Here is a 72,089-nt window from a genome sequence, read left to right as displayed (position 1 = left end):
TCACCCACCCAAATAACCTAGCCTTGGTGCTGCCCCTAAAGCCCAGGCAGCACCCCTTGACCCCAGTCCAGGAACGGCTTCAGATTGGTCAACGGGACCGGTACTTCGCCGCCGTTGCGGCCGGGCGGACTGCCGGAGCCGTCGTCATCTCCGTCGCGGCCGGGCGGACTGCCGGGGCCGGTGGCAGGGTGGTGACAAAGGTGAGGCCTGGGGACCCCAGGTCTGCGTCCTCCCCCACAGACGCTGCGGGCGCCGCTACCGGTAACAGGGGTAACGGGTCGATGCATCACTGCGGCGGCCTCTTCCAGGAACCAAATGCTGGCAGAGTCCTGACGTCCCCGCTTCCACAGCCGCGGTTCACATGCGGCCGGACGCCATCACGTCCCCCTTAGCTTCTTTTTAGCACTTCCTTCTTCAGGGGGCGGGGCTCCACTTTCGCGCCTTTCCTGCTCGGGGAAGATGCTCGAGCGGGAAATCTTCGCGCCAAAGATGGCGGTTTTACAAACTTTTTGGCCGGACACCTCCGGCGGTCACAAGGCGCACCTCTACCCAACGGCAGAGCGGTAAGATCCTGTTCGTGATGCCAAGTTGTCGCGGGCGGAGGAGGGGACGCCGCGCTCTCCCACTGCTGCTCGGGTCCGGCTGCTGCGGCCTGCTGCTGCTCGGTGGCTCGAGCGGTGGGCCGGATCCCGGGGACTCTAGCGGCGCTCCTCGCCCGTGAGTGAAAGGGGGTTGTTGGGTGTGGGAATGGTCTATTGTCCGTGACGCCACCCACGGTTGTGGTGATTTGTAGCACCACCGCTGCTCAATATGGGGATCCCGGGAGTAGTGATGCGGAGCAGCCAGGTGTTGTGTTGCCCGTCCGTGGGTAGGGGTTGGTGATCCCGGGGCCCAGTGATGGTGTGGAAAGGTGCAGGGCCTGGTGGGCGCAGGGACGTGGGGCAGCGCTGTGCCTTGCGGCACTGTGGTACTCACTCAGCCTGAGACACTGACACAGTTCTTAGTAAAACACTCGGCTGGATGGACGGGTACCCTCAGACGGCTGCGGTTGTGGTTTCTCCCCTGACCCAGTTTGGTGGTGTAAGTCCTTTCTTCTACTTCCGTGCACCCTTCTCCTGCACTCCGGCTTCCAGCTGGCTCCCCGACTCTGTACCGGGGGGACACTGCCCAGCCCCGGCTACCTGCGGTTCCACCAGCTGTCTCCCCGGCTCCCTGCAGACGGCACCTAGCGTCTGCCGGACTCTCTCTACGAGGCCCTAGGCTCCAACCTAGGCCCCTGGCTCTGTCTGCCTCTCTGCAGACCTTCACTCTTCCTCTCCTAGGACTTGACTGGGCTTGTTTCCTGTTTCAGGTCAGCTCACTCCAGGGTGGGCGTCCCCATCTCCTCACTCCGCCCACCTGGTGTGTCAGCCCGAGGCAGAAAGCAGGTCACTTTGGGGATGTCTGCTGTGAACTGCTGGGGGTGGGTGTGTGTGTGTGTTGTTACCTGTGTCCCCTGGCTTGTCCAGGGCGACACACACGCGGTAGCGTCTATTGTGAAGGAGAGGGCCGTGGGGGGATCAACGCTGCACAGGTACCGTGGGACACCGGGGAACACCAGTGGGGTTATAGGGGGTGACCTGGCAGGGCCTGGGGAGGAGTTTTCTGTCGCATGTGTCATGGCACATGCGACAGAAATCAGAGGAGTAGGGTGAATGCGGCCGGCGTGCTGCTGTGCGCGCGGCCATCTTGGATTTCTGGGAGGGCATCAGGGGGGGCACTTTGGCGACACCGGGGGACCGGTGAGGAGATTTATCATGTTTGTTCATGCCAGATGGGAGATAAATAATTTTTTACCGGCGCTGTCATTTACTGTAACGTGTACATCGGTGTACGGTGTATACCTGTGATCACGTGAGCGGGGACCGGAAAAACCGTCCTGAATCATGATCTCCAGGGTCTCAGCTAGTCCTGAAACCCCGGAGATTTTCTGACGCTGGGGGGCGTTATTCACTTATTTCTGCCTGCTGTTTATAAACGGCAGATCAGAATAAGGCTACATTCACACGACCGATCCATTTTTGCGGTCTGCAAAAAACAGTCCGTTTTTTTTCACGGATGCATCCGTGTGGCATCCGTTTCCGTTCCATAGACGGTCCGTATGTCATCTGTTTGTCATCCGTGTGCCTTCCGTTTTTTTTGCGTACTGCAAAAAAACCGAAGGAGGGAAAATACATAAATTTACCCAGGATCCATAGCTTCACCCTACATGAGGCGGTCACATGTTCACTCCAGTGCCATTTTCTATTGCTTTTCACAGCGTAGAGCGCTCTGGTGATTTTTTTTTTGTGCTTGTGCACTTCATATCAGTCTTTTCTGTCATTATAATGGCATAAAGACACATAATGTCCCACTCTCCTGCATTTTGTAATTTTGCACCCTTTGGTGTCTTTCATGTGGCACTAAGGGGTGCTTTAGCTTTGTATTTAGCCAAAAAAATGAAAAAAAAAATGACGTAGGGTTCCCCCTATTTTTGTAGCCGGCTAGGGTAAAGCAGACGGCTGCAGCCTGCAGACCACAGCTGGCAGGCTCACCTTGGCTGGTAATCCAAAACTGAGGGCACCCCACGCTGTTATTTTAAATTAAATAAATAATTAAAAAAAAAAAAAAACACGTAGGGGTCCCCCCAAAATTGGATCACCAGCCAAGGTAAAGCAGACAGCTGGAGTCTGATATTCTCAGACTATGGAGGTCCATGGTTATTGGACTCTCCCCAGCCTAAAAATAGCAGGCCGCAGCCGCCCCAGAAGTGGCGCATCCATTAGATGTGCCAATCCTGGTGCTTCGCCCCAGCTCATCCCGTGCCCTGGTGCGGTGGCAAACGGGGTAATATATGGGGTTAATACCAGATGTGTAATGTCACCTGGCATCAAGACCTGGGGTTGGTGAGGTCAGGCGTCTATCAGATACCCGACATCACCAACCCAGTCAGTAATAAAAAAAAAATAGACGAACACATTTTTATTTGAAAAAACACTCCCCAATACATTCCCTCTTTAACCAATTTATTAGAAAGAAAAACAAATCCAGGTCTGGTGTAATCCAAGGGGTTGCCATGACGATCCACACTGTCCCAGTCAATGAAGAGCAGGATGTTCCCCATTGGCTGGGAGAGCAGTGCAGTGACCTGAGCTAACATCAATGGGTCAGCCCAGGTCACTGCAGGGGATGACAAGTGCTGCTGTCAGCGAGGTACATTACCTGCGCTGATCTCCTGCACTGCTGACAGCACCTGTCACTGAGTTCAATGACCGCCGCCTTCACATCCAAGTATCGCGAGCGGCCCGTGACGTCACCGCTAGTCAGTCTCGGGTCGGAAGCGAGAGAAGGTGATGTGACAAGCGGCGGCCATGGAGGACAGTGACAGCGCTGAGGTCGGGACTTCATCACCGCAGGTAAGCCGAGCGGGACCATGTGTGCAGAGTGCAGGTGGGCGGAGTCATGTGTGCTGGCGATGGAGTGCGAGCGGGACCATGTGTGCAGAGTGCAGGTGGGCGGAGTCATGTGTGCTGGCGGTGGAGTGCGAAGTGGGTGGCGCTGAGGACGTCAGTGTCGTGGACTACTTGGCTGGGGACAGGTGAGTGAGTGTGTGTGAGTGTGAGTGTGTGTGTGTGTGTGTGTGTGTGTACATGCCGCGTGCAGGAGGGGGCGGAGTGAGCTGAGCGGGGAAGTGTGGGCTTCCTGCATGTAACTAGGATAAACATCGGGTTACTAACCAAAGCGCTTTGCTTGGATACCCGATGTTTATCTTGGTTACCAGCTTCTGGCAGGCTGCCAGCGATGGTTGCTGCACACTGTAGCTGTAAAAAGCCCTGCTTTTTGCTACTAGAACCGTTCTCGAACGTATCTAGAACTATCGAGCTTTAGCAAAAAGCTCGAGTTCTAGTTCGATCTAGAACAGCCCCCAAAATCACTCGTGCCACGAACTGGATAACCGCGAACTGCGAACCGCGCTCAACTCTAGTGGACACACAGGATTTTTGAGACCTTATGTCTGTCGCTGTGCCCCAGTACCAGATGCCCAGTCGCCACTACTTCTCTAAGAAAGGTGTGCCTGCGCTACACCAGCATGTCGCACACAACATCACCACTTCCTTGAGAAACTCTGTGTGTAAATGGGTGCATTTCACCACTGATACTTGGACCAGTAAGCATGGACAGGGAGGTTACATGTCACCTGACTGGGCACTGGGTAACTATGGTAATAGATGGTGAAGGGTCTGCTGCACAAGTCTTGCCGTCCCCACGACTTGTGTGTCAATCCTCTGTCTGTCCAAGTTCCTCCACTGCTTCTGCCTCCTCAACCTCGTCTGGGTCCTCCGCCCCAAGCCTGCCTGGTCATGCCACCAGCGTTGTAACTGCACAGAAGGAATCACACACCCCTCATTACTATGCTGGCAGCAGAGCTCAACGGCATCTGGCGGTCTTTAGCTTAAAATGTCTTGGAAAAAAGAGTCACACAGCGGAGGAGTTGTGGGCAGCTCTGTGGTCCGAGTTTTGTAAATGGTTGTCTCCACTCAACTTGCAGCCAGGGAAGGCCGTGTGCGACAATGCTGCAAACTTGGGTGCGGCCCTTCGCCGGGGCAAGGTGACACATGTGCCTCTTATGGCTCAAGTGTTGAACCTTGTTGTCCAGCAATTTTTAACCCACTATCCCGGCCTAGATGGGCTTCTGCACAGGGCACGGTCACTCTCTGCTCACTTCCGACGTTCAACCGCCGCAGCTGACCGACTTGCCTCGCTCCAGAAGTCATTCAGCCTGCCGGTTCATCGCCTGAAATGCAATGCGGCGACACGCTGGAATTCGACTCTCCACATGTTACAGCGACTGTGGCAGCACTGCCGAGCCCTGGTGCAATACGTTATGACGTATAGCCTGGGCCAACGAGATGCAGAGGTGGGGCAGATCACGCTAATGGAGTGATCTCAGATCAAGGACCTATGCACCCTTCTGCACAATTTCGACATGGCGACGAATATGTTTAGCGCTGACAATTCCATTATCACCATGACAATTCCAAGCATTTACATGCTGGAGCACACGCTAAACACTATTCGGAGTCAGGGGGTGGGACAAGAGGAAGGGGAGGAAGTACAGGAGGATTCATATGCGCAAGGGAGACCAACATCTACAAGGTCTAGACGTTCATCATCACCAAGGCGGCAGGCATGGGAGGGTGGGTAAGAGGGATTAACAAGGGCGCATGGTATCAGCCAAAATGTTGAGGAAGGTGCAGGAGACCATGAAGAAATGGAGGACGAACTCTTGATGGACATGGAAGACTCAGCAGATGAGGGAGACCTTGTACAAATTTCCGTTGAACGAGGTTGGGTGGAGATGTCAGAGGAAGAAGAAACGGTTAGCACCTCGCCGCCAAAAACACAGCGAGGACTTAGTCCTCCTGGATGCGCAAGACACATGAGCACCTTCTTGCTGCACTACCTACAACATGACCCACGGATTGTCAAAATTAGAAGTGATGATGACTACTGGGTTGCCACTAGAGTTGAGCGCGGTTCGCGGTTCGAGGTTCTCCAGTTCTAGGCTCGAGTGATTTTGGGGCCTGTTCTAGATCGAACTAGAACTCGAGCTTTTTGCAAAAGCTCGATAGTTCTAGAAACGTTCGATTAATGGTTCTAGCAGCAAAAAAACAGCTAATTCCTAGCTGGCTTTCCGCTGTAATAGTGTAAGTCACTCTGTGACTCACACTATTATGAAATTTCAGTGTATAGTGTGCGGGAACAGCGCCTTCAGATCACTGCTGTTTGTATAATGACGATCGCCATTTTTTTTTTTTTCCTTGTCTTCCTTCCCTAAGCGCGCGTGTGTAGTGGGGAGGGCCATTATGGCAGCCAATCCCAAACACACACACAGCTAAGTGGACTTTTAGCCAGAGAAGCAACGGCATGTGTGATAGGATGTCCATGTCACATGTCCCTGCATTATAAAAACGAGTATCTGCCCGTCCGGACGCCATTATCTCTTCTGCGTCCTTGGTGTCAGACATCACTGGCGCAGCTCCGTCCTTTTGTCCTATCGCCGATACTGCTGTATGCGCTCCATACACAGCGCTGGACAGCTTAGGGATAGCACTTTCTATAAGTCCTTTTAAGGGCTCGTACCGGCAGGGTCAGAGCCATAGGTGACAGGTCCTGAAAACAGAGACAGCGTCTGTGTAGCTAAGGTCAGGGATTTCGTCGCTGCATTTTCCCATTAGGAGGGAATAGAAAGGCAGGCTTCCATTCCTCTACCCATACCCACAATCCTGCCACTGTACCCTCCTGTCCTCTGCACACTCCAACTCATTATAACTAAGCCATTATACTAGCAAACACTCAGTGTACCTAGTGGCATCCTAAACGTGGCGATTGGACTTTTGTCTAGTCCCACTAGTGCAAAGATATTTGCAGCACGTCTGCCTGCATTGCACACTCCAACTCATTATAGCTAAGCCATTATACTAGCAATTTATGCTGCCAGTTTAAGGGCCGTAGTTGCATTGTCAGGGATAATTATTGTTGTTTATTCTGTTGTTAATAAAGCTAGACCACCGCTGCAATCTACACCACCTCTCAATTTTTACTACCACATTTTCAGTGCACAATGTTGTCGCAATCAACATGAGTGGCAAAATCACAGATGCTGGTGGAAAGGGGAAGAGGCGTGGTGGAAAAGGAAAAAAAGGGTTTGTCCGTGGGGAAGGTGGCAAAGCTCCATTATCATCTGCTGAAGATAGACCATCTACCAGCAAAAGTAAGATGTCTACTACTTACCGTGGACAATCCGATGTGCTCCCTTTTTTACGGACATGAACAACAGGAGCAAAGGTAGATGATGGCCAAAAAAGGAAAATGCTTGAATGGATCTCAAGTGGTCCAACAAGAGCCCTCTCAGCCACTTCAAGTACCGCATCCAAAAAACACCAGTCCTCTGAGTTGTCATCCCAATCAAACTTGCTTTCTCCCAGCTCTGAAGTCTCCATCAGCCCTGCACAGTATGGTGGAACTGAGATGGCTGAGTCTGCAGAGCTGTTCAGTCACACTATAGCCTGGGAATCAGAGGTCTGCTCACAAGCTACAGTGAGTACAGAACATGAAATGGTCTGCAGTGATGCCCAAAACCTTTGTGACTCTGATTCAGGCTGTGAGGACCAAGTTTCTGAGCATAATGTTGACCCTTTGTCACAAACTGTAACACCTGTGGTTATAGACAATGAGGAACATACTGATGAAGATGAGACTCAGATACCCGATTGGGATGACAACTTAAATATTCGGTCAGGGCAAGAAGAGGCTCGGTCTGAGGGGGAGGGGAGTGCAAACACAACAACTGATGATGAAGTTCTAGATCCCACCTACTGTCAACCCACAGTCAGGCACTCGAGGAGGTCAACAGAGGTGGTGGAGGAGGATGCAACTGATGACGAAGTTACCTTGCGCCTTCCTGGACAGAGTCGGAGTACTGGTAGCACGTCTACAACTGCATCCTCAGCCACCACTCTGCCTCTGAGCACTAGTCGGGGTGGATCAACAGGTCGCATGCCCTCTAAGCCTTACCTAGCCTGGTCCTTTTTTGACATAGCAAAAGATCGCCCAAATTATGTGATCTGTAAAATTTGTCATGGTTCTATTAGTAGAGGTCAAAACCTCAGCAGTTTGACAACTTCTTCCATGAATCGTCACATGAATAAATATCATATGTCCCGGTGGGAAGCTCACCTTGCTGCAATGCGGCCTAGCGGAGCGAACTATCCACCGCCTGCCCCTTCCAGTGCATCCGCGCGCTCTTCATCTTCTATGACTGTGGGGACAGCTGTCACACCTGTTTTTCCACGCACAACTTCCACCACTGTAACCGCAACAGGCAGTTTGCTTGGTAGGTCGTCAGTTGGTTTGGAAGGGGAAACGAGTGAGTGTGTACAGCTCTCTCAGACACCGATAGCACCAACGTTGGATGAAGGCAACATCAGGTCTCCGCCTGCACTTTCCTCACAAACCTGCATTTTTCCAGGGACACCCTACTCAACACCGTCTACACACAGCAGCCAGATCTCTGTCCCTCAGATGTGGTCAAATAAAAGGCCACTTCCTGCAACCCATGACAAAGCTAAGAGGTTGACTCTATCCCTCTGTAAGCTCTTGGCTACCGAAATGCTGCCTTTCCGCCTAGTGGACACACAGGATTTTAGAGACCTTATGTCTGTCGCTGTGCCCCAGTACCAGATGCCTAGTCGCCACTACTTCTCTAAGAAAGGTGTGCCCGCGCTACACCAGCATGTCGCACACAACATCACCACTTCCTTGAGAAACTCTGTGTGTGAACGGGTGCATTTCACCACCGATACTTGGACCAGTAAGCATGGACAGGGACGTTACATGTCGCTGACTGGGCACTGGGTAACTATGGTGATAGATGGTGAAGGGTCTGCTGCACAAGTCTTGCCATCCCCACGACTTGTGTGTCAATCCTCTGTCTGTCCAAGTTCCGCCACTGCTTCTGCCTCCTCCACCTCATCTGGGTCCTCCACCTCCGCCCCAAGCCTGCCTGGTCAGGCCACCAGCGTTCTCACTGCGCAGAAGGAATCACGCATGCCTCATTACTATGCTGGTAGCAGAGCGCAACGGCATCAGGCGGTCTTTAGCTTGACATGTCTTGGGAATAAGAGTCATACAGCTGAGGAGTTGTGGTCAGCTCTGCGGTCCGAGTTTAATAAATGGTTGTCTCCGCTCAACCTGCAGCCTGGTAAGGCCGTGTGCGACAATGCTGCAAACCTGGGTGCGGCCCTTCGCCTGGGCAAGGTGACACATGTGCCTTGTATGGCTCACGTGTTGAACCTTGTTGTCCAGAAATTCTTAACACACTATCCTGGCCTAGATGGCCTTCTGAACAGGGCACGAAAACTGTCTGCTCACTTCCGCCGTTCAAGCGCCGCAGCTGATCGATTTGCATCGCTCCAGAAGTCTTTCGGCCTGCCGGTTCATCGCCTGAAATGCGATGTGACGACACGCTGGAATTCAACTCTCCACATGTTACAGCGACTGTGGCAGCACCGCCGAGCCCTGGTGCAATACGTCATGACGTATAGCCTGGGCCAACGAGATGCAGAGGTGGGGCAGATGACCCTGATGGAGTGGTCTCAGATCAAGGACCTATGCACCCTTCTGCACAGTTTCGACATGGCGACGAATATGTTTAGCGCTGACAATGCCATTATCAGCATGACAATTCCAGTCATTTACATGCTGGAGCACACGCTAAACACTATTCGGAGTCAGGGGGTGGGACAACAGGAAGGGGAGGAACTACAGGAGGATTCATATGCGCAAGGGACAACAACATCACCAAGGTCCAGACGTTCATCCTCACCAACGCGGCAGGCATGGGACCATGGGGGACAGGGATCAACAAGCGTGCATGGTAGCAGGCTAAATGTTGAGGAAGGTGCAGGAGAACATGAAGAAATGGAGGACGAACTGTCCATGGACAAGGAAGACTCAGCGGATGAGGGAGACCTTGGTCAAATTTCAGTTGAAAGAGGTTGGGGGGAGATGTCAGAGGAAGAAAGAACGGGTAGCACCTCTATGCCACAAACACAGCGTGGACTTGGTCCGCATGGCTGCGCAAGACACATGAGTGCCTTCTTGTTGCACTACCTCCAACATGACCCTCGTATTGTCAAAATTAGAAGTGATGATGACTACTGGATTGCCACACTATTAGATCCCCGGTACAAGTCCAAATTTTGTGACATAATTCCAGCCATAGAAAGGGACGCACGTATGCAGGAGTATCAGCAGAAGCTGTTACTCGATCTTAGCTCGGCTTTTCCACCAAACAACCGTGCAGGTGCAGGGAGTGATTCTCCCAGTTGTAACTTGACATTCATGGGACGGTCTCGTCATCTTCAACAGTCTACCCGTACCAGTAGGACCGTATCTGGTGCTGGTAACAGCAATTTTATGGAATCTTTTCATAATTTTTTTAGACCCTCCTTTGCAAGGCCACCAGAGACAACAAGTCTGACACATAGTCAAGGGCTGGAGAGGATGATACCGGAGTATCTCCAAATGAACATCGATGCCATGACTTTGCAAATGGAGCCTTGCTCATTTTGGGCTTCAAATCTAGAAAAATGGCCAGAGCTATCCAATTACACCTTGGAGATTTTGTCGTGTCCAGCTGCCAGCGTTGTCTCTGAACGTGTCTTCAGTGCTGCTGGGTGTGTGCTGACAGATAAGCGCACGCGTCTGTCCAGTGACAATGTGGACAGACTGACTTGTCATGGATGGTCCAGAAGGAATTTACTACCCCTGTGTCATCCTGGGGAGAGTAAATGCTTGTGGATTTGGAATGTGCTTGATGCAAATCAAAACATCCTGTTTGCAACTAGGGCACAAGTGCTGCCACTGAATGGGTGGGTGTGTGTGGGGCCCAATTTTTGGAAAAAAAGGGAGACTCCGCTTGGAGTAACCCTTGCTTGCTGTGTTTTTTATAAATGATCCAAGATGCACAGAGCTGGGATCAGGAAAGACTTTGCTACCTACCCCGGTGTCATCCTGGGGACGGTTAATTATGGCGTATTTTTGAATGTGCTTGATGCAAATCTAGCTGTGAAGTGTACAACTGGGGCACAACTGCTGCCACTGAAGGGGTGGGTGTGTGTGGGGCCCAATTTTTGGAAAAAAGGGAGACTCCGCTTGGAGTCACCTTGCGGTGTTTTACATGATTTTAGAAGGGCGTGCGATGCCTATATCTGTGTGTCCTCCACTTTTTCCTTGTCCTGCTCTTTTGTTTTCGCATGAGTATATGTCCTTGTCACTTTCCCATGTGTTTGTGTTGTGTTGTGAGTTGTTTGTCACCTTTTGGACACCTTTTGAGGGTGTTTTCTAGGTGTTTTTATGTGTTTGCGAATGCCTGCCATTGTTTCCTATGCAGTTCGAGTTCGGTTCGACGAACCGAACTCGAACGGGACCTCCGTTCGGCGAACCGACCTCGAGCCGAACCGGGACCGGTTCGCTCATCTCTAGTTGCCACACTATTAGATCCTCGGTACAAGTCCAAATTTTGTGACATAATTCCAGCCATAGAAAGGGACGCACGTATGCAGGAGTATCAGCAGAATCTGTTACTCAATCTTAGCTCGGCTTTTCCACCAAACAGTGGTGCACACAGTGAATCTCCCAGTTGTATCTTGACAAACATGGACTGTCTCGTCATCAACAGTCTAACCGTAACAGCAGCACCGTGTCTGGTGCTGGTAACAGCAATTTTATTGAATCGTTTCATAATTTTTTTTTAGACCATCCTTTGCAAGGCCACCAGAGACAACAAGTCTGACACATAGTCAAAGGCTGGAGAGGATGATACAGGAGTATCTCCAAATGAACATCGATGCTATGACTTTGCAACTGGAGCCTTGCTCATTTTGGGCTTCAAATCTAGAAAAATGGCCAGAGCTCTCCAGTTACGCCTTGGAGATTTTGTCGTGGCCAGCTGCCAGCGTTGTCTCTGAACGTGTCTTCAGTGCTGCTGGTTGTGTGCTGACAGATAAGCGCACGCGTCTGTCCAGTGACAATGTGGACAGACTAACGTTCATCAAGATGAACAAGTCATGGATCCGCAAGGACTTTACTACCCCGGTGTCATCCTGGGGAGAGTAAATGCTTGTGGATTTGGAATGTGCTTGATGCAAATCCAAACATCCAGTTTGCAACTAGGGCATAAGTGCTGCCACTGATGGGGTGTCTGTGTGGCCCAATATTTGGAAAAAAGGGAGACTCTGCTAGGAGTCCGCTTGCTTGCAGTGTTTTTAAAATTATCCAAGATGAACAAGTCTTGGTTCAGCAAGGACTTTGCTATCTACCCCGGTGTCATCCTGGGGACAGTTAAGGCTGGAGTATTTTTGAATGTGCTTGATGCAAATCTTCCTGTCCAGTGGGCAACTGGGGCACAAGTGATGCCACTGAAGTGGTGTCTGTGGGGCCTAATTTTTGGAAAAAGGAGACTCTGCTTGGAGTCCCCTTGCTGTGTTTAACATGATTTTATTAGGGCATGCCATGCCTATATCTGTGTGTCCTCCTCTTTTTCCTTGTCCAGCTGTTTTGCTTTTGCATGAGTATTTGTCCTTGTCACTTTCCCATGTGTTTGTGTTGTCTTGTGAGTTGTTTGTCACCTTTTCGACACCTTTTTGAGGGTGTTTTCTGGGTGTTTTTATGTGTTTCTGATTTGCCTCCCATTGTTTTCAATAGGATTCGAGAGGTTCGTCGAACGGCTCGCCGAACCGAACTCGAACGCGGCCTCCGTTCGACGAACCAAGTCAAACTCTAGCCTCTAGAGGTTCGCTCATCTCTACCCATAACAGCAGCGGTGGTGTCACAACTCACCACACACCATGGGTGGCGTCACGAACGTAATACAGCCTAGCCCGTACATCTATGTCACCCCCCCCCCATTTATTCAGCGTGTCCGTGAGACCCCCGGGTCCGGATACCTTCAAGCCACCAGTCCAGAAGGCTCGGACTCGAGCAGTGCCGGCTGCTGGCACAGGGGCGGCACATCCCGAAACCTGGCGTCACGAACAGGATACTTACCCATCCACTTACCTTATGGAAGTGTGCCTTGTATTGGACAGTCAGTGGTGATCCATTGCTAAATTTTCAGAAGTCGCCATTTTTGCCGCCATTTTTGGGCACGAAAATTACAGCCCAGCGTCTTTTTCCCCGAGAAAAAGGCGTGAAAGCCGAAACCCCGCCCCCTAGCAACGCAGCCGGAAAGCGAGCCGGAAATCTTAAAACGAAACTAACAAGCCACAGAAAAAAGTGCAGGCAAAAGACCAAGGGGGAGTGGGTGAAGATTCTGCGACATGTGACCGAGCAGATAAAGGGCAGGGACTCCAGGACTCTGCCAGCCTTCTTGTTCCTGGATACCACCAACCGTGCAGCATGGCCGACCCGTCTGGCAAGCCCGCAGCGAAGGAGCCCGTGCCCAGAACAGCTAACTGGGTAGAAGCCCAGATGGAGCGTATGTGCCGCCGGATCCAGGCACAGGCGAGCTTTCTGCTCAAAAGATGCCGGCCGAGATGGCGGAGTTGGCTGTAGCCGTTCGGGCCTGTGAAGTGGAGGCAGCCTCGGAGGAGCGGGTAAGCGACACACTCCCCTATGTCCTTCAAGGACTGGCCGACCAGGCTGAGGGACCTGGTCTGCCCCTGCCCTCCATGCTGCCTCCCTCACCGCCCGCGCCTGCTGCCGACACCCCGCTCGGTCCGCTGCCCCCCACACCGGCAGCGGTATCTGTTCCGTCGGCCCGCGAGGGCCCGCCAGCGGAAGCCATCAACAGCGAGCCCATCACCGCCCCGGCACCCATACCAGCTCCATGCCAGACCAATGCCCGGAAGGTGCCCCGACCGGCCTTGAACCCGGCATCGATCCCGGTCCCGGAGAACGCAGCGCCGGAGATGACAACGGCCCCGGCAATCCGCCCGGCCACGGCGGAGGCGGTTCCCGACTGGAAGCCAGCACCGCAAGCAACGCTGGCCGCTGCCAGACTCCCGGCCTCAGCTGAGGCACAGCGGGGATGTAGCTGCATGGCAGCGGAGCTGGCCACGTCACAGCGGGGTCACCCATTGCCAAAGGTGCCGGTTGTAGCCGGCACAAAGGGATTCCGGCTGGGCCCGGGTCCCATGCAGGTTGAACCGGAGCAGGCAGCAGATGCTCCGTACTGAGAGCGGCAGTGGCGCCAGCTGGGAAAAGAGATTGCCGCCCGGGAAAAATGGAAGGCAGAGGTCCTATCCCGGACCTACACAGAAAAGAACAACCTGAGAAACACCACTTTTCTGGGGAGGGGCCCAACGTACGAAGGCCAGGTCCGTCACTTTAACCCCCAAAAGGGATGGTGCTTCATATATGAGCTGGGCCTGGAGGCCGAAATATTCGTGTCCTGAAGGGACGTGACCCTTCATCTGACCGTTGGCCACCCTGCCCGGGATCTGGAACCCGGGGAGCTCGTGACATACACCCAGCACTGCAGAGAGAGGGGGTGGTTTGCAATCTATGTTAGGAGGCCGGTGAGCATGGGCGCCCAGCTGCACGCCCGCCCCTCTCCGCCACTCTCCAGTCCCAATGATGAATAGGTAGCAGTTCCCGGCTACCTTTTAGTTAAAGTCCCCGTTGGGACCTTCTGTGTCCCGGTTTACAGTTAAAAAGACAATGGCCATGAACTTACAGGCCAGCTCATAAACTATTGGGTTTTGTAAATAACCCCCGACCTACCTTCTCACCAAGCCGCAGTCTCTGGAGAGGCTGGTTGGAGGATGGGCCTGAGGTGGAGTGAGCCGAGGCCCTGTCACCAGCAAAACCGGTGACTAACCTCCAGGTCAGGGGTCCCATGGATGTAGGGCCCTTGAGAGACTGCCGGGTAAGGAAGTTTTTACCCTGCCCGTTGGGCAACACCCGGACCTACCCTGGACTTGCGCAAGGGGTGCGCACCAGTGCTTAGCGGCGGCACCAGAGGGCAGGTTGTTTTGGGTGGGTGAGGTGAGAAGGACCCGGTCCGTCCCGTCCCAGTTTTATATGTGCAACGTTAAAGTAATATGCCTCCCGTAAGGGAAGAAACAAAATATACTTGATTGTAAATATGTTATTATACTTGTTATCTGTTGACCTTTTTCATCTTTTCCAGTTCAATAAATGGTGGTGGTAGGACAGCCCACGGATGGTCTGTATTAAACCAAGGGGGAATGTGATGCCCTGGCAAAACACAAATAGGTAGTCACAAATAGGCCCCCGCATAACACTTTCCCTCACTAGGAAAAACACAGCCAACCAAAAACCCTAGTCACCTCCCTTTAGGGAAAGATAGACACACCAATCGGCGTGACCAGGAGGTTGGGACACCACCGCCCACAGGTCTAGACAGCCCATGGCGGGAAAACAAGTAGTCTAGCTTGAGAGTTCAGTTTAGAGAGGAGTGTGGGTTGGAGCTAAGGGTAGCTCCAGCAGGAGAAGTTCAAGTTGAACGGTACCAGGGTAGGAGCCCTGGTGCCACTGGTTTAGGAGGCAGACGGTGGACTCCGTCAGCAGGAGCCGTGAAGACTGCTCGGCAGAACCGAGGTAGACCGGGACAGGGTTGTATCCCGCCGGTACCGACACGGGGAACCGACCCGGAAACCGTAGCACAAAGGGGGGTACTCGGACCCTGAAGCCAGAACCGGAAACAAGCGGACTGGTTAACTGATTGGGTGGGAAGAACCTCTAGTCCTGGCCTCAAAGTCCCTCATAGAAGACAACAGCCCCCCGATAGGGATAAGAGGTCACCGCCAGGGCCCATAGATCCGACGGGCCAGCGTCTGCGGGCACACCTCCTTAGTCCACATCCAGCCAGGAGCGGACTCCAGTGTTTCACGCTAGGAAGTGTACCTTACACAAACAGTGCAGAGGAAAAGGATAGAGACCACCAGCCGGGTGGGGGACCTGAATGCAAACAATCTCCTTGGTTTACCAGAGACTTGTGTGAATTATTGACAGTGAGTAAACACGCATTCCCCTGCCGTCGCTATACCCAGTACCAGAGCCACTGGGTGCCGGGGCCACCATCCCTACCCACAGAGGGTTAACAACTTGCTGTGGAACATCTCCCCCGGGTGCCCCATAACAGCAGCGGTGGCATCACGAACTTAATATGGCCTAGCCCATAGATCTACGTCCCCCCCCCATGTAGTCAGCGTGTCAGCGAGACCCCTGGGTCCAGAGACCCTCGATCCACCAGTCCAGCAGGCTCGGACTCGAGCAGCGCCGGCGGCTGGCACAGGGGCAGCACATAAACATGCATTACTGCTATGAAAAACACGTAAAAATTAAGATACTTAGCACATAAAAATGGCCAGATTTTATGTGAGCCCAACAGCCAGTGGCAAGGCGATCTCATTTTTGTTGGGTCCCTATCACTCTAATGCCTCTATTTGGGTTAAAAAAAAAACCCTACAATTTATCGGTGGTCAGGAGCCTGCAAATGGAGAATTAAAATTGCCTGAGGCTAAAGAGCAGAAGTACTCAATCAGAAGGCATGACACTGTAATCTAAGAGACTGATGGCACTTCCTATCTTTCTAATATGAACAGGTGCAAACTGAACATGAAATATAGTAACAAAAAGGAGAGAGTTGCACTCTATAGTGCTAAGATATGTGTAACAATGAATATGGGAATATAGACATTCATTACTGCTATGAAAAAAACATGTTAAAATTGAGATACTTGGCACACAAAATTGGCCAGATTTTATGTGAGCCCGACAGCCATCGGCAAGACAACCTCATTTTTGTTGGGTCCCTATCAAACTATCCACATATCTTAGCACTAAAGAGTACAACTGTCTCCTTTTTGTTATTCTGTCTACACTGGCTCTCAGCTCACAGATTAGCTTCTACACTGACAGAATGACAGCGCTACAGCCAGTGTCAGACCCTGGGGGCAGCAGACTCTCCGGTGAACCTTAGGGCAGTGAGTAAAGCCGATTTGCTTATTTAAAATAAACTGCCTGGGAACCAAGATTTTATGGAAGAGGAACACACACTTAAAGCATGAGTAAAGCCTGCTTTACACGTGTCAATTTCGCATACGATATCGTATGCGATGTGACACGCCATCATCGTATGTGCGACACGTTCAATTTGTTGACCGTGTCGCACAAACGATTTGCCGTCACACGTACTTACTCTTCCATACGACCTTGCTGTGGGTGGCGAACATCCACTTCCTGGAGTGGGAGGGACGTTCGGCGTCACAGCGACGTCACGCGGCAGCCGGCCAATAGAAGCGGAGGGGCGGAGATGAGCGGGACGTAAACATCCCGCCCACCTCCTTCCTTCCGCATAGCCGGCGGGAGCCGCGGGACGCAGGTAAGATCTATTCATCATTCCCGGGGTGTCACACACTGCGATGTGTGCTGCCTCGGGAACATTGAACAACCCAACGTGCAATTTTAAGGAAATTAACGATGTGCGTGCGATGAACGGTTTTACGTTCAATCGCAATAGCACGTAGCTGTCACACACTGCAACAACACGAACGATGCCGGATGTGCATCACTTACGACGTGACCCTGCTGACACATTGTTAGATTTGTTGTAGCATGTAAAGCCCGCTTAACTGTACTAGATTTATAGGACTTTATAGTTCATCTTCTGACATCAAAGAACTGAGGGGTCACTTCCATAAAAGGGTCATTTTCTGCCCTGCACCACCTATTATTGCGATCCATGCCTCCATACAAAATTTGAAATCGCAAATGATATTGCAGAACCTAAAATATACTTGAAAATAGTTTGCTATTTCTCACCTGCAGTCATTCTTTTATTTGAAGCTATTAATAAAAGCTGCTTAGATCTAATTTTCTTCGATATCACCTGACATGTTCCAGCATTTTCAGTAAGGATATGATGGATTGTCGGGCAGGCGGTGTCCTGTCTTCTGCATACCATTCTGCTCTATCTCAATAACTTGCATCATTGACACCATTGTTTGATTGCACGCCAAATGACGTATCACTGCCATCAGCTTTGCCCTATATAAAATCCATTAGTTTTCTGGAGATCAGTTGCCGTTCTGTTTGTTTCTCAAACAAGATCTATCAGCAGACATCCACTGAGATCGGACAGCCACTCCGGTAATGACATTTATGTATTAAAGGGAATCTGTCAGCAGGATTTCACATATTAAACTTATTATATGCACATGTAGTTCTTTTAATGACAAGTCTGGCAATACATTTCCATGGGCAGTCCACTCCTCCATTACTGAGAAATCAGCAATTTATTTGATATGGAAATAAGACTGTAGATTTGAAGCCTCTGTCACTCCAGATCTATTCCCCTCCCATTGTAAATCCATCATTCAAGCTCTGATTTTGTCTGTAACAAACTAACGGACTAACCTGTATTGCTGGACTTGTCTGTGAAAGAGCTATACTGCATATAGTTTGGGATGTGATCTCCTGCTGACAGTTTCCCATTAATGATCTTATCTGTATTTGTATATTATTTGATGACTTCTGATTCTGCTGCTTCAAACTCATAGAAATACCGCCTAAGATAGAGAATGCTATCTGTGGGTGCACCTGTCGCGGGCAGGGAGGACGCCGCCGCTGCGCTCTCGCTAACGCTTGGGTCCGGCGCTGCTGCGGCTGCTGCTGGTCAGTGGCTCGAGTGGTGGGCTGGATCCGGGGACTCGAGCGGCGCCCCTCGCCCATGAGTGAAAGGGGTGGTTGGTTTGGGGGATTTAGGCGGGCTTTGCACGTTGCGACATTGCAAGCCGATGCTGCGATGTCGCACGCGATAGTCCCCGCCCCCGTCGCAGGTACAATATCGTGTGATAGCTGGCGTAGCAAAAATTATTGCTATGCCAGCTTCACATGCACTCACTTGCCCTGCAGCCGTCGCTCTGGCCGGCGACCTGCCTCAATCCTAAGGGGGCGGGTCGTGCGGCGTCATAGCGACGTCACACGGCAGGTGGCCAATAGCGGCGGAGGGGCGGAGATGAGCAGGATGTAAACATCCCGCCCACCTCCTTCCTTCCGTAGAGCAGCTGGCGGCAGGTAGGAGATGTTCCTTGCTCCTGCGGCTTCACACACAGCGATGTGTGCTGCCACAGGAACGAGGAACAACATCGTACCTGTTGCTGCACCGGCATTATGGAAATGTCGGTGAATGCAATGATACGATAACGACGATTTTGTGCTCGTTCATTGTATCATCTAGCATTTACACAGTACGATGTCGAAAGTGACGCCGGATGTGCGTCACTTTCGATTTGACCCCACCGACATAGCACGTGCGATGTCGCAACGTGCAAAGCCGCCCTTAGTCCGTGACGCCACCCACGGGTTGTGGTGAAGATGGGCACCACTGCTGCTGGTGACGGGGATCCCGAGAGCGATGGTAGTGAGCAGCTGGGATGTTGTTTTCCCCCTCCGTGGGTAGGGGTCGGTGGTCCCGGTGGTGTGACGGGGAGGCAGGGTTGGTTAGGTGCAGGGTTGCAGGGACAGCGCGGCGCGGTTCCGGATGGTACGGGTGTACTCACTCAGTAAGATATGCACAAAGTCCTCAGTAAACCAAACTGCTGCATGGACAGGTCCCGCAGCCGGCTGCCGTGTCTCTCCCCGGACAGGTGATGGCGGCTGTCTTTCCCTGCACCTTTGTGTACTTGTTTGACTACGGTGGATTCGCAACGGTAGTCCGCTCCCCGGTATATGGATGCCGGAGGAGCCCGTTTGCCCGCAGGTAGTGGCCCTTGGGTCTCTAGCCTTAGGCGGTAGCTGTATACCCTCACGGTGTGGGCGGTTGCCTTCTAACGGGTCTTTGGTTGTTAGGAAACCCCTGGGGTTCCTGTCAGTCGGATTTGACTATAGTCGGCGGCTCCAAGACTGGTCTGGGTCCGATGGCCCTGCCTGTGTGTGCTGGCTTCACTTCGCTCCCCGGTCGGTACCGGCGGGCCAACCCCGACCCCGGTCCTATGGTTCCGCGTTGCTTCACCACTCCTGCAGATGGCCACCACCGTCTGCCAACCTTGTTTGTGGCCCGTCTGCCTGGGCCACAAACCCAGACACTCCTCTCTTCAACCTCCTCAACTCGACTCCTGAACTGTTCTGTCTGTTTTTCCCGCCTCCAGGCCTGTGAACTCCTCGGTGTGTGGGGCCAACCGCTTGGCTCTGCCCCACCTGGTGTGGACATCAGACCCTGGAGGGAGGCAAAAAGGGTTTTGTGTTTGGCTAATTTTACTGTCTAGTGGGGGTGGGGGTGTGTGAGTGTTACTTGTGACAACCTGGCTAGTCCAGGGCGCCACACACCCATGGTGTGGCCAAACATTTAAGCGCACCTTATCACCTACTTGTTTTCCCTCTATCTTCCCTTATTTTTTTGATTTTCAACTCTTGCTTTATAGGGTCATAGAACAGGGGTGTATCTAGGGAGGGCAGGCAGGGAATTGTACTGGGCACATCCACCACAGAGGCACTTGGTCACCTAATACAGTGATACAAAGTGTCCATTCCAGACTGTAGAATTTTGCTGCTTGTTAGGAGTAAGATTTGATTGTTCCCCGCGCCGGCTGTCAGCTTAATAGAGCATGTAACATGCTGGTTCCATTCTCGTCAAAAGTACATATTAAATCTCAGAAAACTCCGAAACTCCCGGGGATCAGGGCGATATTAGCAACATGATCATCTGATGACGCTGCTGGAATCACATGCTGGGGTACTGGAGACAGTGTGGGAGAACAGTGTGAATAATGGATGAAAAGGAGGTGGTGTCTATAGTTAACCTGCAGTTATATGGTTTATTTATTATTAGTCTTGATCCTATACAATCCATAACTTGTCAGATAGCGTGACACATTGTTATGTTACTAAAGTATTGTGCTGTCTGAGAAGTTACTACATCTTATTTCATGTTAGGAGAATTAATTATTAAATTAAGCAACAAAGCATGCTCAGAGTGTAATATACTTACTGTCAGGATTCAGTTATGCTTGCCAGTTAGAGCGGTCATCAGGCCTGGATTTAGGGGTGGGGGGCAAGGGGCTCGGGCCCTGGGCCACCCACCAAGTGGCCTCCCACCAATATAGGGAAAAATATCTCAAAACATGTGAAATACACGTCTCTTTGCGGTGAACGGTTTCTAAAGAAAAACTATTGAAAGTGTAGGGATTTGGCTACGGTCCTACATCTCAGTGACTCGCGCAGAGTCATGGCACCTGCATCAGCATCCACTGACCTGGCTAATGCTTAGCTTATGGCATGTGGCAGCCTTCTCTGATCTCAACAGAAGCTTCTAGGCCAGTGATGGCGAACCTATGGCACGCGTGCCAGACAGGGCACGCAGAGCCCTTTCTGTCAGCACGCGCGCTGTCGCCTCATTCAGCCACTTGGAACTGCTGGTGTAATCACGCCGGTAGTTCAAAGTTGTGTTGGAGCAGAGGAGAAATTTCTCCTTGCTCTGACACTCCTCCTCTCCTAGGCCGCAGGCATGTTGCCTAGGAGACAGCTGGAGCATCTGTAGTGCCCCTGAAGCCATTGGGGTGCTACAAGGTTCTGCATCCCCACAAGGATGAAGGTCCTACCCCCTTAGGGACCCAGAACCCTAGTGTCGGTACCAACAAAACCCTGATAATCCCAGTTTTCCCCAACAATCCCCCAAACAATGGTACAGGGCTAGTGTGGGACCAATGGATGGCCGCCTAGAGGTGCAGCCAATCCAGTCCACTAGTTGACCAGGTGGGAGGGGCAGACTGTGGAGAATAAGTCTAGTGTCAGACAGTAAAGGTGGAACCGAAGTGACGTCCTGACTCGAGTTAACAGTGACCTGGTACCCAGGAGAAGTGGTTGCCAGTGGAGTACGCAGCAGTACTCCCGCAACTACGCACCGATGGGGTACAAGACCCAAGGACAGGAAAGATCTTCAAGCCGACCTGTTAACACCTGCACAGCAAGGGGACCATCAGGGACCTTGCTGACCCTAAAGAATCCGAAGACTCAGTAGCAAAGGTAGAACCAGGGACAGGACCAGAGACTCCATCCCCACAGGGTTCACGCTACCGTCAGGCAGACAGAAGTGGACAAACCACAGAACGGGGACCCCCAGTGTTCCATACCACGGGGACCCACTAACCAGAGATGGGTGCAGGGGAAGAAGGTACCAGAGAACCAAACTGGCACTGGCATGAAGGGGACCTGGAGGCGAAACCAGCCCGCCTTGGGCAACCAGTCAACATCTACCAGCAGTGAGTAAACCAGTTGCACTGAACACCTGTGTGGACTACCTTCTTCCGACGCCCACTGCATCATACGCCCTCTGGGGCAAAACCCTACTTGTGGAGGGTCTACAATTCTAGCTGCCAATACCGCCAGCCCCAGTAGAGACATTCTGCAGCGGCGGCTCCCTACACTTAGCCGCAACACCGCAAGTGGTGTCACAAGTGAACATTATTCTATTTTCCCCTGTAAATATCCCCATTACAAAAAAGGCCCAGGGCATGGGACCGGGCAATGGCCACCACCGTGACATCAGAGTACCCCATATCCCTACAACCCAGTAAGCGGTGCCGGCGTAATGACGACTGGTGGCAGCGCAGGAAATGAGGACCCGACCCAGCGGTGCGCAGCGGTGTAGCTGGTGCTGGAAAGTGAGGTTTTGTTTTTTGTTTTTTTTTAAAACTGTGTGCAGCAGTGGCTGTGTCAAGGTGGGGGGGAGAAATGACAGCATGGGGTAACATGGCAGTATGGGGGAAAACATAGAAAGGATGGGGAAACATGGAAGGATGGGGAAACATGGAAGGATGGGGAAACATGGAAGGATTATGTAACATGCCATTATGGGGGAAAACATGGCAGGCTGGGGGAAAACATGGCAGGCTGGGGGAAAAACATGGTAGGGTGGGGAAACATGCAAGGATGCAGGAAACATGCCAGGATGGGAGTACATTTACAAGCATGGTGATTTTGCAGCATAAATATCAAGGAAAATGCCTGGATTGTAAAAAATTAATGATTTTAACTGAATTACTCTGCGTAAATGATTTTTGTAAATAAACTTGCGTTCGTATCATTTTGTGTTACATATTGCAACACCTTGAAAAATGGGCCTCCCTCCAAAATAGGCCCCAGGTCACCCACCTCTTAAATCCAGCCCTGGCGGTCATCACAACCATTCATAAGCAATTTTCAAACTTATGCGGCAACTAGTTTCTCTTCCCACTTATATCAAAGAAGCAGAGGCTATAGTTTTACGTGGAACAGCTCATCAGCATGTGACTATGTCACACGGAGTTTTGCACAAACGTCATCAAATGTAATGGCGGTGGCAGGCGCTGTTCACATTGCAGATTCTGACACTCCACCTGATTTGGTTTCTCTGGTGTCTGGAATCAATGCAGGAAAACTTGGATGTCGACCTGCTGTGTGCTAATTCATAGGCAGGCTAGCGGGAGGTTATCACTGCTAGTCTGCTTAAGTTCCTTTGATCACATGTAATGGGGAGATCAATTACATCTGCTCCTCTTTTATTTTAGTTGGATGAAATCTTCTATCTATGCCAGCTATAGTTTCTAAGTTGGTCTGCGATGTGTGGTGTTTAATATTATCTGGTGAAAATTGTGCTATTTGCTTGTTGCAGTTGTGGAATTTACCAATGTTGTTTTGCAGCTTCATTCCTTCTCTTGTGTTTTCTTCCTGAATCTCTTATTGTCTTTTACCTTTTGTGTGTACGTGCTGTATGACAGTTTTGCTTATTCACTTGCCTGACTATATTTGTGACTTTCATTACACTCTCATTACACTCCTGTCCCATCTCTCTCTCTGGGACGGGGAAATAGAGTAAAACTGGTCAGGTGAAGGGCTGGGAAGAAGACTTAGGCATCCCCACCATTAGGGGTATACCTAAGAATGGGGATAGCATAGGACTCCCTAGCTTGAGGCACTGCTTAGGGGACTCAGTTCTCCGCTATCTTTGAGAGATTGTGACACTGTAAGTGCGCAATTAGCACAGAAGCTGTCATCACATGATGATTACTCAAAATGTAAGCCATGTATAAGAGTGCGCCAAGCTGAGATTTTGCCATGGATACAGGAAAATCTAAATACTGCAAAGAAGGGCAGAGATGGAAAACAATCAGGGGAAGATTGCATGTAAATATTTGGACACAACAAGCGTGCACCATGTGCCTGTATTGATAGACATAAGTGATGGTCACGCATGCCAACCACTGCTTGATACTCGATTGAGTATCCCTGGTGCTCGAGCACCATGCTTGAGCTCTGTCCCCGCCCTGCATGTTTGCAGCTGTTTTTCATCCACTAAACATGACTGGATTGCCTGTCATACACTGTAATGCCATAGCCATGTTAGCTACTGGAATTATTCTGATTGGCATGCCATTGGTCTATGTAAGACTCAGTGATGCCGTGCTTGGCCTACTCTACCCCAGAAACAGTGTAGGAGACCTGATGGACAAGTAATAGTGTAACTATATCAATCAACTAAATCAATCAAATACCTAATGTAAAATATGAAAATTCTTAACTAAAGTAACAAAGAAATATATTTTTTTTTAAAAAAGTAGTATGATATACATATTTATAATAAGTAAATATCAGGACAGAAAAATAGGACAATGGCAAGAAACACACACACAAAAAATAAGTGTTCGGGTAAACAAGAAATGTATAATATGTGATCAATATGATAGATTTGAAAAATCATCTGTAAAGTGAGGTACCAAAAATGACCGTTAGATAGCTCTAAAGTGCATGAAGTATCCAAGCTAGTGGTATCTAGCTAGGTGCAAAAAAAAAAAATCCCATGTATGGAGCCAAAGAAGGGGAATCTGTGAGGTGACAGACTAAGTAAAAAGTAAAGATCAAATACCAAGTAAATACCCATGAAGTGTCACTGCCAAAGTCTGTACACCCCGACGCACGTTTCGCAAACCTTATTCGGAAAGAAGGGGCTGTGTGTATACCTGCACCTGTTGCACATTCTCAAGCACCATCAACAACCATGTCTGGTTCTTTGTCCCAGTGCAGCTCTCCCAACTACAGGCCTTTGAAAGCAAGTGGAAATACGCAGCCATTTACCCACAGGCCCAAACAGGAAACACTTGTACTTAAGGTTTTATTTTATATTTTACTCCTTACTAGTGATGGGTGGACCCGGAAAGTAAAAGTCTGGTCAATTTCAAAAGTATCTGGGTGCTGGGCTCGAAGTTCTCAAGGAACTCTGGGTAATGATCTGGCAACTCAGGAAATAGAAAAAAAGGAAAGATTAAAATAAAGCCAGCGCGCTATATTTACCAAGTCTCTGGCATGGCTGTAACTACCTCCAGACAGCTCATTCTTCTTCCGGGGCTGCTCATTAGCCTCATACTTATTCACAGCTTCCCCCCAACTGCAGTCCTAGCATGTGATTGGTTGCAGTCAGACATCGCCCCTAACCTGTCTAATAGCGTGTCTGATTACTTGCATTCACGGGCCCTCACTGGGAGTCACTGTATATTAGAGAAAAAAAAAACTAAAGAAAAAATTGGCATAGGGTCCCCCTTATTGATACCCAGCACAGCTAAAGCATACAGCTACAGGCTGCAGCCCCCAGTCGTGTGCTTATCTTGGCTTGGCTTGTATAAATATAAGAGGAACTGCATGTGGCTTTTTTTTTTTAAATATTTAAATAATGAAAAGACTGGCATGTGGTTCCCCCCCCCCCCCCCCCACCCCTGATTTTGATACCCAGCCAAGATAAAGTTACAACTGGGGGCTGATAGTCTCAGGCTGGGGAGGCTGTTGTGAATACATTTGAATTAGATTCCAGTTTGGGGCTCCCTCTTGTGGTCAGTGCTGGTAGTGCAGTTGACTTGCTGAATGGGAATCACAGCTGAGGAGGATTGGCAATCAGGCCATTCGGATTGGGCCTATATAACTGAGTAGTGTCCTCCTGTTCCTTGCCAGTGCTCAATGTATCTCCTGTGTGCTAAGGACATTCTAAAACCAGCCCTATTCTCTGTCTACCAGAACTCCTCTCGGATAAGTTGGCCTTTATACCTCTGCTTATGGTTTTCACTTTCTTGTTATTTTGCCTGTGTGGCGTTCTTGGCGGAGTTGGATCATTCCCTGCTGGGAGCATCTGTGTACCTTGCTCCATGTTCTGCTATGTATTGTGTTTTGTCATGCTTGGTACTAAATTCAGTCCCTTCTCTATATATGTTTTTCTTGGATCCCAGTAAAACCAGAGTACTGATATAGCGGGGGAGAGCCTGTTTAGGCTCAGTATTTTTCCATATCAGGCATGCTGGTATTTAATAGGGTTTTTACGACTACAGTCAGTGCTCTTTCCTATTCTCTCCTATGCAGATAGTTTGGGCCTCAACTTTGCTGAATCGATTTTCTAGCTACGTATTGTGTTTTCCTATATCACCGTAGTCTTTACATGTGGGGGGCTATCTATATCGTTGGGGACTGCTCTGAGGCAGATTAGCTTTTCTAATATTTCTCTTTGTAAGAATATTTAGTTCTCCGGCTGTTTCGAGGCGACCAGGTCATCCTAGGCACGCCTCACGGCTACTTCTAGTTGTGTGTCAGTATTAGGTCTGCAGTCCATTAAGGTTCCAGCCACTCTGTTTTTTGGGGGGGTTTAAGAGTTTTGTCCTTTTTCTGATCCTCCTCGGTCACTATATCTTAACAGGACGCCCATGGTTATAGTTTACCCAGCTAAAAAATAGCAGCCTGCAGCCATGCAGGATTGTCACATTTATTAGATGTGACAATCCCATAACTTTACCTGACTTATCCCGATTGCCCCGGCACAATGGCAGTCGTGGTAATAAGGGGTTAATAACAACTCACAGCTGCCATTAAGCACTAGATTAGTAATGGGAGGCATTTATGAGACTCCCCATTATTAATCTCTAAGTGAAAATAAATAAACACAAACTCCAAAAAAATTATTTATTTGAAAAAAAAAACCACTCTCTTTACCAAATTATTAACCCCGAAAACACCCCGGTCCAACGTAATCCACATGAGGTCCCAGAAAGATTCCAGCTCTACTACATCTGAAGTAACAGGAGGAAGCCATAGAACATGACCAGTCACTGTGGGCGTTAGGCACAGAATGAGCCGCAGTGATGAGAGGTGATGTCACTCAGGTTATTAGCGGTCAGAGCTGGAGATTCCTATGGTCCTCCACCTGTGATCACAGGTATCCCCATTTTAGGTGACCTCAGTAATCTCAGTGACCTCACCTCAAGTGAGGTCACTGAGTTCAGTTTTGTTTTTCCTGACAGAAAATTGCATTTTTTGGCAGATTTGGTGCTGAAATTTCAACAGCATATTCCTGCCTCGCATCTAAACCTCCTGGCAAAAAAACACCATGCGGTTGGAATGGAATACACCCCTGCGATGCTGTCCATTACTTTAAGTTGTACTATGGAAGCCAAGTGGATCTCTTGGACCTGACTTATCCTTTGAGTGAAGGAATCTACCAAAGGTGCTGCATACAACTCTTGCTTGCTGTTTTGTAATGGGGTATCTCATAGACACCTCCAATTACTAATCTAGGGCTTAGTGGCAGCTGTGGGCTGTTATTAACCCCTTATTACCCTGATTGCCATTTCCTTGAGATGGCTGGATTGCCATTGTAAATAAGCACTTGTGCCTTGCCCCCCCATATCTCATTGTAGATTTGTAAGCTCTTACGAGCAGGGTTGTCTTTTTTTTCCCCATCTAAATATTGTGTTTTCCATAACTGTTACTTGCTTGTATATGATCTTCCTGAATTGTAAAGCGCTACGGAATATGTTGGCGCTATATAAATAAAGATTATTATTATGATTGTCACCGCACAAGGGCAATGGGGATGAGCCACGTAAAGTTCTGGAAATGTCGCATCTAATGGATGTGACAAGCCTTTGCAGCTTAAGGCTGTTCTTTTTATTCTGGGGGGGGGGGGCAATAAGCATGGGTGTTCCCAGCCTGAGCCTACTAGCCTCCAGCTCCTGGGCTTTATCATGTCTGGGTATCAAAATTGGGAGTGACCACATACCATTGTTTTTCCAATTATTTGTTTAAATATTTTTTTTAGAAAAGCCACAGGCGGCTTCTCTTATTTTGATACACAGCCAAGCACACAGCTGGGGGCTGCATAATGTAGCCATATGTTTTATCTGTGCTGTGTATCATAATATGGGGAGATGCTACACCAATTTATATATTTTATTTTTGCACCAATCTACAGTGATCCGCAGACAATTGCTTGCAGTGAAACACTCTGTGAAACAGGCTGGGGGCGCGTCTGACTGCAACCAATTACAGATGCCAAGCCTGATAGTGGGTGGAGAAGCAATGAATATTTGAGGTTACTGAGCGCCCCCCGATGTAGAGTGAAGTGGGGCTTGGAAGCAGTTATAGCCGCCCGGAGACTTGATAAGTACACTTGCTCTAATCACCCTAACCTTTCTACTACCATTTTTAAACACTGGCTTCTGGTCCCCATAGACTTTTATGGAGACTGGATTCCGAACAGAACTGGGATCAATTCCGGACCATAACCTTTTTTTTATTTTGTTGTTTTGTTTTTTTTTAAATCCGGTTAGACCCGCTGATTCTGGATATCTGCAAGTCCACCTGTCACTACTCCTTACCAGCCAATTGAATTTCCTTCAAAGTTATCCAATGTGATTATAAAATTCCCCCCTGTACATTGAGTAAATGTGTTCTAACGAATGATGATTATAGATGAGTGAGTACTGAAACATTCATAATCACTATACTTATAACGAGTATTTTGTAATACCGCATATTCGTTCCGAATAATGAATACAATCCAAGTCAATGGGAAATGCGAGTAATTTTCTGCTGGACTCAAAAAAGAGGTCTGGGGGCCTGAGGAAAAGGCTGAAATGGATGGTAAAGTGATGAAACTGAATGGGGAGAGTCTGGAGAATATGCCTGCATGCATTTCTGACTCACATATGGTTTCTGGGAATAAAGATGTCACAGTATTATGACACTTTTAGAGATGTACAAGAACACCTACCAAACCTAACCTAAATTGCATTTTACAAGCCAAAAAAAGGTAAAAAGAAATGACGTGGGGTCCCCCTTGTTTTTCATATGCAGCACAGGAACAGGAGCAGCTGCAGAGTGCAACTCTCATGTCTGCTGTACCTTTGCTGCTTATGAAAATAGAGGGGATCCAATGCTTTTTTTTTTTTTTTTTTTTTTTTAAATTATTTGACTTAATTTTTTAAAAAAAATAAATATGTGAGGTCCCCCCATTTTTCCAAAACCAGCCAAGGTACAGCACGTAACTGGGGGCTGATATTATTAGGGTAGGAAGGGCCATTGTTGTTTGACCCTTTGCAGCCTAAAAATAGCAGCCCACAGCTGCTCCAGTAGTGGCGAATCCATAAGATGTGCCAATCCTGGCGCTGGACCCAGCTGTTCCCGATTTGCCCTGATGCAGTGGCAATCGGGGTAATAAAGAGTTAGTGGCAGCTATGGGCTGTTATTAAGTCCTAGATTACTGATGGCACTCGTCTATGAGACCATGCCCCCATCACTAGTCTGTAAGTGAAAGTAAATACACAAACCCCCCAAAAATCCTTAATTTAATATAAAATACAAAACCCTCTTTCACCCCTTTATTAACCCCCAAACACCCCTGCAGATCCGAAATAAGTCACACGAGGTCCCATGGCGATTCAGCTCTGCTACATCCCTGTCCTGTCATAGCGAGCATTGTAGAGCATGACTGCCAGCTGTGAGTGAAGACAGAGCCGTGTGATTAGAATGAACTCGGGTAAACCCCTGACGTTACAAATGCAGGTCCTGCAGTGCGGCATGCGTCGTGGCAGTGATGTCACTGGTTCACTGCTGTGAGGTTCATGCTGCGACTGAAGTGATCTGTGTGATCAGTGGTGATGTAACTGAAGTGAGTTCTCCACCTGTGGCTCACTTCAGTTGCGGCTTGATTTGCAGTCACAAATGGAGGACTCCAGCTGTGGCCACAAATCACCCAAGTGACGTCACTGCTAATCGAACGGCTCACTTCAGTAACTTGGGTGATTTGCTCTGATGGGTGGAGGACTCCAAATGTGGCTTCAGAAATCGTGACTGATATCACCGCTGACCGCATGGCTCACTTCAATTGCTGCGTGGAGCTTACAGCGGGCAGTGTTGTGTTCGCTGTGAGCGTCAGATGACGCAGTGCTGTAAGCATTGTTTGAGCTCGTGTGGATTATGTAGGACCTGCAGGGGTGTTATTGGGAATAATAAAGTGGGGAAAGAGGGCTTTTTTTTTTTTGTCTCTAATTTCAAATAAAGGATTTTTGGAGTGTTTATATTTATTTACTTTCACTTACAGATTATTGATGGGATGGTGTCTCATAGACACCTGCAATCACTAATCTAGGATTTAGTGGCAGCTATGGGCTGTTATTAAATCCTTATTAACCCAAATGCCAATGCACCAGGACAATTGGGAAGAGCTTGGTACAGTGCTGTGTCTGTCACATCTAATGGATGCGGTAATTCCGGGCGGCTGCTGGCTGATCTATTTAGGCTGGGGAAAGCCTAATAACCATAGGCTTTCCCAGTCTGAAAATAGCATCCCCCAGCTGTGGGGCTTTATCTTGGCTGGGTATCAAAATTGGGGGAACCGCACGCCTTTTTTTTTTTTTTTTTTTTTATTTGAGTGTACAATATAAGTATGCATCTGACTGCAACCAATCACAGATGTTGGTGGTTGGGAGAAGTTGTGAATATGCATGAGCCTAATAAGCGGCCCCGGAAGAAGGAGAGGCAGCGGTAGCAGTGTGACAGCTGCGCTGGTTATCAGCAAGTATAAAGCACTTGGAGAGAGAGAGAGACAGAGAATAAATTTATCCTAGAACAATGTGGGAGACCTGCATTTTTTTTTTTTTTTTTTTTTTTTTTTTTTTTTTACAAAATGGCAGCGGAAGGGCTTTTATAGACTCTATGACGCTGCGCGGCCAACCAATCACAGTAATGCCACAACCAAAATGGCTGTGGCATTACTATGATTGGTTAAGAAGCTCAGCATGTTTAGTGGCTATAAATCGGGCAACAAATCTGCTAGGCACAACATACATATATTGTGATGCGAGTATACAAAAACTCTAAATATAATGAGTAATTCGATAGTGATAGTAGCGAATAGTAACGATTACACTCACTCATCACTAATGATGATCTATTATTCTGAGTGTCAATCTCAGTTCTGCTTCACCTGCACTTCTTTAAAAATTCCTTTAAAATAATCATGGTAAGCTATCATCATGTATTAATAAAAAAACATTTTTATTCTAGAAAATCTGCAAAGATGACTACAATGGATTCCTGCCCAGTCCTGTATTATCCTAAACATGAGATCAATACCAAGATGCTCCTGGAAGAATACTTCTCTCAACATGTTCCATATTCCACCTTTAAGGAATCAACAATTAACATGCAGAGATGTTTCTATAAAGCATTTAGCTCAGGTATATAAAGTAAAAGTACAAATGTATACAGTGCCTTGCAAAAGTATTCGGCCCCTAAAATTTTTCGACCTTTTCCCATATTTCAGGCTTCAAACATAAAAATGTTAATGTTATGGTGAAGAATCAACACAATTGTAAAGTTGAACGAAATTTTATTGCTTCTTTCAAACTTTTGTAAAAAAAAATAAACTTAAAATTGGGGCGTGCAATATTTTTCGGCCCTTTTACTTTCAGTGCAGCAAAATCACTCCAGAAGTTCATTGAGGATCTCTGAATGATCCAATGTTGTCCTAAATGACTGATGATGATAAATATAATCCCCTGTGTGTAATCAAGTCTCCGTATAAATGCACCTGCTCTGTGATGTTCTCTGTTGTTTAAACAGAACACTGAGACTATCATGAAGACCAAGGAACACAACAGGCAGGTCCGTGATACTGTTGTGGAGAATATTAAAGCCGGATTTGGTTACAAAAAAAGATTTCCACAACTTTAAACATCCCAAGAAGCATTGTGCAAGTGATCATATTGAAATGGAAGGAGTATCATACCACTGCAAATCTACCAAGACCCGGCTATCCCTCAAAAATTTCATCTCAAACAAGGAGAAGACTGATCAGAGATGCAGCCAAGAAGCCCATGATCACTCTGGATGAACTGCAGAGATCTACAGCTGAGGTGGGAGAGTCTGTCTATAGGACAACAATAAGGGTGGCTTTGCACGTTGCGACATCGCAAGCCGATGCTGCGATGTCGCACGCGATTGTCCCCGCCCCGTCGCAGGTACGATATCGTGTGATAGCTGGCGTAGCGAAAATTATCGCTACGTCAGCTTCACACGCACTCACCTGCCCTGCGACCGTCGCTGTGGCCGGCGACCCGCCTCCTTCCTAAGGGGGCGGGTCGTGCGGCGTCATAGCGACGTCACACGGCAGGCGGCCAATAGCGGCGGAGGGGCGGAGATAGGCAGGATGTAAACATCCCGCCCACCTCCTTCCTTCCGCATATCCTACGGAAGCCGCAGTGAGGCCGGTAGGAGATGTTCCTCGCTCCTGCGGCTTGACACACAGTGATGTGTGCTGCCGCAGGAGCGAGGAACAACATCGGACCGTCGCATCAGCGTAATTATGGATTACGCCGACGCTGAACCGATGATACGATTACGACGATTTTGCGCTCGTTAATCGTATCATCTAGGCTTTACACAGTACGATGTCGCATGCGATGCCGGATGTGCGTCACTTTCCATTTGACCCCACCGACATCGCACCTGCGATATCGTAGTGTGCAAAGCCCGCCTAAGTCGTACACTGCAGAAATCTGTCCTTTATGGAAGAGTGGCAAGAAGAAAGCCATTTCTCAAAGATATCCATAAAAAGTGTTATTTTAAAGTTTGCCACAAGCCACCTGGGAGACACCAAACATGTGGAAGAAGGTGCTCTGGTCAGATGAAACCAAAATCAAACTTTTTGGGCCCAATGCCAAATGATATGATTGGCGTAAAAGCAACACAGCTCATCACCCTGATCACACCATCCCCATTGTCAAACATGGTGGTGGCAGCATCATGGTTTGGGCCTGCTTTTCTTCAGCAGGGATAGGGAAGATGATTAAAATTGATGGGAAGATGGATGGAGTCAAATACAGGACCATTCTTGAAGAAAACCTGTTGGAGTCTGCAAAAGACCTGAGACTGGGACGGAGATTTGTCTTTCAACAAGACAATGATCCAAAACATAAGGCAAAATCTACAATGGAATGGTTTACAAATAAATGTATGCAGGTGTTAGAATGGCCAAGTCACAGTCCAGACCTGAACCCAACCAAGAATCTGTGTCAAGAATCTGTTCACAAACGCTCTCCATCCAACCTCTCTCAGCTCCAGCTGTTTGCAAAGGAATAATGGGCAAGAATTTCAGTCTCTCGATGTGCAAAACTGATAGACATACCCCAAGCGACTTGTGCTGTAATCACAGCAAAAGGTGGCACTACAAAGTATTAACTTAAAGGGCATGAATAATATTGCATGCCCAAATTTTCAGTTTATTATTTTTTATAAAAGTTTTAAAATAAGCAATAATTTTCATTCAACCTCACAACTGTGTCCCACAGTGAGCATATGAATCCACCTTCCTGATTCCAGGACCTTCGATGATGTCATAGTCATGTGACCAGTCTGGAAACCAATGTCTGGAAACCAACATTCACACCAGACTGGTCACATGGCTATGATGTCATGCAAGTTCCTTTTGGCAGTTGTGCTTACCGGATGCACAGCAATGATCTGATGCGCAAGCAGCAGCCGGGAGATAGCTGGTCTGCAGGACGCATCTCGGGACCTGTAAGTATGATCATGTTTTTTAATAATGTGGGAGATTTTTTTTTTAGTTTTTTTTTTTTTTTTTTACAGCCCCTGGACTTAATCTGTAACATGAGTTTCCCAGGAAAGCTCGTGATCAGGATCGTGTACACGATCACTGTGATCGGTACGATCCCTGATCTTTGCAGTTCTGCATCGCCCATCACTAATGGTAACCAATAGTAATCAACAGTCCATGTAATATCAGACAATGCTGACAAAACTTTTATGTTTTTAAAATGAAAAAAAGAAGTCCAAAATTACCTGTTAGTCATTTGTGATCCAGACAGAACATTATGTGTAAAACATGGATTCAAACTGAAGGTGTCGCTATCAGTGGTAACATCATACTGTTTGAGAGAGACTCATTTAGAGTCCAAGAAAAATTATTGTGCTCTGTGCTTGGTAGTACTCCTGTCTGGATGACTGATGCCACGTTCTTAGCTGTGGTATGTTTATTTCTTTTACACTATCCCGTCAAATGCCTTTGCCACTATTTCTTTTCTTCTTTTTTATTATCATGCATTTTGTGAAACAAGATAATTAATTTTTGACAATCCATAAACTTTATTTATTTATCCCTTATTAGATTAAAAACAAGAAATGCTAAGCAGGTAAGTACATGACGTGGCAGCAGTCCACAGCACTGGTTTCACAAGTTTGGTAGTCATATTAGAATAGTAAAAAAAGTGCAGAAACAAACATGCATAGTTAAAAGTAATTTTTTTTTTTTTTTTTTTTTTTTTTTTAGATTTTTAGCACTCTTTCTCAAATAAAAATAAAAAATGCTCATTTGTTACATGACTCAAAAGCCAGCACATGCAATAGGGTGCTGTACTGTTGTGGCATGTACAGATGTAATATTTGACTAATACAACAAATATGCAAATAATTGTTTATGCCACAAACAATTTGTGAGGTAGGCTTTAACAGGTAATTACGAAAATTTTAGGGGATATTTTTGTACATTAAAAAATAAAACCTATAATTTCACCTTCACAAAAATGATTACACAAGGAACAGGAAAAAAAATAGTATTAACAAGCACGTTATCAGACATTGAAGGGTTATTTTTCTGTAAAAACTATTGTGCTGTCTTACTTTTGTTTTGTTTTTTTAAAGCACTAGAAATCAGATGTATAATTGTAAATTAAATGCAGGAATTTAAATATCAGACTAGTCCTATCTGAGATTAATAGAAGAATACAAGGCACTCCCAAGATTGGCTGCAACGTGTGATTTATTTAATGTGCATAACAGAGCGTTTTCGGTTCGTAGACCTTCCTCAGTAAGCACATTCGTGAAGAGGAGTTCAGAGTGGGTGATTAGCGCGGTGTCCACCGCCGCATGGATGGCAGCCTCCATGCGGTGGTGGACACCGCGCTAATCACCCACGCTGAACTCCTCTTCACGAATGTGCTTACTGAGGAAGGTCTACGGACCGAAAATGCTCTGTTATGCACATTAAAAAAATCACACGTTGCAGCCAATCTTGGGAGTGCCTTGTATTCTTCTATTGATAAAAGGCCTTGGAACCTGAAGCGCACCTCTACATCTATTACCATCAGCACAGAGGAAGTGCCATTTACTTCTTGCTATATCGGAGATTAATAACGGAGTCTGTCATTGTGGATTGTGGCACCTCTCCTAATTTTTATTTTGCAATTCACACGAATCAAACATTGTTCAAATTTGCTAGTGTGACGCCCTGGCAAAACCAGGTAGTCACAAATAGGCCCCCGCATAACACCTTTCCTCACTAGGAAACTCACAGCCAACCAGAAACCCTAGTCACCCCCCCTTAGGGAAAGATAGACACACCAGTGGGCATGACCAGGCGGTTGGGACATGCCCACCCAGGGGTCCAGACAGCCCGGGGTGGGAAAACAAGCAGATCAGTTTGTGGTTCAGTTTAGAGAGGAGTGTGGACTGGAGCTAAGTGTAGCTCCAGCAGGAAAGTTCAAGTTGAACGGTACCAGGGTAGGAGCCCTGGTGCCACTGGCTAGGAGGCAGATGGTGGTCTCTGTCAGCAGGAGATGAGAAGACAGGTCGGCAGAACCGAGGTGGACCGGGACAGGGTTGTAGCCCGCCGGTACAGACACGGGGAACCGACCCGGAAACCATAGCACAAAGGGGGGTACTCGGACCCTGAAGCCAGAACAGGAAACAAGCAGACTGGTTAATTCACCGATTGAGGCCAGGACTAGAGATTCTGTCCCACCCAAAGTCCCTCATAGAAGACAACAGCCCACCGTTAGGGATAAGAGGTCACCGCCAGGGCCCATAGATCCCACGGGCCAGCATCTGCGGGCATGGCACCTTAGGCCACATCTAGCCAGGAGCGGACTCCTGAGTTTCCCTCTAGGAAGTCCACTTTACACAAAACAGTGCAGAGAGAAGGATAGAGACCACCAGCCGGGTGGGGAATCCGAATGCAACTGGCCACAGCACCGGCCACCATGACCTTGGTTTACCAGAGACTTGTGTGGTTTACTAACTGTGAGTACACAAACACTCCCTGTGGTCGCTATCCCCTGCACAGAGACACCGGATCCCGGGGACACCATCCCTACCCACGGAGGGGTTAACAACTGGCTGCACAACATCTCCCCTGAGTGCCCTACAACAGCAGCGGTGGCGTCACGAACTTACTACGGCCTAGCCCATACATTTACGTCCCCCTTTTTATTCGGCGTGTCCGCGAGACTACCGGGTTCGGAGGCCCTCGAGCCACCACCCCAGAAGGCGCGGACCCGAGCAGCGTCGGCTGCTGGCACGGTGGCGGCAGACTAGAACTACTGAATTTAATAAAATTCTACTTGCATTTTATTTGTATTAAATCAATTTGATCATCTCTAGTAATTCAACTTTATCCCAATCTTGTTTTTTTAAAAAATTGATAGATTCAACACCCGGGTTGCCAACTTAACTTTATATTTTTTTATTGACCGCTTGTCCTATAATCATGTACAGACAATATTTTATAAAGGACACTTCGGAACACCATAAGAAATCATTATGACTATAAGTGATAGAAGCCTACAGATCATAATTCTGATATAAATATATTATCTGCACTCACTGTAGAATGATGACAATTACAGTCAAAATAATCTATACAAGTTTTTTCAGCTTTAAAAAAAAAAAACACGGACGCCATACATTTTTATTACAGACAAGTCAAAAAAGTGCCCTATTTTTTTGGACTATTTTGAATTTATGCACAGTTGGGAGCCCAATTCAACACTTGTTCTCCTTTAAAGGGAACCAATCACCATCACCAGGATTTTTGTATATAACCTAAAGCCAGTGCTATACTGACACTATCAGGCTGATTCTATACATACCTGTAGTGATCAGCTTGGATGTATAGGCTTTGAAATCCAAGAAAGTAAAGTTTATAAAATCAGCAGCTTCTTGAGTGACAGCAGCAGAGGATCAGATAATATCTGCAAGGTATTCAGAGTTATCCTCTGTGACAGGGTCCTTCTCCCATATCACACAATCAACAGAGCGAGAGATGGATGAACAAACCAAAGAACATTTATTCCAAGCAAATCAAACGGTCAATAACATAATCCACCATACAGAGGGTAAAAATAGTCCAGAAACACGAATATAGTCCAGTAAGTGATAAGTGTCCAGATCTTTCTGGGGAGCCGCAGCTTTTGTCCCAGAGGAGGAATCTTCCTGCTTCACTCTTGAAGTTCCCAAACAGAATCCTTCTCTCTTCTCCTGCTCAGCCAGACTGAATGACTAATCCCTCAGGTAAACAGAGAGTTTAGGAGGACTCCAGGCCCCCTCCCCCACACCTAGGGACAGAAGCACTTCAAGGAGTTATAACCCTACAGACAGGATAAACAATACATCGAATAGACAGACCACCATGCCCAAAACATGAACCCACACAAAATGGTACATGACCCACAATATCCATCTATCACATCCTCTCCTCTGTTAGATTTAGCATAAGTATTATACAATTGACCTAGCAAGACCTGAGGTGAGGTCATACCCATGTTACCAGAAGGGGCGGAGCCTCAGCCAACAAAGCTGATATCGAGAAGCAAAAGTTTTCTGTTGGCTCAGGCCCTGCTCCTTCTGGTCACATGGGTATGACCTTTTCACAGGTTCTGCTAGGTCGATTTGTATAATACTTCTGCTAATTCTAACAGGGGGAGGGGATAACTGTGCATACCCCCTTACAGTCCCTGACAGACGTTCTGTCGCTTATCCATGTTATGTAAATAAAAGCTTATAACCTGACTTTAAATTCATCCATTGGTTTCATAAATTACTCTTTTGAAAGCTGAAACACTCCCAAATTTGGTTTAGGTTATGAAAATAAAGTTGCTGCAAAGCTGAAATATTGATCATGTAATGAACACAGAAAGGTCAGATTTTGGCAAGACAAGTTTTGTCGCCCACAGAAAGTAATGTGAAATTCAAACAAATAATTAACTTCTAATACAAAGTTATGTTGTATAACATTGATGAATGAAATTGTGGTGCTAATAGTGCCATATTTAATAATTTGTGAGACTTCCATGAGCTTGAAGTACTGCATCCATGCGGTTCAACAATGATTCATACAATTTATTGATGTCATCAGGAATGGCAATGAATGCAGTCTTACATGCCTCCCAGAGTTCATCTAGATTCTTTGGTTTTGTCTTCCAAGCTTCCTCTTTCATCCTACCCCAAACATGCTCAATGATGTTCATGTCTGGTGACTGGTCTGGCCAGTCCTTGAGCACCTTGATCTTCTTTGCCAGGAGGAACTTTGTTGTAGAGATGGATGTATGAGATGGAGCACCATCCTGCTGCAGAATTTGACCCCTTTTATGATTGGGAATGAAAGAGGTAGCTAATACTTCTTGATATTTTAGGCTATTGACATTGCCTTCCACCTTGCTAATGTTTTGCACACCCCATACTAAATGCAACCCCAGACAATGATCTTTCCACCACCAAACTTAACTGTTTTCTGGATTCATACGGGCTCCAGTAGGTCTCCTGCAGTATTTGCGGCGGCTGTGGTGTAATTCAACTGAAGATTCATCAGAGAAATCCATCCAGAGACCTTCTGTCAGGGACTGTAGATATTATCTGATCCTCAGCTGTAGTCTGTAAACTCTACTTTCTTGGATTTCAAAACCTATGCATCCGAGCTGACCATTAAAGGTAAGTAGAGAATTAGCATGATAGTGCTAGTATAGCACTGGCTTTAGGTTATATAGGAAAATCCTGGTGATTGGTTGCCTTTAATGAGCAAGTCTAGAAGATCTGTGGTATGTGGATTAGATAGCAAATATTAGATATACAAACCATTTGAATTTGACTAAACGAATACAATGATATTCTGATATGTCTTATATACTGTTGAAAAGATTTAATTTTTTGCCAAGTCTATTGTTTCGGGACCTGCAGAATGATTTGGCACATATGGCCCTTGAATATAAAGTTTATAGAAATGTCTCTCAAAAACCTTCAAAGTAACAATGAGACTCGGAGAATGAATGTCAGTAGATCACTTTTTGATTTTCAAATTTCCAATGCCAAGAGCTGATCTCAGAAAGTAAGTGAAGCATTCCTACCAGAGTGCTTTTCAACATCACATTGATGCAACTTAAGGGCCATTCACACGCTGCGACATCACTAACGATATATCGTTGGGGTAACTGTGTTTGTGACGCACATCCGGCGTCGTTAGTGACGTCGCAGCGTGTGACAGGCTGGAGCGACCTTAAACGATCGCAAAAGAGACAAAAATCGTTGGTATATGAGAGGTTGTTCATTTACCAAAAATCGTTGTCTGGTAAGTAGCGATGTTGTTCGTCGTTCCTGCGACATCACACATTGCTATGTATGACACCGCAGGAGCGATGAACACCTCCTTACCTCCGTCCACCAGCAATGAGGAAGGAAGGAGGTGGGCGGCATGTTCCGGCCGCTCATCTCCGCCCCTCATCTGCTATTGGACGGCTGCCGTGTGACGCCGCATGAACCGCCCCCTTAGAAAGGAGGCAGTTTGCCGGCCAGAGCGACGTCGCAGGGAAGGTAAGTCCGTGTGACGGGTGTAAGCGATGTTGTGCGCCACGGGCAGTCATTTGCCAGTGATGCACAACCGACAGGGGCGGGTACGCTCACTAGCGATATCGGTACCGATATCACAGCGTGTAAAGTACCCTTTACTCTCTTAATAATTACTATCCAAAAATACTACCATGTGGATAATCCCATAGAAAAGTGTTCTTCATTTTGTGGATCTATGACTATTCTGAAAGACTCTTGGCATAACCTGAAAGCCACAATTGAATAGAGACTAGTCAGCATGAAGAAAATGGATTGGTGTAGAAAACAGTCACAATTTTGTTGATCTTGCTCATCCATCTAACATGGTAGACGTTTTATATCCTCGATATTAGTCAAAGCCAAATTGGTAAATTTGATCAGATGATGTGGATTTTTGTCTCTGTAGTGTTAACAGGAAACAATAAAAAACCAAAATAATCAATTTAGCCAAAATAAACTACGGTACCTATGATATTGATAAATGATTTTTCTTTTTTAAGGAATAAAATAGAAAATTGTGAACATTTTCAACTTGAATTTTCTCTGTTCACAGGTTTGGTTTGTGGAAAAACCCTGATAGACTTCAGTATTGGTCCCATTATCATGCACCTTATTTCGGTCTGTGAGTTCTTCGAAGAAATTTCAATTCTAAAAGTCAATGATGTCACCATTAAAGAGCTTGAACTGTGGCGAAACAAAGACCCGAAGTCCTTTGACTGGAGTCAGACTTCCAAACTTTTTATGGAGATAAAACAGTTAAACTGGTGGAGTAAGAAGTATAATTTCCTTCTCCATTGTTTATCTTTGACAACTTTGTGATTTAACATACAGTATGATGGACAATGAGTGAGTTTTTATAGTGTTCTGGAGGTTCAGAGGTATTGAATTCAGCAGGATGTAGGGTTCCTAAGCGAGAGGCCCAAGCAAGGTGTCTCCTTCAAAAATATTTCATTTATCGTTTAGACGAAAAACAAATAGGTTTTGTTGACTCCAAAAAATACAGTGACTATTTAAAGTGAGGTTTTATATTAAATTATGAAATATATTTAGCAAAACAAAAAAAATAAATAGCTTTTTAGCACAAGGAGACTGATGTTGGGCTCTCTTTTGTCTTCATGTTTTGGCAACTGTCGGAACGTTCTTACTCCTGTAGATAGAGACTGCAAGTGTGCAGCATGGAGACGCAGGGGAGATCTGTGCTGCTGTTCTACTGCTGTCATGGGACATTTTATTACAAAGCTGCAATGTCATTTGGATTCTCTAACTAATGGAGCAACAGGAGGAGAAGGCTTGATACAGTAAATCCTGTCAATGCATCTTCTGACCCTCTACTGTCTAGTGAAAGACGCAGACTAACTATTTATTTAAATTCATGAAACTTTTCATGTCTTATTGTTTTCCCATAACTTATTAATCATCTTTAAGCACAAATTCCTAATCTCACCAGATGTAAGATTCCAGGTATATTTGAACTGTCTAATCACTTGTCGTGAAATGTTTGTATTTTACAGCGATGGGTGGGAAGAAGAAGAAGAAATTCTAAGAGGTAAAATAAAGGAGATCTTAAAATGTGACCTCGGGAAAGACTACCTGGATACACTGCCAAAATTTGACTGTGCCACGAGTGTATGGTTTCTTGAAATAATCAGTAAAGACCACGAGGATTACAGAAAAAACCTAAGAAAAATTAACAATTTAGTCAAAATGGGGGGATATCTGTTATGTTATGCATCTGTTAATACTTCCTTTTTTAAAATTGGAAAAGACAAGTTTCATGTAGTGACATGTGATGAAAGTTTCTATAAGAAGGTGATAAGTGAAGAAGGGTTTGAGATAAAACATGAGGAGAATCTTGAGAAAATAATGATCTCTGGCATTGTAGACCATGACAGAGTGATGTTTATTGTTGCCCAGAAAGTCAGGGAGGTCTAGACCTGGGGGACGTCATAGCCATGAATGTATCCCTGTACCGGGATCTGCTGCTTCTGCTATAAATTATGATATAATCTGTGCCAATAATCATATAAACATGCTTTGTATTAAAAATATTTCTATACAATAAAAATATAAAAGCCACACTTGTTTTTGCTTCCATTTTTCATGCAGTCTGCCTTCTGCTCTGTAAAGTGAAAGCTGGGATTCATCTGTCGCGGGCGGAGGAGGGGACGCTGTGCTCTCCCACTGCTCGGGTCCGGCCGCTGCTGCTGCGGCTGCTGCTGCTCGGTGGTGGCTTGAGCGGTGGGCCGGATCCCGTGGACTCGAGCGGCGCTCCTCGCCCGTGAGTGAAAAGGGTGGGGATTGGATTGTGGGGATTTGGTTATTGTCCGTGACGCCACCCATGGTTGTGGTGATATTGGTGACACCACCGCTGCTCTGGACGGGGATCCCGGGAGCGATGACAGGGAGCAGTCTGGATGTTAGTTCTCCCCTCCGTGGGTAGGGGGTTGGTTGTCCCGGGGCCCGGTGATGGGGTAGGGATGGATGGCAGGCGGGTTACGGGGCCTGGCGAGGTGCAGGGTCGCGGAGGCAGCGCTGTGCCGCACGGCACGGTGGTACTCACTCAGCCAATGATGAGGACACAGTTCTCGGTAAAACACACGGCTGGATGGACGGGTCCCACAGACGGCTGCAGTGTTTCTCCTCCCGGCAGGTTGATGGTGACTGCCTTTTCCCTGCACCTTTGTAACGTGTACAGTTCCAATGGGTTCCCACCTGTAACCCGCTCCCCAGCTTGGATGGGTGCTGAAGGAGCCCCTTTTGCCCGCAGGCTCTGGCCCTGGGAACTTTAGCCTTGGCGGTGACTGTGTTTCCCTCTCTCGGTTGGACTGTTGCCTTCTGACGGGACTTGGCTGCTGGGAAACCCAGGAGGTTCCCTTCGCTAACGGATTTGGCAAATTCACGGTGACTCCTAGCCTTGCCGGGGTCCATAAGCCCCTGCCGAATGGTGCTGGCTTCTCTTTGCGTACCGGTTCGGTACCGCCGGGCCACCACCCGTCCACGGTCCTTACGGCTAGCTCCAATAGGCCACTCGTGCAGACGGTCACCACCATCTGCCAACCTTGCTGATTTTTCCGGGCCACACACCCGGAGCAACTTCAGGCTGCTTAACTGCCACTTTCCTCCTTCCACTTTCACTTCCAACACTAATCTGCCTTACTTTTCCCGCATCCAGGACTGTGAACTCCTCGGTGGGCGGGGCCAACCGCCTGGCCCACCCCCTGGTGTGGACATCAGCCCCTGGAGGAAGGCAACAAGGTTTTTTTTGTCTGACTTCGGTGTGCCTGACCGGGAGTGTGGGGTGTGTTGTTGTTGTTCTGTGACGACCTGGCTTGTCCAGGGCGCCACACATACATGAAGAGAGAACCTCTCCAATGTACCAGATGCCATTAAATGGGAGGATTTGCCCACTCAAGTCAGTTACGACGATGAACTGCAGTCAGGTGGAAGCCCCGATTTAGGATAACGAGCATGCAGATGAGCTTCCCTGAGACAGTGTCTGAAAGTTTGTGAAGACATTCTTTGGTTTTGCACCGTTTGTTGCAGATGCTGTCTGGGTGGCTGGTCTTAGATGATCTTGGAGGTGAAGATGCTGGATGTGGAGATCCTGGGTTGGTGTGATTACACATGGTCTGTGGTTGTGAGGCCAGTTGGATGTACTGCAAAATTCTCTGAAACGCTTTTAGAGATGGCTTATAATAGAGAAATTTAACTTTTAGGATCGCTACTTCCAATAGGTGGCGCTGCGCTAGAGTTTGTCTCCAGTCCTGGAGAGACAATTTGAATATTTTTCCGAGGGGCATGGCAGCTATAAGTCCCCTCACTGGCAGCCAGACTGGCTTGCAAAGTCTCCTTTAAGGAGAATAGTCTTCCCCCGTGGTCCCCCCACAAGCTTCTCATGAGCCAGATCAGACACCCCATACTTTGCACTGACTGGGAGCAAGCACCCCGAAACACAGTGTCTGCAAATTGGGATTCTGATCTGGCATATATATCCTAAGTTATATGTAAAGGATTGTTAAAAATCCACATTTAACTTTTAGGATCGCTACTTCCAATAGGTGGCGCTGCGCTAGTGTTTGTCTCCTTTCCTGGAGAGACAATTTGAATAGAGAAATGAACATCCAATTCATAGGCAGCAGCTCTGGTGGACATTCCTGCAGTCAGCAGGCAAATTGCACGCTCCCGCAAAACTTGCAATATCTGTGGCATTGTGCAGTGTTATAAAAATGCACATTAGTGTGGCCTTTTATTGTGGTTAGCCTATGACAGACTTGTGTAATAATCACGCTGTTTAATCAGCATCTTGATATTCTCCACCTGTGAGGTGGATGGATTGTCTCAGTAAGGCCAGAGTCACACTTAAGAGTGCCTCGTGTGTAACTCGCACGAGTCTCACATCGCATCACCCAGCATGGCCTGATACTCTCTGGAGAGGAGCGTCTCAGCTGCATAGAGATACATACAACCGACCTGCTCCTGTCAGGAGAGTGTGCAGCCGTGCTGGATGATGCGATGTGAGACTCGCGTGAGATATGCGCAAGGCACTCGCAAGTGCGACTCCGGCCTAAAGAAGAAGGGCTCACTGTGACGACATGGACTCTGTCAGTGCCTAGCATTGGTTAAATTTCTTAAAATTCAGCCAGACATGAGTTTGTTTATAAATGGAGGATAAGTCCCTCATTGATTCTACAAGACTCTTAAGCTGGTGTCACACTAAGCGACAGCGACAACGACGTCGCTGTTACGTCACCATTTTCGGTGACGTAACAGCGACCTTGTAAGTCGCTGTTATGATCGCTGCTTAGCTGTCAAACACAGCAGAAGCAGCGATCATAACGTCGCTGTGCTACATGTGCAGAGAGTAGGGAGCCGCGCTTAGCGCTGGCTCCTTGCTCTCCTAGGTACAGTACACATCGGGTTAATTAACCCGATGTGTGCTGCAGCTACATGTCACAGTGCAGAGAGCAGGGAGCCGCGCGCACTGCTTAGCGCTGGCTCCTTGCTCTCCTTGCTACAGTATACATCGGGTTAATTACCCGATGCGTACTGCAGCCACATGTGCACAGTGCAGGAGCCGGCGCTGGCAGCAAGAGGGGAGGCTGGTAACGAAGGTAAATATCAGGTAACCAGGGAAAGTCCTTCCCTTGGTTACCCGATGTTTACGCTGGTTACAGCTTACCGCAGCTGCCAGACGCCGGCTCCTGCTCCCTCTGCTCGCTTCATTTCGTCGCTCTCTCGCTGTCACACACAGCGATGTGTGTGTCACAGCGGGAGAGTGACGACCAAAAAATGAAGCTGGACATTCAGCAACGACCGGCGACCTCACAGCAGGGGCCAGGTCGTTGCTGGATGTCACACACAGCGACAGCGACGGGACGTCGCTACAACGTCACAGAAAATGGTGACGTAGCAGCGACGTCGTTGTCGTCGTCGTTATGTGTGACACCAGCTTTAGGAGTCTAGTGTTAAAGTTCTTGTTGACTCATGTAATTGCCTTGGCCAGTGAAGGTTAGACACCCAGACAAATCAATTATGCGAACCTCCCATTGTATTACTATGTGTATTGCTACATGTAATGTAATTTAGCTGTCTCTCCCTCATATCTGTCAGAGACCATTACTACTAGGGATATTTTGTATACGGCTTGAATTTTAGCCAATAAGAGCCCAGTCTTATCTACCAATTGTGAAGACCCCAATGGTTTGAATGGAGAGCTCAGGGGTATAAGAAGGAGGACTGTCCATTGCCCGGGTAGACTCTTGCTACATGCTACCAATCTAGGACCTGCGGATCCAATTGGCAAGCCATAACCGAACCTGGATTATAATACTCTATGGACTTCAGCATCGAATGCAAGGATTTAGCTTTGCGGTCCTCAGCCAGCTTCCTAAATCCGGCGTTATTCCATTCTTGGTGGGTGCTCGCCGAAAGCGGGGTGCTGCTGGTTTTAGAGTAAGCAGCCCTGGAAACTCTGAGGCACGGACATATTCTAATCCCTGGTGAGCCAGCAGAAGGGTGAGAAACTGTTGCCAGTTACATTCTTGCTGGTTTTGCTGGTTATGTGCCATATGCCATTAATTGTTTGGGGATCAAATAAAGTCTTAATATTCTAATTCCCTCACCCTATGCTGTCTGAGTAGTGTTCCGCCCATGGTTAAGGAGGTCGGGCATTCAGTTGGGATGAGCCCTGGGCCATGCTGTCTTTCTAAAGGCGGCAGGATCAGCGGACGAGAGCACCCACTGACCCCCGTGTCTCCACACTCACTAATACAGATGAGCAGAGCTGTGAAAGTTCGGATCTGCGGTTGCGGCTGGACTTTTGATAAAGTTCAGTTTGGGACACAGATTTGACCTGAACCCCAATGGAAGTCATGAATTGGGCAGTTTAGGTCTCCGCCCACATGCAGCCAGCCATAAAAAGATCAATTCTGCAGGCGGGTGGGCAGTGTTTTTTTTTTCCATTTTTTTGGGAGGTGCACACTACATCTGATCATGCTGTTGTTACCTCCACTGCGATCCGTTCAAACACTGCAAATGGCTCCCACTCGGCCGCGTATCGAGCATAGCCGAGCAAAGTGATGCTCGTATAAGTGGTTTGCATACGTAAAGCACCTTAACTCTGTTTTTTTGGAAAGATCTGTGTACGAACACCGAACCACAGGTTTTCTCATCTCTACTCACTAACATAGATTTAGATAAATTTGTGAACAATATTTGAGAGAAAAAGCCTTTTGTGTATATAGAAAAGTTGAATTTAGCTCATGAAAAATGGGAACAAAAACAAAAGTATTGCATTTATATTTTTGCTCTGTGTGTTTGAATTAAGCATTTTACTGGGACCAGTTACTCAATACTAAGAACTTATGTTTCTATAAAAATCTCATTATGTCTGTCTTCTGGAGATCAGTATTTCATTGTCTAATTCAGGTAAATTACAATTTGCTACAAGCTTTTAATAATCTTCCTAAATAATTAGGATATAATAAAAGAATATTGTCTATTACTCTCAATGTTCATTTTTAAAGCAATAAACTGTAAGAAATCAAATCTTTGTGGATAATAAGGGGTACTTTGCACTTTGCGACATCGCTACTGCAATATCGTCGGGGTCAAATCGAAAGTGACGCACATCCGGCGCCGGTAACGACGTTGCAAAGTTTAAAGCCTAGATGCACCGATAAACTATCGCAAAAGCGTCGTAAATCGGTGATCTGTGTAGTGTCGGACATTTTCATAATGTCGCACCGATAGGAGCTACAATGTTGTTCCTCGCTCCTGCGGCACCACACATCGCTGTGTGTGAAGCCACAGGAGCGAGGAACATCTCCTTACCTGCCTCCACCGGCTATGCGGAAGGAAGGAGGTGGGCGGGATGTTTACGTCCCGCTCATCTTCGCCCCTCCGCTTCTATTGGCCGCCTGCCGTGTGACGTCGCTGTGACGCCGCACGACCCTCCCCCTTAAAGAAGGAGGCGGGTTGCCGGCAAGAGCGACGTCGCAGGGCAGGTAAGTTCGTGTGAAGCTGCCGTAGCGATAATGTTCGCTACGGCAGCTATCACAAGATATCGCATGTGTGATGGGGGCGGGTACTATCGCGCTCGGCATCTCAAGCATCGGCTAGCGATGTCGCAGTGTGCAAAGTAACCCTTACTACTGAAAAGAGAACTGTATAATGAGGTTCTTTGCCCTAAATAAATGATGTATCCTGATATGTAATGTGTAATATTCTGAATTCTGCCTACTTCACAGCAGCAAATTTCAATACTACTTCCCCAGCAATTAATTACCTACACAAACCCACAGTCTCATGAGCGAGGGATAGGAGGTCTTATTGTGGTGTACTACTGCAGTAATCAGGCATATTGAAAACAGGAGTAGAAGTCTGTCTGTGAATAATAGTCCAAATATTCAAGTAATATATAGGGAGGTGCTGTAGCTGTATAGTCAGTGTGGTTATGAGATGATTGACCTGAGGTCTTCAGTAGTGACAACACCTTAATCACTTAACAACCAAGGATGAACTGGTATGTCCTTGGTCGCTTCTCTCTGGTTTTCGTGGGCTCCGGCGCCAAGCCTGCAGTATTGATCAGTAGACATGTACGATTAAAAGGCGTGAGTGGATCAGAGGTTCATTTTTGCCTGTTAAGCCTTTAGATCTTGCTGTCAAACACTGACAGTGGAATTTAAAGGGCTGCGGCAGAGATCTCACCGTTACCCGCCCCTATTGGTGGCCCCAAGATGTGATCACGGGGCGCCAATGAAATGTCATGGTAGTGTGGGGTCAGTTGATGACCCATGAAACTGCCATGACTCACTTCCTGTGAGAGCTACAGTCACTGTAGATGAGCATTTCTCCTGATCAGAATGATGCTGCTGCTCATAACTAGCGATCGGACAAGGCAGTCATAAAGTCCCCTAGGGAAACTAGTAAAGTAAAATAAAAAATGTAAAAAGAAAGTTAAAAAAAATTAAAAAAATAGATCTAAGATCCGAAAAATGAAAATGCTACAGGTCTCGGAAAATGGTGACAAAAGCGCTATTCTTATTTTGAAGAAATTCAGAACTTTTTTTCCCCCTTAGATAAAAGTAAACCTATATATGTTTGGTATCTACAGACTCGTACCGACCTGACACATGACACATCAGTTTTACCATCTAGTGAACATGGTGAATAAACACCCCCAAAAATCATTGTGGAATTTCACTTTTTTCACTATTTCTTCACAATTGGAATATTTGACATTTTCCCAATATTCTTCTGGATAATCCAAATGCTCTCTAGCAAACTTCATATGGGCCCGGACATGTACTGGCTTAAGCAGGGGAACACATCTGGCACTGCAGGATCTGAGTCCATGGCGGTGTAGTGTGTTACTGATGGTAGCCTTTGTTACGGTGGTTCCAGCTCTATGCAGGTCATTCACTAAGTCCCTCATGTGGTTCTGGGATTTTTGCTGACCATTCATGTGATCATTTTGACCCCATTGGATGAAATCTTGCGTGGAGCCCTTAGATCGAGGGAGATTATGAGTGGTCTTGTATGTCTTCCATTTTCTTATTATTGCTCCCACAGTTGATTTCATCACACCAAGCTGCTTGCCAATTGCAGATTCAGTCTTCCCAGCCTGGTGCAGGGCTACAATTTTGTTTCTGGTGTCCTGATTTCTGGTGGGGAATTCATAGGATTATACACATATTGACTAGGGAAATTAGAAGCTTTTCAATATTGAGAAAATTCAGTGAAGCTGGAAAATTTGAATTTCATACGATACAGTAATTTCTACTCCCATGTTATGAATGAGATAACAGCAAAATACTTAATTTGTGCAATTTTTGCTCGATTCATGGGAAGAATTCAATTCATATCAAATGAAGGAGTCTGTGAGCTCAAATTGACAGCATAAATATAAACTACACAGTGTGCAGAATTATTAGGCAAATGAGTATTTTGATCACATGATACTTTTTATACATGTTGTCCTACTCCAAGCTGTATAGGCTTGAGAGCCAACTACCAATTAAGTAAATCAGGAGATGTTCATCTCTGTAATGAGGAGGGGGGTGGTGTAATGACATCAACACCGTATATAAGGTGTGCTTAATTATTAGGCAACTTCCTTTCCTTTGGCAAAATGGGTCAGAAGAGAGATTTGACGGGCTCTGAAAAGTCCAAAATTTTGAGATGTCTTGCAGAGGGATGCAGCAGTCTTGAAATTGCCAAACTTTTGAAGCGTGATCACCGAACAATCAAGCGTTTCATGGCAAATAGCCAACAGGGTCGCAAGAATTCTGTTGGGCAAAAAAGCGCAAAATAACTGCCCATAAATTGAGGAAAATCAAGCGTGAAGCTGCCAAGATGCCATTTGCCACCAATTTGGCCATATTTCAGAGCTGCAACGTTACTGAAGTATCAAAAAGCACAAGCTGTGCCATACTCAGGGACATGGCCAAGGTAAGGAAGGCTGAAAAACGACCACCTTTGAACAAGAAACATAAGATAAAACGTCAAGACTGGGCCAAGAAATATCTTAAGACTGATTTTTCAAAGGTTTTATGGACTGATGAAATGAGAGTGACTCTTGATGGGCCAGATGGATGGGCCAGAGGCTGGATCAGTAAAGGGCAGAGAGCTCCACTCCGACTCAGACGCCAGCAAGGTGGAGGTGGGTACTGGTATGGGCTGGTATCCTCAAAGATGAACTTGTGGAACCTTTTTGGGTTGAGGATGGAGTGAAGCTCAACTCCCAGACTTACTACCAGTTTCTGGAAGACAACTTCATCAAGCAGTGATACAGGAAAAAGTCGGTATCGTTCAAGAAAAACATGATTTTCTTGCAGGACAATGCTTCATCATCATCATCATCACATGAATCCAACTACTCCACAGCGTGGCTGACCAGTAAAGGTCTAAAAGATGAAAAATAATGACATTGCCCCCTTGTTCACCTGATCTGAACCCCATAGAGAACCTGTGGTCCCTCATAAAATGTGAGCTCTATAGGGAGGGAAACAGTACACCTCTCCGAACAGTGTCTGGGAAGCTGTAGTGGCTGCTGCACGCAATGTTGATCGTAACCAGATCAAGCAACTGACAGAATCTATGGATGGTAGGTTGTTGAATGTCATCATAAAGAAAAGTGGCTATATTGGTCACAACATTTTTTGGGTTTTGTTTTTGCATGTCAGAAATGTTTATTTCTAAATTTTGTGCTGTTATTTTGGTTTACCTGGTAAAAATAAACAAATGAGATAGGACTATATTTGGTTTTTATTAAGTTGCCTAATAATTCTGCACAGTAATAGTTACCTGCAAAAACAGATATCCTCCTAAGATAGCCAAATCTAAAAAAAAAAAAAAACATTCCAAAAATATTAAGCTTTATTTTTGAGTCTTTTGGGTTGATAGAACATAGTTGTTGATCAATAATAAAAAAATCCTCTAAAATATAACTTGCCTAATAATTCGGCATAGCCCCTTTCAAAAAACTTATTTAATTACACTTAGAGGTATTACAATCTACATGATCCTATCCCAGAGATGAGATGAGCGACTACCGTAATATTAGTAATTACTACACACGTAACGAGTACTTTGTAATACTCGCATATTCGTTCTGAATAGCGAGTACAATGCAATTCAATGGGAAATGCAAGTCATTTTCTGCTGGTCCCAACAAAGAGGTCTGGGGGCCTGAAAAAAGGCTGAAATGGATGGGAAAGTGATGAAACTGAATGGGGAGAGCCTTGGAGAATATGCGTCCATGCATTTCTGACTCACATATTTTTTCTGCGATTCCCTGAAGCCACACGGAATAACTTCCGTGTGGCTTCAGTCTATCGGTGCCCCTACAGTCTATGTTGCACTGTCCTGGCCAGCCCCACAGTGACTCACACAGCATTGTGCAAGCAGCTGCGGGATGACGAGTGCCGACATCAGGAGGTTAGCTCAGATCATTATCTGCTGTGTTGATCTCCGCTAAACTTGTGACGTCAGCGCTCATCACTGACTTCCATGATGCTGTGTTCTCACATTAAGTCTTGCAGGCGGCCCAAGACTGTGACTAGCAGTGACATCACAGGCTCATAGGACAGTGTGCGTGAGAATGCAGCGGCCATGGAATTCAGTGACGAGCGCGGACATCACGAGTTCAGCGGAGTTCATCACTGCAGGTTATGAACTCCGCTAACCTCATGATGTCGGCGCTCGTTATGCCCTGCAGTGACCTGGCCTGACCTAATGATGTTAGCTCAGGTCACTGCACTGCTCACCCAGCCAATGGGGAATATCTGTTCTTTATTGACTGGGGCAGTGAGTATGGTATGGATTGTCATGGGATCCCCATATTGGATTATGCCGGACACGGATTTGTTTTTTTCTTTTCTATAAATTGGTGAAAGAGGGAATGTTTTGGGAGTGTTTTTTTCAAATAACATTTTTTTGTTGTCTTTTTTTTTATTACTGATTGGGTTAGTGATGTCGGGTATCTGATAGATGCCGTGATATCACTAATGCCTGGGGTTAATGCCAGGTGAAATTACACAGCTGGTATTAATCCCATATATTACCACATTTGCCACAGCACCAGGGCAATGGGATGAGCTGTGGCAAAGCACCAGGATTGGCATATTTAGATGCGCCACTTGTGGGATGGCTGCGGTCTGCTATTTTTAGGCTGGGAAGTTTCCAATGACTGTGGACCTCCCTAGTCTGAAAATACCAGGCTATAGCTGTCTGCTGTACCTTGGTTGGCAATCCAATTTGGGGGAAGACCCCGTTTTTTGTTTTAAATTATTTATTTAATTTAATTTAAAATAACAGCGTCGGGTGCCCTCTGTCTTGGATTACCAGCCAAGGTAGAGCTGCCAGACGTGGTCTGCAGTCTGACGCTGTCTGCTTCACCTCAGCTGTGTACAAAAAAATACTTGGGACCCCACGTCGTTTTTTGGGGGAAAATAATTAATTTGTGGTTAAAAACAAAACTAAACACCCTTTAGCGCCACATGAAAGGCACTAAAGGATGCAAGATTACAAAATGCAGTGGACTGGGACATTATATATATGTCTTTTTAACTATCTATCTATCTAGCTATCTTTCTAGCTTTTGACTGTATGTAACCCTCCTTCCTTTTTTTTATTGTTAAATGATACACAGATGTAAAATGGATCGTATACAGAATGGGACGGATGTAATTGTCACACGGATGTGCATTGTTTCTAAACAATTAGCCCTATAGCCTGAGTCATGGTTGATGCAGTGAGTCACCATCATAAGGTTCTAAAATGAGAAATAGTAGTTAGGATGAAGTAGGAGTACGATCCTGGTTTGTCCGCCAGTGCACAATGTGCATAGTGTTTACAAAAATTAGCCCTGTGGCCTGAGTTATGGCTGACGCAGGAAAGAAAATGGCTTTATATGGCAATTGGTAGACATTAACAGCGGTAGTCAAAATGAACATTTTGGGGGAATTTACTTTGCCTTTCACTTATTTGGAAGGATTGCAAACTGTGGAGAAATCCAGTCTTTGTTGAATTTAATCAGCGTAAGTCTGTCTGCATTTCTTGTGGAGAGGCGCGAGTGACTATCTGTGATGATTGTCCCAGCAGAACTGAAAACACGCTCTGACATCACACTAGGAGCCGAGTAGGCCTGCACCTCCAAGGCGTATAAGGACAGGTCAGGCCAAGTGTTCAGCTTGCACACCCAATAATAATTAATGGGAACTGAAGCATTCGAAAGGACGCAGGTATGGTCACTTAAGTAACCCTTGACCATGTTGTGCATCTTCTGCCTCCTTGATATTGTTACAGGCATAGATAGCCCTTGCTGATGTCCTGGTTTATTGAAAACGGACCAGTTGACGCACATTTTCCCCACTTCTGTTGTTGGACCTAGTGTTGGTGTTTCTCCCCATTAATCCTTGGTGTTGAAAAGAGCCAGTAACTCTGCCACCAGAGTTGTCTGAGAGTGATGTTTTCATTAACTGATCTGAAATGACCCTCTTGAAGGATTCCATTGTGCAAACCTTTGGTGACTCCAAAAGGAAAAAAGGAAATTTCTCCTTGTACTGTTGCTCCAGAAAGGTGGCCAACCACTAAAGGTTGTTGGATAAAATGTGTATGACGCGAGGGTCTTGCCACAGACAGACATGAACTGTGCCATGTCAGGCAAGCTGCAAAACAGGCAAAGGTTCTGTATCCCTACCAGGAGGATCAATACCCATTCTCCCCTCACGCTGACTCACCACCTCCTCCTCTCCAGCCTATCCATGCTGGACAGACATGAAGCTGGGGTGGAGAGTCCCCTGTGTAGCATTGGGAGTCACCTGGGTAGCACAGAAAAACAAGTCTTCTTCCTCCTCATCATCACCCAATGTTGCCTCAGAATATTAGCTGGGCTTGGTAGTATCACCCATTGGGAAATCTGAATACATGGCCACATACTGGCCACTCAAAGCTTCCTCTTTGAGATTACTCAGTGATTGTTTCAATAGAAATAGAAGCGGGAAGGTTAAGCTGATAATAGCCTGATCACCACTCACGAGCTTGGTGCAGTACTCAAAGTTCTCAAGAATCTCACAAATGTCAGCGATGCACACCCACTCAACAGTTATATGTGGTGGCTGACTCTCAGTCTGATGGCCATGTTGAAGCTGGTATTGAGCTACTGCCCTCTGCTGCTCACTAATCCTCTCCAACATATAGAATGTAGAATTCCACTGCATAGGCAAGTCATACATGAGTCTGTGACTTGGCAAATTAAAGCACTTTTGCGATGCTGTAAGACCAGCAAAAGCAGTGGAGGAATGGCAGAAATTGCACTAATATGTCGCACCTTCTCAAGTAGGTACGGCAAGTCAGTATATGTTTTCATAAATATCTGAACAACTAGGACCAGCACATGAGCCATGCATGGCACATGTACCAGCTTGCCAACTTTTAAAGCTGCCACTGTGACACCCTGGCCTATCAGGTCGTCACAGGGTATTGTGCAATCTGCCCTTCTGCACAGTATCCAATCCTCCTTAGTTACGGGTCCTGGTCCTTTGGTGTTGCTAAGAGCTTAGCCAGTCAAAACCCTAGAAACACTTTACACCATACCCACCAGACACACCATTGGGGGCCCTGAAGGGAATAGGGCCACCCACTTGGGGGGGTTGGTAGGGGAAGGTGAGAAAGTGAAAGAGAACTGAAAAAGGAGTGGAAGGAGTAGGAGGTAGAGTGGTGACTCTCTGAGAGGGAGAGGTCACCGGTGAGGAGCAGGGCTCCTTAAGTACTAGGTGGCAGACGTTGGTCTGGGCCTGGTAGGAGCTGGAACCCCGGTCGCAGAGGATCATATCAAGGGGCATGGATTGCCAAGGAGGGCAGCCGGTGGACTTGAGCCATCTCCGGGCAGGGGCCAGGGCACAACGGGGGTACGCGGACCCTAGGCCGGGAAGTAGCTTCAAGCGTCCTGGTAATTTACCCGATGGGGGTGAAGCCTTCAAGATTCATCCCTCACCCGCTCCAAAATCGGGGTACTAGCACACCGATGGGATAGGACTTTCCCTGACACAGTCCATCAAATCCCAAGCGTGAACCCTGAGAGCAAGCTCACTCCGTTAGCCATACGGGTGAGCGGGACCCGACTAGCTCCACACTACAGGGTCCAAACAGTGAACATGGTGCCACGTAAAAGGCCACAGGCTAACAAGCAACACCAATGGCACGGACCCAAGCGTGCTCCCTTCTAGCTGCAGCGGTGCTCAGAATTCTGGTTTACAAGCTGTCGGTGTCAGTATTCTTGGACTGAATGAGTACGCAGAAACCCTTCATTTTCCCAATGGCACTCCACTCCTGCACTGCCAACACCGGGCCCCGGGGCACAAACCCCCTACCCACGGAGGGGTTAAACACCTTGCTGTCGCACCATCACCACAGGCTCCCCTTTTCCCCAACAGCAGCGGTGGTATCTCACCTTACCACGCACCGTGGGTGGCGTCACGAACTTCTAACTCCCCTGTACATACTCCCCTTTTCACCCTCGAGTGTCCGCACAAACCCCCGGGTCCGGAGACCCCTCGAGCCACCGCGGTTCCGGATCCGAGCAGCTCGGCTGCTGGCATGGGGGTGGTGCACCACCAGGTTACGCCGATTGTAGAAAACGACCAGGCCAGATTGGAGATGCAGCAGGGAGAGCCACTGATCGGTCTGCTCTTTTATACTTTGCCACAGCTCTGCTGCAGTGTGTGGTTTGTGGCCTAAACTGATCAGCTTCAGCTGAGCATGTTACCACTTTGCTGATGCGCTGCTGCACAGCTCCCAGCTTGGCAGTGATGGGGAGGGTAATTCAGCAGAGGGTGAGGAGCAGGAGGAGGAGGGGAGACAGGAAGTGACATATGAAGAGGCGAAAACGCTGGTAGAAGTTGGGCCCGCTATTCTTAGTGTGGGTAAGATGTGTGATGTTACAGTTTAAAATTTTGTCCCAGTCTCCACCAGGTTCACCCAGTGTGCTATGACAGATATGTATCATCCCTGTCCACAACAACTTAACCACGACGTATCTGTTGTTAGGTGGACCTTCCTGGTTATGGCATTGGTCAGTGCATGGTTGAGATTGTTTAACACGTGCTTGTGTGACGTGGGGACGACATAATGGGCAAAATAGTGGCGGCTGGGAACACTGTATTGTGGGGCAGCCACAGCCAAGAGAACATGGAAACACTGTGTTCCTACAAGCCTAAATGACAACATCTCCACGCTAGCAATTTGGAAATGTGCAAGTTTAGGTTTTGTACCTGTGGGTGCGTGGCTGGGTATTGGTATTTACGCTTCCTTTCCAAGATCTCAGGCACAGGCAACTTGATGCTTCCCTGGAACAAGGACGTGGATGTGGTTGATGTTTGCGGTGTCTGTGCATTTGCACCTTTTGGTCCGGATGTATGAACACGTGCTTCCTGGACAGCTGATTGAGAAGGACATAGTATAGGCGACATGACTGATTTGACCCGCAGACACAAATTTGGTACCATGGTGTTCTGCCCACTAGAGTTGAGCAATGTTCGAGTTGAACGGTTCGCCAATTCCAAGTTCGAGTGATTTTGGGCGGTGTTCGAGTCGTTCGACGAACTCGAACAATATGCTTCAAGTTCGGCAGTTCGAGTTACCGTTCGAGAACAGTTCGATCACCAAAAGCGTGGCTTTTCTCAGTAAGTATATGTGCACATTGCACATCTGCATGCATCCTGCATCCCCAGCACAATCCCTCTCTCTTTTCCTACTCACCGATCACGGGCGCCTCGCTGCACGGCTGTCACAAATCTCCGGCGGCTTTTCCTCTTTTGAAAATGGCTGCCGCTTCATTATTCAATCAGGTATTCCCTGCCTTCCCCGCCCACCAGCGCCCATGATTGGTTGCAGTTAGACAGGCCCCCACAATGAGTGACAGCTGTCTCACTGCAACCAATCACAGCCGTTGGTGGGTGGGTCTATATCGTGCAGTAAAATAAATAAATAATTTAAAAAAAAAAAAATGCGGTTCCCCCAATTTTGATACCAGCCAGGATAAAGCCACACGGCTGGAGGCTGGTACTGTCAGGATGGGGAGCGCCACGTTATGGAGAGCCCACCACCCTAACAATATCACTCAGCAGCCGCCCGGAATTGCCACATCCATTAGATGCGACAGTCCCGGGACTCTACCCAGCTCATCCCGAATTGCCCTGGTGCGGTGGCAATTGAGGTAATAACGGGGTTAATCATGGCAGGCGTCTCCCCGAGATACCTTCCATGATTAACCTGTAAGTGAAAGTAAAGAAACACACACAGTGAAAAATCCTTTATTTGGAATAAAAGACAAAAAAAAACCTCATTTACCTCTTTATTAATCCCCAAACAACAATCCAGGTCCGAAGTAATCCACACGACGCTTTCAACTCTGCTACATAAAGATGACAGGGAGCCCCGTAGAACATGAGCGCTCTGTGTCCTCTCCACGCAGCACCTGAAGTGAGCCGCGCTGTCACCGGAGACTTCACTCTGCAATGCAGAGGTCAAGATGACCAAATCTTCCTATGTTTCTCATTAGAGGCAGTGGCTCAATGGTTAGAGCTACTGCCTAGGGAGCATTAGTTCACGAGATCAAGTCCCGGCCGCCCCGGTAAAGAATTCAATTTATTTTTAAATTATAATTATTATTTATTTATAATTATAATTTCATTTAATTCAATTATGCACTGAGGGGAGGAGCCGGACATCAGCTGTGAGCCGCAGGACACACCTCTAAAATCGGAGCAGTTCACGGAATGAGGCTGCATTGCTCTCTCCTCTCTCTCTTCTCTCTCTTTTCTCTCTCCTCTCCTCTCTCTCTTCTCTCTCTCTTCTCTCTCTCCTCTCTCTCTCCTCTCTCTCTTCTCTCTCTTTTCTCTCTCCTCTCCTCTCTCTCTCCTCTCTCTCTTCTCTCTCATCTCTCTCTCCTCTCTCATCTCTCTCTCTTCTCTCTCTCTCATCTCTCTCTGTCTCTTTTTTCTGTCTTTTTCTCTCTCTTTTTTCTTTCTCTCATTTTCTCTCTCTCTTTTTCTCTTTCTCTTTCTTTCTCTTTCTCCCTCTCTCTTCTCTCTCTCCTCTTCTCTCTCCTCTTCCCTCTCCTCTTCTCTCCTCTCTCTTCTCTCTCCCTCTCTCTTCTCTCTCCCTCTCCCTCTACTCTCTCTCTCTACTCTCTCTTCTCTCTCACTCTCTCTCTCTCTCTTCTCTCTCTCTCTCTCTCTCTCTTTCTCACTCTCTCTTTTTTCTTTTCTCTCTCTTTTCTCTCTCCCTTTCTCTCAGACCTGGCGATGATCAGCTGATGCGGTCACCTGACAGAATCAGCTGACACTATAATTTGAGTGGTGAGGCCGGCTTTTTACTGCCCGGCCGGCTAAACTATTAGCTGCTGCTGTCGGACAGGAGTCTGCACAGAAGTGTATAGTTTTTTTTTTGTTTTTTTGTTTTTTTGCAGTGATGCATCAGCTGACTGTATAAAAGCAATTTATACAATCAGCTGCTGTGTCATGTGATTCAGGCCCTTGAACCTGACACATCATCTGATCACTTTGCCTTCCAGCAAACCGATCAGATGATATTGGATGCGGATTGGACGGCGCGGGACCCTTGACCCAGGATTACTGCGGAGGGGGGGGGGTTTTATTTCAATAAAGATGGAGTCACTAATTGTGTTGTGTTTTATTTCTAATAAAAATATTTTTCTGTGTGTTGTGTTTTTTTATCTGTACTAGAAATTCATGGTAGCCATGTCTAATATTGGCGTGACACCATGAATTTCAGACTTAGAGCCAGTTGATAATATACAGCTAGCCCTAACCCCATTATTAGCCAGCGAGCCACCCGTCACCAGGGCATCTGGAAGAGTTGGATACAGCGCCAGAAGATGACGCTTCTATGAAAGCGCCATTTTCTGGGGCGGCTGCAGACTGCAATTCGCAGCAGGAGTGTCCAGAAAGCTTGTGCACCCTGCGCTGCGGATTCCAATCCCCAGCTGCCTAGTTGTACCTGGCTGGACACAAAAATTGGGCGAACCCCACGTCATTTTTTTTTTAATTATTTCATGAAATAATTAAAAAAAAGGCTTCCCTATATTTTTGGTTTCCGCCGGGTACAAATAGGCAGCTGGGGGTTGGGGGCAGCCCGTAGCTGCCTGCTGTACCTGGCTAGCATACAAAAACATGGCGAATCCCACATATTTTTTTTTTGGGGGGGGGGGAAACTCCTGCATACAGTCCTGGATAAAGTATGCTGAGCCTTGTAGTTCTGCAGCGGCTGTCTGTCTGTGTGGAGGAGAGCAGACAGCAGCTGCAGAACTACAAGGCTCAGCATGCTCCATTCACTAGTGTATGCAGGAGAGCAGACAGCAGCTGCAGAACTACAAGGCTCAGAATACTCCATCCAGGACTAGAGAAGAGTTTTTCCAGCAATTGGTCCACGCAAAATTGTTCTTAAAATCCAGTATTCTTTATTCAAGGCATATTAAAAAGTCCATAACATGGTCAGGAAGCCCATAAATGAGAGGACGCGTTTCGATCGACCTGATCTTAGTCTGTCTCTCAAAGACAGACTAACATCAGGTCGATCGAAACGCGTGGACCAATTGCTGGAAAAACTCTTCTCCTTGTACTACCAGGATTTGCTGACCTTTCTTCCTTGCAATATCCACTGCATTTGGGTCTCCTACTAAGCAGGTGAGATGGACACAACTTTTTTGCATGTCCATCCAGGACTGTATGCAGGAGTTTTTTGACCCACAAAAAAATGACGTGGGCTTCACCATATTATTGTATGCTAGCCCGGTACAGCAGGCATGTACGGCTGCCCCCCACCCCCAGCTGCCTATTTGAACCCGGCTGGGAACTAAAAAAAATAGGGAAGCCCTTTTTTTAATTATTTCCTGAATTTCATGAAATAATTAAAAAAAAAATACGCCCCATTTTTGTTTCCAGCCAGGTACCACTAGGCAGCTGGGGATTGGAATCTTCAACACAGGTTGGCCAGAGCTTTCTGGGCTCCTCTGCTGCGAATTGCAGTCTGCAGCCACCCCAGAAAATGACGCTTTCATAGAATTGCCATCATCTGGCGCTGTATCCAACTCTTCCAGCAACCCTGAAGCCGGGTGACTTGCTGGGTAATAATGGGTTAATACTAGCTTTGTTTTAATAGCTAGTATTAAGCCAGAGATTCTTAATGTCAGGCAAGTTTGACCTGGCCATTAAGTATGTCCAATACAGGGTTAAAAAAAGACACCACACAGAGAAAAAATACTTTAATAGAAATAAATACACAGACACACTTCGAGACTCCATGTTTATTACTCCCTCTCATCCCTCCACGATCCTGATCTTCTGTCTTCTTTCTCCTTTAACCCATGCAGCTCTGCTACATCAGACAGCACTGCATGGGAGGAAGACGCTGCTGCTCCCGATGCAGTCTAATCACTCAGTGAGAGTGAGCAGAGGCTGCGGGCTGTAAGCAGTGACGTCTCCGCTGCCACCGTTGCTAAAGTAATCTGATAGGCAGGTTACTATATCAACGGTGCTCCGATCACGTGATTCCCGGTGCCATAATTCACCGGCTGTGGCAGCCAGTCCTTGCATGTAAGCTGACTCTGTAAAGACCGCCCACATGCAGGAACGGGGAAGCCGACCATGTGCCAAAGCATCTCGCCAGTACACGGAGATGCACAAACGAGCACCGCACACCGGAGAGATGCACTGACAGGACCTAGCATGACGTCTAGCCATGTGACCAGTCTGTAGCCAATGAGATAATACACACATGACTGGTCACATGCTATTTTGACGTCACGGAAGGTCCTATCATCAGTGCTGGTTACCGGAAGGACGTAGCGATTATCGGAAGGAAAAGCGGCGGGAGACAGAGTGCAGGGCGTGTCACGGGGGACCTGTAAGTGTAATGGCAATGTTTATTAACTGTATGTGTACATGTATAATGTGTTTTTATGTGTTTGTCTGCCATTGTCTTCAATGGGGTTCGAAGGAGTTCGTCGAACGGAGCCTCCGTTCGACGAACCGAACCGAAACTCGAACACTAGGGGGGTGGCTCATCTCTACTGCCCACCTACTGGGGTGCTTAGCTGCCATGTGGTTCCGCATTCTGGTGGTGCTCAGGTTGCCTTTACCCTGGCCTTTGTTTAAATCTGGTATGGCAGATGCTATAGATTACAAAGTTTTTCTCTCAACATCAGCCTCCACTACTGGGGATATTAAATCATGGTCCTCAAAGTGTCTTTCTTCTGGCCATAGGTCCTCAAATACTTGCACATCAACGCATGCCACCTCCTCACATCTCTCTTCAATGCTGCATGGCGAGAGGCGTCAACCAAAGGATTCGTACAAAATAGATCCTCAGAGTGGTCAAGCTTGGGGTCATATGTCTCCTGTGACTGATGAAGGGGGAGAAAGGAGGACCAGGTTGAGAACTCGATAGGCCAGCCTTCTGTGTCTCCACAGTAGACTGTGTGGTTGTGGAAGATTGGTTGTTGCTTGACAAATGCGAAAAGGCCTTGTCTGCCATCCAAGACGGTACACATCAGGCTGTGAACCCCGAATATTGTGGAAACAGGAATGGTGCTTTTAGTGTATTAGGCAGTACTAAATGGTAGAGTCCTGCTTTGTATTTGCAAAGACCACTAGCAACATATTAATGTTAGCCCTGAAAAGGGCTTTTTGTGTTATTAAGAGGCCTACACTCTCCCTAGCAGCTGCTTGCTCTATCTCTATACCTATACAACGCTGGCTCTGGACATAATGTGAACAAAATGGCGGCGGAAGGTCTTTTATAGACCCTATGACACTGAGTGGCCAGCCAATCACAGTAATGCCACAACCTAGATGGCTGCAGCATTACTGTGATTGGTTAAGCTATCAAAATGGCTCGACGGGACATCCGAATATAGCGAGGTGAATACACCATTACTCGCAATATAACGAATAGCCCGAATACCGTACTATTCTGCGAATAGTGACAAATACATTCGCTCATCACTAGTAGTAGGTGTAGTAATAATAATAGCAAATACCTCCAATTAGAAAAGTAGTATAATTCTTCTGATTCACTGTCGCTTACCTCATGCGCAGGGCATTGCAGGACCTTAGGAACCCATGATTATGACCACTAGGAAGTAACTGTGACTATATGCGTGGTTGTAATCATGAATAACGAAGGTCCTGCAATGCCCTGCACATGTTGTAAGTGGCATAGTGAATCAGAAGAGCTATACTACATTTCTAATTGGAGGTATTTACTAATATTATTATTATTACACCTACTACATATTGGGATAGGATCTTTATTCTGAATAGAATAAAGACTTTTCCTATGACCATAGAGACTCCATTTGACAAAAACCTTCTTATACCGATCAATGATAGGATTATGAATACGCAGCCATGGAATTCCCAATACTAACCCAGTAGGTAAGATATCTAATACTGTACATAACAGGAGATGGATTCTGCATGAAGAGTTCCCACTCGGAGTGTGAATTCCACCATTACCCACCGGATAAGGTTCTGGAGTAATGGCGTCCTGTCAATGGCAATAATTTGAATGGGTAATTCTAACCTTACAGGCTCTACTCCAAGTTTCAAACCAGTCCTGAATCAATTAATTTAATTGCAGACACACAGTCAATGGAAGCAAATGCTGATAATGACAGATTCTGGAAAAGTAATTCCACATTCATCAGTACTCTATCTGATTAGTTATAAGGCACCTGGAAATCTGTGTGTCCACCTGAATAATCACCCAGACCGGACCTTGACAAAACAGGCATCCCTGAATTCTTATTTTTAACCCTTGAAGCATGCTAGCTTCAGATTTTATTGCAAAAACCTGCTAAAAGATTCCCTTTAAACAGTTTGATAAAAAACTGGGGATGATCGAATACCTCAAATATTCGGCTTCGCGAATATTTTTCGAATAGGTCGCCGATATGCAAATATTCGATGCGCAATTTAAGCCTGAATAGTTCCGAATAGTTGTTATTCGGGCTTCACATAGACTTACATTGCGCATTGAATATTCGCGAATAGTCGAATAGCGGCGACCTATTCGGAAAATATTCGCGAAGCCGAATATTTGAGGTATTCGATCATCCCTAATAAAAATGTAGAAATACAGTAAAACAGCAGCAGTGCATATCAATGTTTGTCATGGGCTGAGTTCAATTCGTTCTCCATGTTGGATATGTACAGTATAATGTTTTGGGTGCTAATAACGATCCTTATCAATAGTGTATGATTAGTGTATTGCTGCAACTATTGCGTCTGATCAGACTCCCACGTGTGTTACACTTTACGGCACAGGTCCATCTGAACAACTCGTCCATTTCTAAAGCCCCTTTCACATTGCATTTTTACTTGCGTTCAGTGGTCCCGTCGGGGCATCTGTCCGAACTGCCCCTTCCCCACCCCGCAAAGCGTGTTTTGGACGCATGCGCAGACAGGGCCATTGACTATAATGGAGCAGACTCCATAAGTGTGTGTTTTGAACTTGCACCATATTCGGGCATATACGTTCAGGTGTCCGCCTGCAGAAACCGTATATGCCCGAAAATGGAGCAAGACAGAGCACACGCTACCGGAGTCTGCTCTATTATAGTCAATGGCCATGTCGGCGCCTGCATCCGAAACACGCTTTGCGGGGTTGGGGAGGGGCGGTTCGGACGGATGCCCCGACGTGACCACTGAACGTAAATGAAAGCGCAATGTAAAGGCAGCCTAACAACGGAAATGTGTATATAAATGCCCCTTAAATTAAACTCACTTTATGCACAGAAATTAGATCTACTGATTTGCAGAAAAAATAAGTGAAAAAATAGGGAAACAAGAAATGACAGCATGTCTATGTACTTACTGTATAAATATATGCTTAATCTGTGAGAAGAAACCCCAGAGGTACAAATACCTCTTAGGATCGACGCTCCCCTGAGGCTGAGGTGGAGATCAATAACAAAATTGGCTAAAAAAATAAATTCTAAATTATTTTATTTTCTTTATCAAATAGACAATCTATCCACACCAGAGCTGTCAGAAAGACAGCACTTAGAAGACAGCTGTGGATAAGCTTTGCTAGAAAACCGGGTGTGCCAACTGAGAACTCATAGAGGCTTCCTGATCAGATATGAAGTGGAGGAAGAAAGCTGTAAATAATATTATAGTTTGCAAGCTTTGTAAGCAAAGAGTGTAAATAAAGAAGGTAAACAGAAAAAACTCAGCTCACCTGATGCTGTGCTGTGCTGGGCTAGCAGGGTGCACGTGGTCCGCTTGGCAGGCCAGCCCAGTGTGAAGGCAACAAAAGGAGAAGAGTTGGACCCAGCACCAATTCCGATACCATAAAAATATCTTTGTTGAACCCTATTCTTAAAAAATTGAGGAAAATCCATAACGCAAAACAAAGAGCACGAGTAAACTTGACACGTTTCGGACCCTACATATTAAAAACAAAAGTCCTTAATCATAAGTCTGTAAATAAAGAAGAGCAGGGGGTCCCCAACTTGGCTTGGAAATCACATGTGGCTTGGGGATCTGTGATGTGTGGCTTGCAGCTGCATTAGCCATCCAGTGATTGTTGTGATATCTCCGCACAGAAGGGCAGATCTGAATGCACATATACTGGCCTTAGAGGCGGACAGATTCTGGGGATGCCTATGAGGTGCAGAAGGCAAAAATATAGGGAACAAAAGGAGCAAAGAAAAGATGGGAATATCAGATTTAGGCAATTTAGCTGATGTGAGAACATTTGAAGACAATTTTTAGAGTTGAGCGAGGACCTAACTATTCATACTCACTATATTCATAACAAGTACTGTCTAATACTCGCGTATTCATTCCGAATAGCGTGTGCAATGCAAGTCAATAAGGAATGCTTACAATGTAATGAGTAACCCGAATGCCGTACTATTCGTACGAGTAGCGAATAGTGCGGAATTCGAGTTACTCGTTACAATGCGAGTTTCTCACCATTGACTTACATTGGAATGAATACGTAACTATTAGACAGTACTCATTATGAGTATAGCGAGTACGAATAGTTAGGTACTCGCTCAACTCTAATCATTTTTTATAAATTGTGTCTCCGATTCATCATTTGCAATTGTTTTTAAGTCACTTTTCTTTTTTGTCTTGTAGCATTTTTGCATACACTTTTTCAAAATGGCACACGAAGAGTTATGAAATTTGCGTCAAAGCAAAAATGATCTTCAAGTTTTTTTTCATCAATTGTTAGCACACAAAGTTTCATAAATGTCACAAAAAATGCATGACAAATTCTGACATCTATAAAATTCCTTCTAGGAGTGGGGAGGGGTCTGGAGCACATTTTAGCAAAAAATGTGTGACTTTTCCAAAAAAAAGATGAATCAGGCAAAAAAAAATCTGGAAAACCTAAACCCTACCCATAATAGCTTAAAATAGAAAAAAAGATTACCAGATAAAAAGATGAATATAGCAAAAACAAAAAACAGGCCCAAAACTAGACAAAAAAAAGGTGAAAAAGAGATAATGTTTTTGTAGTAGAGCATGTGTGATATTCCATGCAGAGGTACAGTTACGCACAAAATGATTTACCTTTAAATTGCAAATTTGATTTTTTAGCAGAACTTTCAAACTTTCTGCTGTTTGCAAAAAAAAACCAATGGCACCAGAGCAATTTAAAAAGCTGAGCAACTAAAGTAACAGGTGGTCTGTCCAAATTCAACACAAAATTACACTTTTAATGAGTAGTGATGAGCGAGTACTAAAAAGCTCGGGTGCTCGAAGCTCGGGCCGAGCCTCCCAAGATACTCGTGTACTCGGCCCGAGCAACGAGCCCAATGTTATCCTATGGGAGACCCGAGTATTTTTGTGAAATGACCTCCCGGCAGCATGGAGAAACCCTAAAAATGTCACAAAAGTCTCAGAAGAGTGCTCAAATGACATGGCAACAGCATGGGGAAGACCCCTTGAAGCATTTATCACTCAAAAGTCACAGCTGTGAACAATTTTGTCCGCGTTTTACGCCATTTTTACGGACTCACCAGAAAACCTTCCAAAATGACCCCAAAATGATTTTTCATGGCGGAAATGTTAAGGGCACATACCCAATAGTGAGATAGAGCTGGTGTATGTTACTTTTTGAGATCAATACATGAAAGATTTTACGTGAAAACATTGTGTGGCACTCCGATGTCCCTGAGAAGAGACGTACATGAAGGCCTCTTGAGTCTAATGTGCCCATTTTGAGGAACTGAGTCTTTGTAGTATTTTCCTTTGCCAGGGCAGTCCTAAATTGTGAGGTTCACCAATGCCCCTGCATACAGACGTGCATGAGGGCCTGTAAACCTGAAGTGCCCATTGGAAGGAAGTGGGTGTATTATAGTATAGCCCTTAGGCAGGGAAGCCAAACATTGGGAGGCTCCACGTTGTCCCTGGATAGAGACGTGCATGAAGGCCTGTAAACCTGAAGTGCCCATTGGAAGGAAGTGGGTGTATTATAGTATAGCCCTTAGGCAGGGAAGCCAAACATTGGGAGGCTCCACGTTGTCCCTGGATAGAGACGTGCATGAAGGCCTGTAAACCTGAAGTGCCCATTGGAAGGAAGTGGGTGTATTATAGTATAGCCCTTAGGCAGGGAAGCCAAACATTGGGAGGCTCCACGTTGTCCCTGGATAGAGACGTGCATGAAGGCCTGTAAACCTGAAGTGCCCATTGGAAGGAAGTGGGTGTATTATAGTATAGCCCTTAGGCAGGGAAGCCAAACATTGGGAGGCTCTACGTTGTCCCTGGATAGAGACCTGTTAGGTTCTTAGTGCCTCCGTGCTTGCATTTAAAAACCGCACGTGTGTGCCTGTTGGTGGCAGCTTTCCGCTGCATTTGTGTGAGTTTTGCACAAACTTGGATATAACACACAAGTCTAGTGAATACACATCAGCACAGCATTGCAAAATGCGCAAGGGCGTTGTCAACGAACAAGGAAGTGGACGTGATGGTGGTGCAGGCAGACACCGAGGTTGTGTGCAAGCTCTAATTTCGCCACAACAAAGGGCCACATCTAGTCGCTCGCACGTCCTGTCCCAAATTCTTGGGGACCGCAGCAGTACACCCCTCTTGAACCAAGACCAGTGTCAACAGGTTGTTAGTTGGATAGCGGATAATGCTTCCAGTCAGATTGGCACCACCACAAACACTCTGTCTTCCACACGGTCAAGTGTCAGTAGCCGTGATACTGCACCGCACATTTCAGAACCTGATCCTCCTTCCTACCACCAGGCCGAGTACACGTCCACGGACATTACTGATCCCACACTTGGACACTCGGAATAGCTGTTCGTTCACGTTTCCATTCACAAATTCTGGCCTCTCGCCAGCTCCTGTTGAAGTGGGCCATGACGAGATTGTATGTACAGATGCACAAATATTTGAGCAGCCACGTTCTCACGAAGTTGGCAACGTGTCTCAACAAGGGGTGGCCGATGATGAGACACAATTGTCAGGAAGTCAGGAGGAGGAGCAGGGTGCGGAAGAGGAAGACGACGTGGTGGATGATCCAGTAACTGACCCAACCTGGCAGGAGGATATGCAGAGCGAGGACAGCAGTGCACAGGGGGAGGGAGGCGTAGCATCACAACAGGCAGTAAGAAGCAGAGTGGTGGCCCCAGGCAGACGTCAGTCAACTGTTCCCCGGAACAACACGACACAAGGTGCCTGTACAAATGTTAGGTCTTCCCGAGTCTGGCTGTAATACTATTGTATGTATTGAGGATTTCGATTGCGTTAGGGCAATGACAACCAGAGACGAGTTCTTGGTGCAAGACATTTATAATATGCAACCAGCAAATATGTACATAAACGGAACAAAAACACAGTAGAACATAAATACAGGAAATACCTTCCAGGGACTGAGCGAAAGGGAATTCCCGGTACCGCGCACCGGACTCCCCCAGGGAGACCACCAACAGCAAACCCCTATACAGGGACTGTCTGGCAATCACCCCAGAAGCCCTAAATGCGCAGCAGCCGGGACACAAAAGGGCAATAGGTAAGTCGAAAAATGTCTGTACGTGATGTGAGTCCAGAGTGGTATTAAACGGAAGGAACCGGGCAGAAGTTCCGACCAAAGACGGCAAACGGAGTCCAGGTACAGCTAGATGATACCAGATGAAGTCCAGAGTCGGTGTCGGTTGTTTTCCAAGAGGATCCGAATAACAATCAGGAACCAAAAGCAGCAGGGCAGGAGCACACAGGAAGCAGTATACTCAGGCACTGGACTAAGCTTTAGGGGCGGCTTTTAAACAGATGGACAGGAAGTAGGGCAACATAACAGAAAACTCCATGTTAACAAAGGGCAAGCTCTTTCAAAAGAAAACTGGAAAACCAGGAACTCTGACACTGGCAGTTTTTTAAGTTGGCTCCAGATGATTCTAAAAAGGCCATTTGCAACACCTGCCATGCCAGCATCAGCAGGGGTACCAAAACTAGCAGCCTGACCACCACCAGCATGATCAGGCACATGTCAGCCAAGCACCCGACTTTGTGGGAAGTACAACAGAGTCGAGGAGCAGTGCTTGCTGATGTCACTGCTACGTCTTCGCTGGTTGTGCATGCGAGCCAATCCCCTGTCCATGCTGCCTGCGAACAAGCCTCCTCCACTCCTGCACCTGCAGTTGCCTACGCAGAAAGAACACCATCATCAAGCACGTCCTTGTCCCAGCGCAACGTTCAGTTATCCATTCAGCAAACCTTTGAGCGCAGGCGCAAATACACTGCCAACACCCCACATGCCACAGTTCTAAATGCTAACATTTCGCGACTGCTTGCGCTGGAAATGTTGCCTTTTAGGCTGGTTGAGACAGAAGCATTCCGCGAACTGATGGTGGCAGCTGTCCCACGTTACTCGGTCCACAGCCGACACTATTTCTCCCTGTGTGCCGTCCCCGCATTGCATAACTAACCACGTGTCACAAAACATCACACGTGCCCGGAACAACGCTGTTTCAGCCAAAGTCCACCTAACCACAGACACGTGGACAAGTGCATGTGGGCAAGGCCGCTACATCTCGTTGACGTCACACTGGGTTAATATTGTGCAAGCTGGGACCCAGTCTGAGCGAGGGACGGAATACGTCCTTCACACACCAAGTTTTGCAGGCCCTACCTCAGTCAGGGTTTCACACACACTCTACAGCTCCGGAATGTCATGCTCCTCAGCCTCCTCCTCCTCCTGCGCATCCTGATCCACTTTACCCTCCACACCAGTCCCAAGCTGTAAGTGTCGCTGGCGGAGGAGGGGACGGTGCGCTCTCCCACTGCTCGGGTCCGGCTGACGCAGCTCTACGGCTGCTGCTGCTCGTTGGCTCGAGCGATGGCCGGATCCCGGGGACTCGAGCGGCGCTACTCGCCCGTGAGTGAAAAGGGGTGGTTTGGGTTTTGGGGATATTGTCCGTGACGCCACCCACGGTTGTGGTGATTGTGTGGACACCACCGCTGCTCTGGACGGGGATCCCGGGAGCCTGTGACAGGGAGCAGCTTTGTTGTTATTTCTCCCCTACGTGGGTAGGGGGGTTGGTTGTCCCGGGGCCTGGTGATGGGGTAGAGATGGATGACAGGCGGGTTGCGGGGCCTGATGAAGTGCATGGTCGCAGGGGCAGCGCTGTGCCGCACGGCACGGAGGTACTCACTCAGCCCAATGATGATGACACAGTTCAGGGTAAAACAAGTGGCTGGATGGACAGGTCACTCGGACGGCTGCGGTTGTTCCTCCCTGCAGGTTAGTGATGACTGTCTCTCCCTGCACCGAAGTTAAGTGTTGGTAGTGATGGTTTCCCAACGGTAACCCGCTCCCTGACCTGGATATGGGCCGGAGGAGCCCCTTTTGCCCACAGGCGCTGGCCCTGGGAGACGGTTGCCCTTGCCGGTGGCTGTGTCTCCCCTTCACGGTTGTACGGTTGCCTTCTATCTGGACTTGGCTGTTTGGAAACCCTGAGGTCCCCTTCAATAACGGATTTGGCAAATTCACGGCGACACCAAGCCTTGCCGGGATCCGAAAGTCCTCTGCCAATGGTGCTGGCTTCGCTTTGTATACCGGTCCGGTACGGCCGGGTCACCACCCGTCCACGGTCCTTACGGCAGACTCCAATCGGCCTCCACTGCAGACGGTCACCACATCCTGCCAACCTTGCTGTCCTGTCCAGGCCACACACCCGGACCAACTTCAGGCTCTTTGCTGTCACTTTTCTCCTCTCTACTACTTTCCTCCTTCCACTTCCTTAGCTTAACTCTCACTGCCTGTGTTTTCCCTCCTCCTCGGTGGGTGGAGACCAACCGCCTGGCTCCACACCCTGGTGTGGACAACAGCCCCTGGGGAAGGCAACAAGGATTTTGTGTTTTGACTATGATATGCCTGCAGGGAGTGTGGGGTGTTTAAGTGTTGTGCTCTGTGGCCCCTGGCTTGTCCAGGGCGACACAGAAGCACTGCAGCACTGCCTCGGCGAAGCGGCAACAGGCAGTGCTGAAGCTAATCTGCATAGGTGACAAACCCCACAATGCAGAAGAGGTGTGGACAGCTCTGAAACAGCAGGCAGATCACTGGCTCACAACTCTGAACCTAAAGCCAGGAAAGGTGGTGTGTGACAATGGCCGGAACCTGGTGGCGGCTTTGAGGCGAGGCCAGCTGACACATGTTCCATGCTTGGCCCATGTGCTCAACCTCGAGGTTCAGCGGTTTCTAAAGTCATAGTCAGAGCTGTCTGATCTGCTGGTAAAAGTTCGCCGCCTGTCTGCACATTTTCGAAAGTCACCTACTGCTTCAGCCGGCCTTGCCGCCTTAAGACGCCGTTTGCATCTTCCGGCACACAGACTGGTGTGTGATGTCCCCACGCGTTGGAATTCAACTCTGCACATGTTGGTCAGGATATGTGAGCAGAAGAGGGCAGTTGTTGAGTACCTGCATCACCTAAGCCGTCGGGAAATGGGTCAAACTCCACACATAACACCTGAGGAGTGGAGATGGATGTCCGACCTATGCACCATCCGCCAAAACTTTGAGGACTAAAACAAGATGGTGAGCGGCGATGACGACATTATTAGCGTCACCATACCGCTTCTCTGCCTTCTAAAATGGTCTCTGCTCAGAAAACAAACATGATGCATTGCAGGCGGAGCGCGATGAGTTTCAGCAAGAAACAGTAGTGGGTGTGGGTGATGATAACACACAGCCCAGCCTCGTCTCATCACAACGTGCAGTGGAGGACTATGACGAGGAGGAGGATGAAGACATGGAGCAACTCTCTGGCCAAATTGAGGATATGACATGCAGTCATATCCTCGGTTCAGCGTGGCTGGCCAGAGGACAGGGTAGATGATGAGGAGGAGGAGGACAGCATGTTCAGTCATCGTGTCGGTCAGGATACTGAAGTGATGGCTGTTAAGAGTCTGGCACACATGGCTGACTTTATGGTAAGCTGCCTGTCTCGTGACCCTCGCGTTAAGAACATCTTGGCCGACAATCATTACTGGTTGGTAACACTGTTAGACCCACGCTAAAAGGAGAACTTTATGTCTCTTATTCCCGAGGCGGAGAGGTCAGGCAAAATGCAGCAGTTCCAGAAGGCCATAGTCACGGAAGTAGGCAAAGCATTCCCCTCACAAAACGCTAGCGGCATAGGTCATGAATCAGTGGACAACCGAGGCGTACAGCCGAGAGAGGCACAAGTCCAATCCGCCAGAGGTAGGGGAACAGTCTTTAAGATGTGTGACAGTTTTCTCAGCCCCTCACGTACCACAGCCCCTGAGGTGCGGGGTAGTGCCACAAGAAATCCTAAGTTTGCCCAGATGCTGAAGGAGTACCTTGCAGATCGAACAACTGTACTCCGACATTCCTCTGTGCCTTACAATTATTGGGTATCCAAGCTGGACACGTGGCATGAATTGGCTCTCTACGCCTTGGAAGGCCTGGCCTGCCCTGCTGCTAGCGTTTTGTCAGAGCGTGTTTTTAGTGCCGCAGGTGGAATCATTACAGATAAACGCACCCGCCTGTCAACTGAAAATGCTGACAAGCTGACTCTGATCAAGATGAACAAGGGTTGGATTGGGCCAGACTTCACCACACCACCAGCAAATGAGAGCGGAATTTAAAGTTTGCCATGTACCTCCACTCACCCATGGGTACACACTTCTGGAGTTTGGCTAATCGCTGGACTGCTCCTCCTTCTCCTCATGCGCCACCATGATGATGACCGTTACAAATTGCAATACTTAGGCCTTTGTTTCAGGTATACCCCCAGTGGTAAATTTTTTCGCCCATTCTTTGCAGAATGGACATTACAACGACAGGAGACCCACTCCTTTGCAATGGGAACAATGTTTTGAGGCCCTCATGCACGTCTCTATCCAGGGACAACGTGGAGCCTGACGCTGCCACCGACTGCCACACACGTGCTGTTTTTAAATGCAAGCACGGACGCAATAAGAACCTAACTGGTTTTTAGGAGCGACAATTACTGAGAAGTCTGACACTATCAGACACTGCTGACTGACGTGTATTATACACTAGAC

At 47.3% G+C, this 72,089-nt stretch overlaps 1 protein-coding gene across 1 annotated transcript; it reads left to right on the top strand.

Annotated features, from left to right (window-relative positions):
* Positions 1-17,621: 17,621 nt before the first annotated feature.
* Positions 17,622-41,583, top strand: LOC142276598 (nicotinamide N-methyltransferase-like). The gene is made up of 4 exons (XM_075332608.1): positions 17,622-17,700; positions 30,907-31,079; positions 40,067-40,277; positions 41,025-41,583. The coding sequence occupies exons 2-4, from the start codon at positions 30,920-30,922 to the stop codon at positions 41,443-41,445; spliced, it is 792 nt and encodes a 263-aa protein (XP_075188723.1). The 5' UTR covers positions 17,622-17,700; positions 30,907-30,919; the 3' UTR covers positions 41,446-41,583.
* Positions 41,584-72,089: the final 30,506 nt, after the last annotated feature.

The sequence above is a fragment of the Anomaloglossus baeobatrachus genome, chromosome 1 (genome assembly GCF_048569485.1).
Source record: "Anomaloglossus baeobatrachus isolate aAnoBae1 chromosome 1, aAnoBae1.hap1, whole genome shotgun sequence".
NCBI lineage: Eukaryota > Metazoa > Chordata > Amphibia > Anura > Aromobatidae > Anomaloglossus > Anomaloglossus baeobatrachus.
Note: the sequence above shows the minus strand (reverse complement) of the source record. Positions and strands in the feature narration are given on the sequence as shown.

What these genes read in the sequence shown, in the direction of transcription:
- LOC142276598 (XM_075332608.1), top strand. Translation starts at nt 30,920, where the DNA reads ATGACTACAATGGATTCCTGCCCAGTCCTGTATTATCCTAAACATGAG. An exon ending in CTATAAAGCATTTAGCTCAG is followed by an intron (nt 31,080 to 40,066) that starts GTATATAAAGTA and finishes CTCTGTTCACAG; the next exon opens with GTTTGGTTTGTGGAAAAACC. An exon ending in GAGATAAAACAGTTAAACTG is followed by an intron (nt 40,278 to 41,024) that starts GTGGAGTAAGAA and finishes TGTATTTTACAG; the next exon opens with CGATGGGTGGGAAGAAGAAG.